A 72089-nucleotide genomic window follows, 5' to 3' on the forward strand; every position below is an offset into this window, starting at 1 on the left:
GGGAGATAACTGATAGACTCCTCACGATCAAGACCGTCTTTCTGCTGGCTATCACCTCTCTGAGGAGGGTGAGTGACCTCCAGGCCCTATCTGTGGCCCCTTCGCATATCGACTTTGCGCCCGGTTCGGCGAAAGTCTTCCTCTACCCCCGTACGGGGTACATACCGAAGGTTCTGACGGTCGTACCACAGCCGGTCGTACTCCAGGCCTTTTGTCCTCCTCCCTTCAGGGAGCCCGACCAGGAAAGGCACAACTGTGTGTGTCCAGTGCGAGCACTGGACACACACAGTTGTGCCTTTCCTGGTCGGAAACGTGTAACCAGGGGGTGTCTGCCCACTGACTGGCCACCGATAAGGGCGTGGTACGACGAGATAGCTGCCACGTACGAGACCTCTGACCTTCCCCCGCCGTTGGGAGTCAGAGCACACTCGACCCGAGGTGTGGCGGCCTCCAAGGCCTTCTGGGCAGGTGTCTCCATGCAAGACATCTGCAACGCTGCTGGGTGGTCCACGCCCCTGACATTCGCCAGGTTTTACAACCTCGACATCAGAGCCACTCCAGGCTCCTCCGTCCTTTCAGCCTGACACCAGGCAGGGACTTGTCAGTCTGGCGGCGTTGGTATTGCGTTCCCATAGCATCTTCGGACGTAGCTCGAAGTTCCTGGAAGGGAACGTACCAGGTTACGTATGTAACCCAGGTTCCCTGAAGGGAACGAGAGCTACGTCCCGAGCCACACTTCCGGCATCCCTGCCAGCGCTTGCTTCATGACTTGAAGCTGATGCCGGCTCCGCCGCACGTGCTTATATACTTCCTGGTCGTGACGTCACCCCGCCCGTGACGCCTCGCCCATCCATTAGACTGTTGTATAAAATATTCAGAGCGCCGGTTACGCTGATGGCGTTCCCATAGCGTCTTCGGACGTAGCTTTCGTTCCCTTCAGGGAACCTGGGTTACATACGTAACCTGGTACGTTTCTTCATATTGCGTTAGTATCTCATAACAGCAAATCAGTAAAAGAATCAAAATTGCACTAGGAAAGATCGCCATGATTAGCCTGTTTTTGCACTTCCTGTTTTCCCTGCTTGAGAATTTCCATCCAATGAATGGATGACCTTGGCACACGTGTGGTTTTGTTTACAATTTCTGGTTCACTTGCAAAAAGGGCAGTGTGAAAGCGAACCGCACCAAACAACAACAACAAAAAAACATTCTATTTGGTCCAGACCAAAGCAAGGGAACTATCGGACTTTCCTGGTGTGAATACACCCTATGTTTCTCGTTGGCGCGCAGTGTTGGAACTAGGGATGGGTATCGTTAAGGTTTTAACGGTATTACTACTCTTATCGATACTGCTTATTGATCCGGTACTTTAACGGTATTCTTATCGGTACTTTTTGTTTTACTTTGTTTCTTTGTTCATATTCTTACAGTATCTTATCTTATGTATATAAAACACTAAACATGCCTGCACTTCATCAATTTGTAAATGCACCAGTGTGCAGGTATTTTTAGTGTTTTATATACATAAGATAAGATACAGTAACAACATGAACAAAGAAACAAAGTAAAACAAACTGACAAATACAATAAAACAAACACACAAACGAAATGAAATAAACAGTGCTTTCATTTTTCCATGAAGGTCTACTAATATTAATGTTCAGGTAAGTAATAGTTACAAAAGTAATCAAATGTAAATGAGCACTGCATAGTTTTCACTGTATGTACTGATAGATTTATGTTTATTAAAGCTATAACGTTGTTCAGATTAAGAGCTGTGGGTGATTTTCTCTTTGCATTTTGTTCTTTGATTAACATTGATGGCTCAAGCTCCAGTCTGACACTTTAAGACAATATACTGACACGCATCGGATTTTCTCCCAACTGTTCTCGTCCACTTAAAACATAAAAGTGAAGACTCTCATAACCGGCCATTTTGACACATTGTGTGTGTATTTTTTGGCATATTTGTGTGTGTTATTTCGACGCGCCCGAAGCTCAAAGTGTACTTTGCTTGTTCGTTTTGGAGCACGCCGCCGCGCAGGCACACGCGCGCACACACATTTCAGCCTGGGGAACAGCAGATTGTACTTTCAACGTTTTACTATCAAATATGTCCTGCAATGTAGCAACAGTAAAGACGGCATTTTATAACAATCACTGACTGAGCTGATTCAGATGTTAAGTTTTGGTTCGGAGGAACGAATCCGCGCCGCTATGAAGGGAAGGGAGTTGTGCTAGAAGAAATGCGGCTATAATCCTTGGAAGCCAAAATCGAAAAAAAAAAAATACTTAGCTTAATATAACAGCCATAGGAAAGTGTGAGCAGATGTTTGAATAGTTGGTTCTCTCTTCTATCATAATTAAACAGGACTTTCATGTTGCGTGTGTGTGAATTGCGCATAGCAAAAATGCATCATAGACAAATGTTTGAATATTATTGCACATAAAAACAGCTGGCGACATTATATATATATATATAGAGAGAGAGAGAGAGAGAGAGAGGGAGAGAGAGAGAGAGAGCAACAATAAATGTATGTGTGTTTTCTTAACTTCTCCAATACCGACAGAAGTACCGATAACGTCAGAGCTTATCGATACTCCGGTCTTTCATAATTTAGCCCCGAGACCGATTTAATACCGAGTTTCGGTACCCATCCCTAGTTGGAACTCATGTGAATGTGCAACAATTATGAGTAATCACGAAATCCAGGGAAATAGAGAAGTTCAAACACAGTACCAGTTCAGGAAACATAATCAAATGATTAGCAAATCCGATTGTCTCTGACATCCTCTCGCGAATGAGCATTCACGAATGGCCTTGCGAATCCTCCGTCTGTGATGCAAACAGGCCCAATCCGCAGCCGCGGAACAGCCTTGGTCTTTCCCATACCGCCGTTCCACCAGCAGGAACCAGGTGCTAGTTCAGAGCCAGTGCTATTGCCTGTTCTTAGTTGGTTCAACTGGTTCAACTGGCGAGCAATTTAAGAACCGATTGCTTTTCCACAGGCTAAAGAGCCAATAGAGCCAGGTCTTACAGACCGATCGATCGATTGCCACACAACACACTAAAGCGCAGCGAGAGCGATCCCCGATGCCTTGCACCGATCCATCCCGAACAAGCCTAAACAAACTATCAACAATGGCGGACGTTGCGTTGCTATTGATGTTCATGTCTTTGCGAACCTACATCAGCATCCAAACGCGAATCCAACGTGTTCGTGTTTAGCTGCGATTTCAAATATGGTGGTCAAAAGTTTCTTCTTGTTGGTCACGGTAAACTCGCCCCCAGCCTCTGACGCAAGCAGTTCTTCCTTCTAGCCCAGCAATGTTTTGGTGCTACTTACGAACCACTTTTTCTGGTTCGGAGCTGGTGCCTTGGGTGTCGAAAGACAAAGAACCAGTTTGAAATTTGGCTCTGGCTCCGAACCAGCACTGGAACTAACTTGGTGGAAAAAGGGGTCCCAGTCAATCTCCCCGTCTTCGTGCATTCCATCGCACGTCGCTCTCACTGAACTGCTAACACTACAAAATGTCCATCAATCCTTGGATGCAACAATAAACACAGCTATCAGTCCTTAGTTGGAACAAATAAAACACACCGGGTATTTTAAATTCTTGAATAAAAAACATTAAAGAGACAAGTATTGTCTTTCTTCCTCAATTGCATCACCGCATCCTCTTCATAGCCCCGCCCCTTCACCTCTAGGGGTCATTCTCTAGACCTCATTGGATAATCAGTAACATTTCTTATTTTCTTTTTTTTTATAAAATACCAAGTCTGATTTTAAAGTCCACATCAATTTTAAACCCTTTTCCTTTTAATATAAAACAGCAAATATGAATTTTAGATCGAACAATAACAAACTAAAAAAAGAAAAGAAAAAAAAAATGAAATTAATTTAATAGCCCCTATTTTAATAGGGCTCTACATATGGATTTAACAATGCAGCTCAAAATCAGAAATTAATAGAAGATGTTTCTAATGTGATTACAGAAACTAAAGCACAGTACTCATCTGATAATGTTCTAGTAGGAGGGGATTGGAATTTGGTTCCAGATGAGTGGAAGGACAGATGGCCGCCTTGACTTAACAAACAGCGGCTTAATGTTACCATGGAATTTTTGAAGACAGAAAATAATTTGAATGACATTTGGAGATATTTAAATCCTGATACTGAATGTTTCAAATCCAGAATTGAATATTGGTTGGTTAGTGATAATATTGTAAAATATGTGTGTCTCAATCCTCAATTTTCAAGGCTCCGCAAACAGATCATTGCTTTATAGATCTTGTTTTAGAACCCACATGTAAACAATTTAAAAAACAAAGGTTATTGGAAGTTTAATGGCCGTCTTTTACAAAATGAAGAATATTGCAGTAAAATCAAAGAATTGATTAGGAGTATAGAGATAAATGATTATTTTGATTGTAATGTAAATAAATGTGAATTTTTAAAATTCTAAATTAGAGATTTCTCCATATATTTCTCTAAGAAAATAAATAAAGACAAAAATGAGTTTGAAAATAACCTAATTCATGATATTAGTATGTGTTGTATTAAACCTGTTTTAAATAATGAGGAAAAAAATAGGGTGATGGAGCTTCAAAATAAATTAGATAATCTTTATCTGGAAAGAGCACAAGGGGCCTTTGTAAGGTCGTGTGCCAGGTGGATTGAGGATGGAGAAAAGAACTCTTCTTATTTTAGTAATTTAGAAAAAAATAGGCAGCAAAGAAACTCCATTGATAGTTTAGTGATACAAGTTGAAGAATGCAAAGATTTGAAAAAGAAGTGTTTCTGTTTTATTCTAAATTATTTTCTTCAGATTTTTTCTCAGATAAGTCAGATAATTTGTTTTGCTAAAAATCCAAAACAATATTCCACATATTGAGAACTCATTTTCTGTAGAGCATCCATTTATTTTTAAAACTTTGAAGCACTTTGGTTTTGGAATAAGATTTATAAATGTAATTGAAATGTTATATAATGATATCAATAGCTCTGTAGCTCTAAGCCATGGAACTTGTACACGATTCTCAATTAAAAGGGGAATTCGTCAAGGTTGTGATAGCTCCCCATAACTATTTATAATGGTAGCTATTATCTATATTGATTAAAATTAATGATATTGAAGAGTTAACAGTGTTAGATAGGCAAATAAAAATAAGTCAGTTTGCAGATGACACAACATTGTTTTTAAGAAATAAACAACACATTCCTTTAGCTTTACATTCTGTTAATATGTTTTCTGAAACTTCAGGGCTGCATCTGAATTTAAAGAAATGTGAAATATTAACTTTACACAAGTTTTTCTCTGCAATCACTATCTAATATTCAAATTAAGAAGGAAGTCAAATATTAATGGAATAACATTGATAAATGCAAATCAATATTGAATCTATGGCTGCAGAGGGATCTCACAATCTTTGGAAGAGTTCTTTTGTCCAAAATGGATAGTTTGTCCAGACTCATCTACCCAGCCTTCTCCTTACCCATATCAACACAAATGATTAAAGCAATAAATAAGATGAATTTTAAATTTATTTGGAGGAATAAATGTCAATACATAAGAAAGGATGACATGATTAAAAAGTATGAAGATGGAGGGGTAAATGTGATTGATTTTGACATTATGAATGGTGTACTGAAATTAAAATGGTTCAAATCATTCTTGTGTAATAACCACTCTTTTTGGTTTATTGTCCCCAATACAATTTTTTAATAATGGGTGGAATTCATTTCCTTTTACATTGTGGTTTTGAGTGTACCTCATCACCAGTGAAATTCTGAACTCCATCAGCAAGTGCTGCTTTATTGGAAATGATTGTTCAAGCATAACTCTACGCCTCATAACACTCCAGTTTGGAATAATAGATACATAATGTTTGGTAGAAAGGCTGTTTTTTTGAGGAATGGAAATCCAAAGGAATTTGGGATACTGCACATTTTTGGATGATAATGGAAATTTGTTGCTACAGAGAGAGTTTTGTGAGAAATTTCAACTGCAGTGTACTGTTAATATTTACAATAGAATGATTAGAGCCATTCCAGTTGCTTTGAGATTAATGTTTAGAGAAGATATTGTGAACTCTCAAGTTTCCCCAGAATTGAGGCAGCTTTCCTTAGAAATGTTCAAATAGAGAGTTATTACAAATTTTATTTCACAGGTTTATTATACAAACCCAATTAGACAGGAATATGTGCTTAAAGATTTTGATACGGTTGAAAAAAACCCCCAATATTTGTCTTTCCCCTCCCTCCCTCCAAAAGCTAAAGAGGTGAGTTTCATGAGTCTAAATGAGATTTACCCTACTAACGAATTTTTAAGATTAAAATTTAATTTTGATCTAAATAATTGTGTTTTTTTGTGAAACAGGTATTGAAACTTTAGATCATATGATTTTTTTTTTTTTTGTGTATGTGTGATATGGTACAAGCCTTTTGGAGAGAGATGCAAAACTGGTTATGTTCCAGGGGTGTTGATCTCCCACCTCTCAATGTGAAGGTAGTCAGGTTTGGTATTTTTCTTGAAAACAAAGATTTTGAATTTGTTATTAATTTCCTGATTTGTTTTGGGTGTTTTTTTTTTATTCACAAGTGCAACTTTATCCAATGGTGTAATGAGGTTAAACTCATAATATATAAAATATAAATATAATTAAAATTAGTTAAGAATAAGAAAGCCCTTAAGTTGTTGTCTCTCTTGGATTTGTATAATTTAATTTAAAAGCCCTCTTTGTTGTATTTTAATTTTGGAAACATCTCGTGTTCTAATTATTTTATTTATTTATTTATTTATTTTATTTCTGGTTTAGTTTGGACGCTTTTAGTTGTTGTTGTTTTTGTACTTTTGGTTATGCTCAACCAAGGCTGAAAAAGTTTTGATTTATTGTGGTATGTGATTATGTACCTTGTTTGATTTTAAAGCTTAAAAAAAAAAAAAAAAAAATCTCACGTCGTCGCCTATTGATGGTTCCAACAGTGACGTCGCTATGACGTTGCCGCAGGTCTGACTTCATATCAATCCCATTCAAAAATTGACACGGGCTGACTGCTCCTTCTCTTTCTCCTTGCGAAGCCTTAGAAAAGGCACGAATTACACCTCATAGAGCTTAGCGATCGGCAAAAATTGCACATGCACACCTCAGAGACACACACACACACACACACACACACACACACACACGGTCCTGCAGATGCGGCTCTAAAACGGCAGCCTCCGGTATTGCAGAGTATAAGAGGGTTTTAGGTTGACCTTTTTTTTGGCACCTGGCAACCCTGCTCACCAGGGTGGAGCTCCTTGCAACTTTTTTTCTGAACGATTTTTTTTTAATGAGGACCGATTCTTACTTGTTTTTAGCAGTATTCCTCTGTTTGGCCGTCTTTGTGTGACATCAACTAATAAAGGTAAGATTTAAACTCTTTGAAAAATGGAATTAGCTGTCGAGGTCGAAAAATCTGATCACTAAAACAGAGTTAGGGGACTGAACCGATTCACTCTGCGGTGTAGAGTTTACTTGATTTCTAGGCTGGCAGAGCGGCTGGTATTGTGTTGAAGTCAATAACCAAAGAAAATAGGACAGATTTACAAAGTCACAAAATAAACTGAATAAATAAACAACGCTAAGATACATTCTCATGAAAGCTCTTAATGCGAAAATTATGGACTGTCAAATGAAAGTTGGTTAAGTCAAATTATAAGTGTGCTTCGAAACGGTTTCTGAGGGTGAATTAGGAATGACATACAACTCTTCTACAATTTAAAGATAGTTTATGGGAGTCTGAAATTTCAGCCTGGCTTGTGTTGGGTTGAGTGTCATTCTGAACATGTTCAGACAGATGAGTGACCAGTCAGTTGTGTCACACATTACTTCATTTAGTGAGCATTATTATTAGTTATCACAAATGTTACAACTGTGAAATTGAGTATTTAATTCGAAATTAATCTAATCAATGTTGTACTACGTTTTGGTCTTTCAGACCTGTAGAATTAGCTGGAGCAGCATAAATACCATATGTACCACCACTGTATTGTCTTTTAAGGGCATTTTAACTCTTTATAATTTATGTGTGTGTGTGTGTGTGTGTGTGTGTGTGTGTGTGTGTGTGTGTGTTTGTGTATCAGTAATTGTTGTGAACATCTGTGTTTTGTGTCAGATAAACATAAATACATCCAGACACATTCAACACATGTGTCAAAGTATATATTTTAATAGTTCTGTTTCAGGAGCATTATGCAAACCCTGAGAGTAAACAAGACAAGAATAAACGTTTTTGGTGTTAACTTAAGATTTGAAAAGACATAAAAAAGAAAATACTGTGCACATCCGCAAAACCACAGCATATTTAACCCAACAAAAGTGTTCAATTGCTTTTAATTTATGTCTGTGCTTTTTCTTCATCAGATGGGGGCAAATAAAGAGAAGAATGAAACATGTGGGACCATTTGCTTAAAATACCTTCTCTTCAGCTTCAATTTCCTTTTTTGGGTTGGTATCTGTTACATCTGATGGTCTATTTAAAAGTATATGTCAGCAAGGCATAACTCGAGTTTAATTTTTCAGTCACACTTTATATTAGGTGCCCTTAACTACTTTGTAATTACATCAAAACATAATTACAATGTACTTATTGTGGTCATATTGTATTGCAAATCACTTTTGCTGCTATTGAGGTGGGATATGGTTAAGGTTAGAGACAGGTTTGGTGGTATGGGTAGGTTTAAGGTTGGGTTAAGGTATAAGGGATGGGTCAACAGTGTAATTATAAATTACAGAAAATAATTAAATATGTAATTACATATAGGTATTTTTAAATATACAAGTACAATGTAAAACATGCATGTACACAATAAGTGCATTGTATCAAATTATTAATTTCAATGTAAGTACATAGTAGGCCACCTAATATAAAGTGGGACCAATTTTTCATCTCAGTTATGCTGGGTACACACCACAAGATAATCGGGCTGATTTTGGGCCAGTTTCCCCCCTTCCGACAATCCTAGGTAATGTCCCAATTATCTTAGTGGTTCTAAGGATTATCTTATCAGATTTTCCTGTGATGTGAGGTGTGTTATGAGTGATTGAATCCGCTCGGAAGAAGGTCAGAAGCGCCCCGATCGCGAATCGTAAATATTCAATGTTAAATATTTATGATCAGAAATCCTGATGTGTGGGGAGAACTCCAAGGACACCACACACTATAGGAACAAAACGGTTAAATCTAGGATTGTTTTGTCCTCATGTTAGTGGTCTCTCACATTTTGAAGATCTTATAAGATTTAAAAAAATCTTTAAGTGTGTACCCAGCATTAGCAGTAGCTTCTATTATCTTAGAACACATTCAGTGCAGTTTCAGTGTGAAACACGCATTATGGGTGGGTCAATAATCAACATTCACCTTCCAGATTAATTTCCAAAATATTCAGTCTTTTTAAAAAATATCACCTTTAAACCTACCCATACCACCAAACTTTACCCGTATCCCACCTCAATAGCAGCAGAAGTGTTTTGCAATACAATATGACCACAATAAGTACATTGTATTTTTTTTTTTTATACAAGTACATAGTGGTTAAGGCCACCTAATATAAAGCGTGACCAATCAATTTCTTGGACAAACCTTATCTACATTCCCGAGACTCTCCCCTGACATCATAACGGCGAGTTCACTGATCTATATAAATATAAATATAGATCAGTGAACTCAACTTTATGAAGTCATCTAGCAACATTAAGTGACCAGTTTTAGCTACAGTGGGGGGAAAAATTATTTGATCCCCTGCTGATTTTGTACGTTTGCCCACTGACAAAGAAATTATCAGTCTATAATTTTAATGGTAGGTTTATTTTAACAGTGAGAGACAGAATAACAACAAAAAAATCCAGAAAAAACGCATTTAAAAAAAGTTATAAATTGATTTGCATTTGAATGAGTCAAATAAGTATTTGACCCCTTCGCAAAACGTGACTTAGTACTTGGTGGCAATCACAGAGGTCAGACATTTCTTGTAGTTGGCCACCAGGTTTGCAAATATCTCAGGAGGGATTTTGTTCCACTCCTCTTTGCAGATCCTCTCCAAGTTATTAAGGTTTCGAGGCTGACGTTTGGCAACTCAAACCTTCAGCTCCCTCCACAGATTTTCTATGGGATTAAGGTCTGGAGACTGGCTAGGCCACTCCAGGGGCCTCATTTATAAAATGTTGCACAGAAACCATCCTAAATTTGATCTTACGATCATATCTTGAATATGCGTACGTTTGATTCATAGAATGAACATACGAACAGAAAACGCGTATATGCGTCTCTTTCAGATGTGAAATCTATAAATCGCAAATTATCTTGAACTTGCACGCAATTGAATGGTTTCAGCTCTCTGCCTTGTAAACGACTAATTAATGTCATTAACATTAAATATCAGCCATCGTCATAATTTAGAACAGCGAGCTGCAAAAACAGCTTACATTTAAAAAAAAAAAAAACCTGCAATACTCCGACAATAAAAAGTGCGTACGTCTGCTCAGACCCTGACGTGACGCTAAGCGCTTTTCCACGTAAAAGACCGTCTTTATAAATATGAGCATTGGTGTGGATTTAAGCGTACGCACACTCTAAGATCAAATCTGAGCATACGCACACTTTATAAATGAGGCTCCAGGACCTTAATGTGCTTCTTCTTGAGCCACGTGTGTTTTGGGTCATTGTCATGCTGGAATACCCATCCACGACCCATTTTCAATGCCCTGGCCGGCTTCAATGCCCTGGCCCTGACGGTGCATGGCCCCATCCATCGTCCCTTTGATGCGGTGCAATTGTCCTGTCCCCTTAGCAGAAAAACACCCCTAAAGCATAATGTTTCCATCTCCATGTTTGACAGTGGGGATGGTGTTCTTGGGGTCATAGGCAGCATTCCTCCTCCTCCAAACACGGTGAGTTGAGTTGATGCCAAAGAGCTCAATTTTGGTCTTATCTGACCACAACACTTTCACCCAGTTCTCCTCTGAATCATTGGCAAACTTCAGACGGGCCTGTACATGTGCTTTCTTGAGCAGGGGGACCTTGCGGGAGCTGCAGGATTTCAATCCTTCACAGTGTAGCGTGTTACCAATTGTTTTCTTGGTGACTATGATCTCAGCTGCCTTGAGATCATTGACAAGATCCTCCCGTGTAGTTCTGTGCTGATTCCTCACTGTTCTCATGATCATTGGAACTCCACGAGGTGAGATCTTGCATAGAGCCCCAGTCCAAGGGAGACTGACAGTTATTTTTTTGTTTCTTCCGTTTGCGAATAATTGCACCAATTGTTGTCACCTTCTCACCAAGCTGCTTGGCGATGGTTTTGTAGCCCATTCAAGCCTTGTGTAGGTCTACAATCTTGTCCCTGACATCCTTGGACAGCTCTTTGGTCTTGGCCATGGTGGAGAGTTTGGAATCTGATTGATTGATTGCTTCTGTTGACAGGTTGTCTTTTATACAGGTAACAAAATGAGATTAGGAGCACAGAGTGCTCCTAATCTCAGCTCCTTACCTGTAAAAAAAGACACCTGGGAGCCAGAGATCTTGCTGATTGATAGGTGATCAAATACTTATTTGACTCATTAAAGTGCAAATCAATTTACAACTTTTTTTAAATGTGTTTTTCTGGATTTTTATTTTTATTTTTAATCTTATAATTCTGTCTCTCACTGTTCAAATAAATCTATCATTGAAATTATAGACTGATTATTTCTTTGTTAGTGAGCAAACGTACAACATCAGCAGGGGATCAAATATTTTTTTTTCCCCCACTGTACTTTCAATTGAAAGCAGTTGGCAGCATTGGTCAATGTTTTTTGTGCTTTGTATTTTAATGGTTTAAGTGAAATGTGGAATCATAAAAAAAAAAAAAAATTCCACATCAGTTTTGGCCACTGTTGTGTTTGGTGGGGTTAGTGCCACAATATGTAAGACCCTGTTTACAGTGTCATCACCGGTGCATTGCTGTATTTTTCCAATTTTCCAGCCAAAAAAAATAATTACTACTTTCATTTATGCAGTTCGAGCATTGACTTGTTGAGTGGAAGAGGTTATTACATTTTTTACTTTGCCAGTAATAAAAAAAAAAAAAAGACTTTTTGATCTTGACAATCAAGTTTGTATCATTTTATCAACTCCATATCAGCTCTCTTAAATAATTTAGGAGCTGAGACCTAGTCTTAACACGTAGGAACCTTTATGAATCACTTTTTCTTAAGTCTAGGAATAAGAGTAAAATAACATAATTCTTAGAATTTTGACACACTTAGGACTAAAATTTTACTCTGAGCGGCTTTATACATACGGCCCCTGATGATGTTGCTTCGGTACTCCACTGCTATTCCTGCAGTTCCTGGATGTGCATTGTTGAATAGTCTGACAAATTTGAACCAATGAATTTGTGGAAGTGAATCTTTAAAGCAAGATAAAATGGCCTAAAAATTGCTTGTTGAAAGTTTTAGGTGGCGCATTTAAAACAGACTGAACAAACACTGTTAATGCAATGCATTTTTTAATTATTGCATATCAACACAGTTCTTTTTTTAGACAATAATTTACTTCTATGTAAGTTCTCACACTGAACCCTTTCACTCTTGGACCCTGTTTACACTGGTATTAAATTCTGTCGGATTGTATCTGTCATCACGGGTGAAGGGGATAGTTCACCTCCAAATTTATAAGACTTGGGATAATCTTTGAAACAAAAATCAAGATATTATTAATGAAACCTGAAAGGTTTCAGTTACTCTATTGAAAGTCCTGGCAACCCAATCTTAGAAGATTCAAAAAGGTCATAAAGCCCTAAAATAGCAAGGTTTAATCCAAGACTTGTGAAGAGATATACCCCCGGTTTCACAGACTACCGCCTACCGCCTCTCCACATTAATTCCAACGTTAAATCATTCTCGTAGGCTACTATGGTTCCACGTGACATTTTCCTCGCAGTCTGATGTTGTTTTAATTGATTTTGTTTTGATTGTATGGTCAATAAATAAAGGAATTAATAGAGATTGGCACAAAAATTTCAAAATTTCCTCCCATTTGTCGCGCCCCACTTGTCATGTCACTATTCCCCGTCAGAAGGACGCACACCACACTTTGAGAAACCATGGACTACAGCCATAGCGAAGTACTGGCAGTGACAATTTTTTGCAAAGTTTGCTGCTTCAGTTGGGGTGTTAATTCACATTTGTTTAAAAATTATTCTTCAGATTGATAAGATGCATTGCTAAAAATATATAATAATAATAACTGCAACAAGCTTCACTGGGCAAAAAAAGAAGAAAAAAAAAACCTTGCTTTTTCACAAAAACCCAAATTTCACTGTCAAGAAGGACAGCAAGGAAGCCATTTTTCTCAAAGAAAAACATCAAGGACAAACTGAAATCTGTAGGAAGTACAAGAATTGGACAGCAGAAGACTAAACCCTTTGGCAATTGACTTTTAATCTTTTTCCAGCTGGCAGGGGGTGTAGTGATGGCTGTGGGCATCTGGACACTAGTTGAGAAGAGTGACTACATCAGTCTGCTGTCCTCAAAGATTTACGCTGTCTCTGCCTATATACTCATCATAGCCGGGGTGATTGTTATGGTAACGGGGATTTTAGGCTGCTGTGCCACCTTCAAGGAGCAAAGACGACTTCTGAGAGTGGTGAGTAACACATTTAACTGATTCTTTGCTTTAGAGGACTGTTTAGGGTTGTGTTTCTATTTTCTTATGCAGTATGTTCCTAGAGGCCAAAAGAGGTGACGTAACTTGGTTCCCTGAGATAAGGGAACGAGCATTGCATATGGGAATTAACTCCTGTTTTACCCTGATACTGAAGCCTGATTTGTTAACGTTTGTGTTGCTGCACAAACCAATAGTGTTTTAGCCCTATATAAGTCGACTCAGAGCGCCATTTCACCTGAATCATTTGACTGAAGCGCCAGTCATTGATTCACTGCAGCTTATAGCATGGCAAGTGATGTAACGCTTATTCCCTTATCTCAGGGAACCGAGGTTATGTCAGTAACCAGAGCGTTCCCTTTCAAACGTTCTCTTCACATTGCGTATGGGGAACGCATCCAATCATGCCATGCTATGAGAAGATACAGAGCAACCTACTCCGCGATCCCAGTCTTGGGGCACTTGGCTCAAGGGCCCCTAACGAACATGAGCCAAACTGAATCCCAGCCACTGTTGAAGATTACATATACATCCATTTCCACCCTCGAGGAGAAATAAGTAGATTAAGCAGACAAAATCCGTACCTGCAAGGCAAGGACGTCTAGGCTATAAAATCTGGCAAATGTGGACAGCGACGACCATCCGGCGGCCGCACAAATCTCTCCAATAGAGATCCCACTGGACCATACCCAGGAGGTGGCCATTCCTCTGGTGGAATGGGCCCTCACATCTATAGGGCATTGCGAGCCAACCGAGGCATAAGCCAGGGCTATAACATCTACTATCCAGTGAGATAGTCTTTGCTTTGTAACCGGCAGCCCTTTAGAGCGGCCTCTAAAGCAGCTGCTCCATTTGTCTGAACAACTTGGAGCGCTCCCTCCGCCACAGGGACCAGGGCCAGCAGGGAAATGACCTGGGCTCTGAACGGCATTGAGAGTACCTTAACCATCTGGGGTCTGAAGGTGTTTTCGGGGCCTGGAGAAGTTTTGACATGCCCTGGCATTTGTGCTTTTTTCAGTTGCTTATAAAGATATAAATGGCTAAAGTCTAATAACACTGTAATCAACACAAACTGGTCTACAATAATATGTTAGCAGCATTTATGTACATGATTGTGTTTTATGCTCGGTTAGTGAAAAACAAAAATTTTGAAGTCACTGAAATAAGGCCATAAAAACATACAGAGCATTTGTTCTTGGATCTTGTAGTCTAGAGTTTTTGCTTCAAAATTATGTGAAAATCATCTTGTTTACTTGCTCACAGAAAACAATATATTGATTTAAATTTTCTAAGTCACTTTTTGAGTAGAAAGGGTCAATGCGAGAGGGGAGAACTATCCTGCATAATGCTGTGATTCTCACCTGAGAAGACAAAGGCCCGCATAATGAGCTGCATAATGAGCCATTCAGTCAGCTATGTGACTGAGAGGGGAAGAGTTACAAGAAAGAATGTGAGGACAAAATAAATGTATATATTGTTTGTTTGTAGTTTATTTAGCTATCACACAAAATAACTTGAAATTAATTTGCGAGTGCAGTTAAACAGTTTATTGGGAACATTCAAAGCTGACTTTTTTAGCATCATTACTCCAGTCACATGATCCTTCAGAAATCATTCTAATATTCTGATTTGCTGCTCAAAAAACATTTATTATTATTATTATTATATGTTATATATGTTGAAAAGAGCTGAGAATAATTTTTCAGTTTTTTTTTTTTTTTGGATGAATAGAATGTTCTAGTGTGTCATGTTGAAATATATAAATGAACATCACAAACCTGGCATTTCCATAGTGTATATTGTTTATGTGCTCTGAAGAAAAAAAAAAAACATTTTGAAATTCTGGTTTATTTTTCTCAGCAGATCTTCTTCTAGAAACAGAGAGTAGTCGGGATGAACTTGTTTGTTTATGCGGAGGTGATGTTGGCGTTTACATTTGCGACTCACGTGGATGTCACGTGGATGTTTGAATTTGAAAAGCGCGATTGGCGCGTGGGTGTGACCGCATTAGATATGAGTTGAGATGGGAAAACTGGAAATTGCGTTGGTTTCATACGGATTACTTTAACAGATAATATTTGTTTTGGATGTGAATTACTTCATTTAAAAGTAGACATTTCAAGCTTTCTATACATATACATCTTTAGAGGCGAGTATTCGTGGAGTTTCATGTTGTTTTATTTACGTGTCTGTGATGAGAGGTGACATAGACCGAGCCGGCAGAGAACGCACCCTGTTTATTTTCTTTAATTTTTAAAAGCACATTGTTTTGTTGTTATTGTGACTATACACAAATAAAAGTAGAGGCTTTGCAGTTTCAAGCGGTACCTTATTCTTATCTGTACGATGGAGTATTTTTAGTTATTTTCGCGGTCATAAGGAAAATACAAGACAGACCTCACTGGTCCGGGCTTTGACCCCAGGGGGTTAAGTATGTAACCGCTGGGTTGTTGGAGAATGACTTTATGGTCATTGGGTCCAAACTCAAGACAAGAAGCGCTGACAGACAGCACTTGCAAGTCCCCTACTTGTTTGACCGATGCTATGGACAAAAGCAGAGCGGTTTTGAGTTTCATGACCGTAAGCCGGTTGTTTGAAGTAGCTCGAAGGGCGGGCCCCTGAGGACTATAGACGACAAGTTCCATGTTGGCACGGTCCTAGGGTGAGGTGGGTTTAGCCTCCGAGCACCCTTTAGGAACTTAACAACCAAGTCGTTTCTGAGGATTGTCCGGCCATCCACAAGACATTGTTTCGCTGCAATGGCTGCCACATAGACTGAGTGTGAATGGGGTTTGTCCCTTATCCAACAATTCTTGCAGAAAGGATAGCATGTGGGACACGTCACATGAACTCAGGTCCTGGCTTCGTGCTGAACATCAGTCACTGAAGATTGACCACTTAAGGGTGTAGAGACGTCTTGTAGATGGACCTCTAGCCTCTAAAATGTTATCAGTGACTCTCGTGGGGAGCTGGCTAGACTCCCGTCGAGGGGCCAGACGTGGAGGCTCCACAGCTCTTGCTGGGGGTGCCAAATTCTTCTCTGCGCTTGCAAGAGAAGGTCTCTCCTCAGAGATATTGTCCTTGGGGCTGCCGACAGCAGCTGAATCATCTCTGGGAACCAAACTTGGTTCCTCCAGAGCGGGGCCACAAGGAGGAGAGAGCATTTTGTTTCCTGGACTTGCCTGATAACCCGAGGAATCAGGGCGATCGGAGGGAAGGCATACAGATGGGTGTTGGGCCAATCTTGGGCCAGAGCATCCCGCTGTATTGAGAAATAGATTGGGCAGTGAGAGTTGTCTTCGAAGGCAAAGAAGTCTACCTCTGCCTTGCCGAAGACTCACCAAATCATCTGAACCGACTCGGGATGTAGTCTGAATGACATATTGCCCTTGTACAGAGCACCCCAGCCCGAGCTTGAAGCGTCCATCGCGACTACCTTCCTCCTGGAGGTCATTCCCAACTGTACGCCTGTTAAAAATAGGTGAGGAGTTGTCTAAGGGGCCACAGCTTTGACACAATTATGGGGTACCTTGATAGTGCGGGGGGCCAGGGACAGTCTAAATGGTAGGACTGTATACTGATACGCCACTCCCTCAAATGCGAATCTCAAGAAAGGTCTGTGAAGGGGGGATGTCTTGATGTAAAAGTATGCATCTGGGAATGTAGTCTCCATTCACCTGGAGCTACATTGTCTCTGGACTACATGTCCACTCCCTGGTTCAGATTGCCCGGCACATGAACCGCTCATATTGAGAGGAGTTTGCTCTGTGTGGAGACGACGAGGCAGACTGGGACGCCCACTCTTCAGTATCATATGATGTCAAGGACATAGTCATCAATGACCACCTTCTTCTTAGAAGCACCGAAAGACACCAAGCCGCTTTCAGCTGTCAAGAGGCATTGATCCTCATGTGTGAAACACACAGGCGAACTGAGGAGCTGCAGGGAGAATGAAGCGTGCGGGGGCTGAGCCGACGTGATATCACTCGAGCCCGATGGATGAGATCTGCTGCTCCTCTCTTTTTTTTCTCTTGGGCGAGTAAGGTGACTGGAGAGCAGAGCGGGGTGGGCCGCCTTCGTGGAAGAAGTTGATCTGTGAGTAAAGAAGGGTGAGACTCATGTTCTCGCAATGAGAACATGAAGTCTCAGTGAGCGCAGCCTCTGCATGGGTGCTGCCCAGAGAGGTGACACACTCACTGTGCCCATCAGCATCTTGCAAGGGGTCCTTGCAGGCACTGCACACGCAAAGCAACATTTGTAACAACACTGTTGAAATTTGGCCAGGACATTTGCTCTGAAAATTTGCTCTTTGAGTAGCTAAATGGCTGCAGGGGAAGTGCGTCTCCTTCCGCTGCCGGTGGCTCCTTCTATGGTAGAGAGTGAGTGAGAGCGGGTGAGCAGCTTCCTTTTCTCATTCTTCAGCTTCTTTGTCACAGGATCAACGAAGAAATGGTCTGATTCTGGTGAAATGGTGCCATTGGTTTGTGCAGCTACACAAATGTTAACAAATGAGGCTTCAGTATCAGGGTAAAACAGAGTTAATCCCCGTACACAACGTAAAGTGAACATTCGAAAGGGAACTAAAGCTTTCCTAATTTTACATCCATAGTTCGTCTGTAAAATATAAAACTGTAATTAAAGGGATAGTTCACCAAAAATTGAAAAGTCAGCAGAGATGGCAAAGTACACACATCTAGGGCTGCAACAACTAATCGATAAAATCGATTATTATCGATTATGAAAATCATCGACAACGATTCTCATTATCGATTAATCGGGTCTGCCCACAGTGCATGTCCAACTTCAGCTGGTTAGTCAAATTACGGCACTGAATAATGCATTTCTATGGACAAAATGCATCTAAAAATAGTGGAGGAAACAGAATGAGATTCTGCCGGAGAAGCACGTGATCCAAGCTGCCCAAAACATGATAATTCTTTATTTTAAGCTTTAAGTTAATGCATAAGAGTAATGGCTTGCCCTGTCAGGCGCTTTGACAGATGCGTGTGCGTCCTCAGTGCAAACACGTTCAGTTTACGGTCATATCCTTATTTATAAATGCCACAAATTCACGCGAGCATATCCATTTTTGCATAAAGGTCCGTCCTGACAGTCTGTGTTAAGTTTAAAATACCGAATGAGCGCCGGCGCGGCGGGCGCGCGCACGCGCGTCAGACGGACAGAACACAGTAGAGAGGGAGACAATTAATAGGCTTTTCAGCGCAAACATATCCATTGTGCTGAATTATCTGTTGTTGAAAGTTAATTTAAGGTTTAAAATAAATTAAAATATTTTATGAGAGTAGGAACTTTAAAGGGATAACAGCGTGTAATTGTCTGTCTGAATATAAACATGAGACGCTCCATAACGGCCTTTTACAGGATAAAGAAATGACGAGGTGACTGTGATCAAAGTAGTTCCTGCAGAACATTACTCTTACCTGTTGGTTAACACTGAGTTTGTGTTTTTATTCGTCTTTATTATTATCTTTATTATTTTAATTTTTAATAGAGGTTTAAACTATATTCAATTTTTACAATGCTTAACAAATTTATGTAAGTTTTTTAACAATGTGTTTATGTAAGGTTTGTGCCACTGCTGCTCTAAAGAAACAGTATTGGTGATAACCAAAATCATTTTTCGGCTTTCTGTACTGGTTAGTACTCCAATATGTGTAAGCTCTTTAGTAACAGTAGTAGGCTATTTTTAATGCTATAATATCATTATTGCTGTTATCTATGAAAGAAAACCAGAGCACTTATTTTTTCTTGTATTTTTTATTTGAGTATTTTTTTTTCGCGATACCCAACTGCAGTCAAAAAGTACATAAACAATACCAGCAAGAATGCAAGCTGTTATGAGGCCATTTTTTATTATTATGTCTAATAAATGACAATAACATTTTTAAATTTAAACAAATTTTTGACAAATTTCTAAAATATGTTTTCTCTTTATTATGCTAAGTGGTCTAATAAATTAAGCACTGTATGTTTTCATAGCATTCAGTTGTCACGTTTGTTTGAAGGACATTGGGCAGAATGTGGAATAGTGTTTTTTTTGGTCAATATTTTTTTAATCCGATTAATCGATTAATCGAAAGAATAATCGGCCAACTAATCGATTATCAAAATAATCGTTAGTTGCAGCCCTACACACATCCTTCACTCAAGTAGTAATGTTTAAAAATACTCTGTTAAAAGTAGAAGTACTGACTACTTTTTGTTTTTTACTGAAGTTAAAGTAAAGTATGGGCTCTGACATGTACTTAACTCCCTGGAGTCGAAGCCCGCACCGGTCTCATTTTTTCTTTATGACGTGAAACGAACCAAAAATACTCCACGAGTTTTGATCGTACAGATAAGTGTGAGGTATCATTTGAAACGGCAAAGGGTCTACTTTTATTTGTGTATAGTCATAATAACAACAAAAAAATGTGCTTTTAAAAAATAGACAAAATAAACAGGTTGCGTTCTCTGCCGGCTCTGTCTCTGTCACCTCTCTTCACAGACACGTAAATAAAACAACTTGAATCTCCGCGAATACTCTCCTCAAATACATGAGAAATATATGTATAGAAAGCTAGAAATGTCTACTTTTTAAAATGAAGTCACGTCCAAAACAAATATTCTCTGTTAAAGTAATCAGTATGAAACCAACGCGATGTCCAGTTTTTCCGTCTCAACTCATTATATCTAATGCGGTCACGGCCACGCACCGATCGCGCCTTTCAGATTCAAACATCCACGTGAGGCGCGGGTGAATGTAAACGCCCACATCGCGTCCGCGTAAACAAACAAGTTCAACCCGGCTACTTTCTGTTTCTGGAAGTTGTGCTGCATGCTTTGTCAGAAAGGGCCTGATCTTTCTGATGTTGTGTAGTGCAAACCTGCAGGATCGAGCAGTCTTTGCAATGTGCTCTTTGAAGGTCAGCTGGTCATCAAAGATTACACCAAGATTTCTGACTGAAGTTGATGGGGTAATCATTGATGAGCCTAACTGAATCGTGAAGTCATGCTGTGGAGTCGGAGTGGCAGGGAAGACAAGAAGCTCCGTCTTTGCCAGGTTGAGCTGTAGGGGATGTTCTTTCATCCATGCCGAGATGTCCGCCAGGCAGCCTGAGATCCGTGCAGCTACCGTTGGGTCATCTGGTTGAAAAGAGAGATAGAGCTTTGTGTCATCAGCGTAGCAGTGATAGGAGAAGCCATGTGCATGTATGATGGGACCCAGCGATGTAGTGTATGTGAAGAAGAGGAGGGGTCCAAGAACTGATCCCTGAGGAACTCCAGTGACCAGTTGATGTGGTTTGGATACCTCCCCTCCCCAGGCCACCCTGAAGGATCTACCGGTGAGATAGGATTCAAACCAGCGAAGTGGAATCCCAGTGATGCCCAGTGATGAGAGGATAGACAGGAGAATCTGATGATTGACAGTGTCAAAAGCAGCAGAAAGATCCAGCAGAATGAGGACTGATGATTTGGAATCGGCCTTTGCAATTCGCAGAGCTTCAGTGACTGAGAGTAGTGCAGTCTCTGTTGAATGGCCACTTTGTTGTAGTCCAGTTTGTTGTACTGTGAAAGAAACCGTGAGAGCTGGTTGAAGACAACTCGTTCGAGTGTTTTCCCTACGAATGGAAGGAGAGAGAAAGGTCTGTAGTTTTCTAAAAGAGAAGTGTTTAATGTAGTTTTTTTGAGCAGTGGGGTTACCTGAGCCTGCTTGAATGCTGTGGGGAAGATGCCTGTGAGGAGAGATGTGTTGATAATGTGTGTGAGTGCCGGTAAGAGTGTGGGAGAGATTGTTTGGAGAAGGTGTGAGGGGATTGGGTCGAGAGGACATGTTGTAGGATGGATGGAGAGGAGAAGTTTGGATACTTCTGCCTCGGTGAGGGGACAGAAGGAGAAGTTGGGAGTTAGAGCAGGGGATGTGGTTGATTTGGAGGTCCTGTGGAGTTGAGAACTGGTTACTGATTGTTCTAGTTTTGTCTGTGAAAAAAGTGGCAAAGTCGTCAGTGGTTATCGAAGTGGTGGGAGGTGGAGGAGGGGGACAGAGGAGAGAATTAAATGTTCTGATGAGATTACGCGTGTCTGGAGTGCTATTGATCTTGTTGTGGAAGTGTGAGGATTTGGCAGTGTGGACTTCAGTAGAGAAAGATGAAAGCAAAGACTGATACCTACTCAGGTCCGACGGATCGGCTTTCCCCGATTCCCCATTAATTTTCATTCTGTCCACCCTGTCATGTTTATGTCCACTCTATTGAGTCTTAGTGGCCGACAGAGTGGACATTTTGGAACAACGACAGGGTGGACATTTTGAGCTTCAATTATCATATTAGCTTACAATAAACTGTGACAAGCTAAATATTTAGTCTGGTTGTTGAAGATAATTTGGTATATTTAAACTTACATTTTGAAAATACTGTATTCAAATCACTTCTGGCAGATTTTATGCAGACAGGGTGGACATGTTACGCATTGGCAAAGCAAGTAAGCAAACTCAGACAAAGAAAATTTGTCAATTGAAAAGTCACCAACTTATTCTCCTAAGCGGTTGAAATTCCCTCCACTGAAAAGACAAAAAAAATCTGTTGTCCTGATGTCACTAAAGGGGATTGCCTTTTCTTAAAGTGGCAGATTTCCCAACACAACAGGGTGGACAACCATTCAAGGGATATGGAAAAACTCTTTTTTTTTTTATTAAAAAAAATATCGTTTTTATTACCAAATGATCAAACTCAAATTGAGTTTATCAAAAATTTAGCAAAATATTAATATTTTTTTTAACTTTATTATTTGACTGTGTTCTACTCTCATTCAAATTTAATGAGCAGTGCATGGGACATAGCAAAATAACACGCATCTTACACAAAACTAAAAAAAATCTAGAAAATGTATCTAAAGAGCCAAGTAATGCTTTTGTTATGAATATAAAAACTATAAAAAAAAATAAAACCAAATATAACACACCCTTTCATAGTCATTTTTATGTTAAGTTATCATGGCAAATGTACAGGACAGCAAAAGGCACCCTACAGTGATATTGACCCAGGGCTGTGTTCAGTATTGTCACAGAGATATGACGATACTAAATCGATACCATAGGTGACAAATAACCAGCCTCAAAAGATACAGTTGTGGTCAGAATTATTGGAACCCTTGGTAAATATGATCAAAGAAGACTGTGAAAATTAACCTGCTTTGTTAATCCTTTTGATCTTTTATTTAAAAAATTCACAAAAAGCTAACCTTTCATTGGATAATAAGAATTTAAAATGGGGGGAAATATCATTATGAAATAAATGTTTTTCTCAAACACACGTTGGACACAATTATTGGCACCCCTAGAAATTCTTAAGAGTAAAATATCTCTGAAGTATACTCCCATTCATATTCACAATTTTGAGCACTCTAGGGTGATTATGAACATGAAATTATCCAGCCATGGCTTCCTGTTTCACAGAAATATAAATAGGAGGGAAAACAAAGCCCAAATTCCTTTAATCATCCATCACAATGAGAAAAAACAAAGAATATATTTCTGATGTGCAGCAAAAGATAATTGAGCTTCACAAATTAGTGAAGTGGCTTTAAGAAAAGAGCTAGAGCAGTGAAAATCCCCATTTCCACCATCAGGGCAATAATTAAGAATTTCCAATCAACAGAAAATGTAATGAAACTGCCTGGAAGAGGACGTGTGTCTATATCGTCCTAATGCACAGTGAGAAGGAGAGTTTGAGTGGCTAAAGACTCTTCAAGGATCACAGCTGGAGAATTGCAGAAAATAGTTGAGTCTCGGGGTCAGAAAACCTTAAAAAAAAATTGTCAAACAGCACCTACATCACCACATGTTGTTTGGGAGGATTTCAAGAAAAATTCTTCTAGCTCATCCAAAAACAAACTCCAGCATATTCAGTTATCAGACAGGACTGGCACTTCAAATGGGACTGGCTTCTATGGTCAGATGAAACTAAAAAATGAGCTTTTTAGCAGCAAACACTCAAGATGGGTTTGGTGAACACAGGGATAAAAAGTACCCCATGTGTACAATGAAATATACTGCTGTATTTGTGATGTTGTGGGCCTATATTTCTGTTGGAGGTCCTGGACATCTTGTTCAGACACATGGCATCATGGATTCTATCAAATACCAACAGATAAAAAATCAATAAGTGACTGATTCTATTAGAAATCTTATAATGGGCCATGTTTGGATCTTCCAACCGTACAATAATCCAAACACAAACCTCAAAAACAACACAAAAATGGGTCACTGAGCACAAAACCAAGCTTCTGCTGGCCATTCCAGTCCTCTGACCTGAACCCTGTGGAAAATGAGTGAGGTGAACTGAAGAGAAGAAGCACCGTCATGGAGCTGTGAATCTAAAGGATCTGGAGTGATTCTGGATGAAGGAATGGTCTCTGATCTCTTGTCAGGTGTTCTCTAACCTCATCAGGCATTATAGGAGAAAATTTAGAGCTGTTAAACTGACAAATGGAGGTTTCAAAAAGTATTGAATAAAAAGGTGCCGTTAATTGTGACCAATGTGTATCAGAGAAAAACATTTATTTCATAATGATATTTCCCCCCATTTTAAATTCTTATTATCCAATGAAAGGTTAGCTTTTTGTGATTTTTTTTTTTTTTTTTTTTTTTTTTAAATAAAAGATCAAAAGGATTAACAAAGCAGGTTAATTTTCACAGTCTTCTTTGATCATATTTACCAAGGGTTCCAATAATTCTGACCACAACTGTAAGTGAATTTTTAAATTTTTTATTAATAATAATAATAATAATAATACTAATAATAAAAACAGATTCATATCTTAATACCTTTGTATCAAACTAACAAAAAACCTACAGGGAACATAGGTAAAAAAAAAAAGGCTAAATGAAGTAATAAGATGAAAATATATTCAAATCTTCTTATCTTTTCAGTGCAAACAAAATGTAAAAAAAAAAAAAAACCTACCGGGAACATAGGTTACATTTTGACTGAGTTTGAAGAAAAAAGAAGTTGCGCAATTAATGCAATAAATATTGCTTTATTGTAAAGTGTTATTCTAACAGTCAAAGTAATATTCAAAATCACGTTATTATTTCTCTCTCTCTCAGATTGTTTTCAGATTTCAGACAGCCAAAGAAAAAGTATTAAATAAATCTCTCTCGGCTGTATGATACGCAGTTTTCGCGTACATATGATATGCATCTACCCCACAACCCTAACCCTACCCATCGTGTAGCATATACACGCTAAAGTTTTAATTTTAATTTTCTGAAAAGATCAGGATGAGCAAGCGACAAGTGCTTAAAAAGGTTTGATGTGTTGATTTATAGCAACTTGTAGTATCATAGTGCTTGTAGTGCAGTAAGGTCAGTTCCTTCACCTTTGTCATCTGTTTTGTATGCAGAGTAATGCCATATTTCACTTCTACTGTTCTCTTTATTTATTAATGTCGGGTGCATTGATAGAGTTTAATCTGTTTGATGATCCATCGCGTTGTTCTGTTGTCACATTTACCGGTTGAGCAGCAATTTGGGAAGCACACACATTTAGCAACTGCGGCGTATGAAACACGGAATTGAGCAAAATTATGATATCATACTGTTTGAAATATAATATATGCCAGTAATTTTCCAGTACCGGTATACCGCGCATCCCTAGTCTCCCGTTTGATGTGATCATAAAGATGTTCTGCGATTGAATAAATGCACTTCTTGTCAAGAGAAAAAGTGACAGAAACAGCAGTTGTGAGGGGGTGGCCAACCCTAGCTCCTTGCGTTAAATATTTTTAATGTGTTAAACTGAAAAAAATTAATTGCCTGCCTTAACACGCTAAATTTGACACCACTAATTAATACATTATTTCACATTCAAAGTATGTTTTATTATTTAAATAATTTCAAATATCAGTATTCAATGTTTAATGTTTAATATATCAAAACATAATTTATACATTTGCAATTGCAGGTTAAATGCAATCATGTCTTGCATTAAACAGTGTGTAAATGCATCTAAATGCCACTTCAGATGCAGCTTCTGTATTGATTTCATTTGCTTGGTAACAGCCCAAATGTCTTATTATTCTAATTCACTGATTAAATGTAAGAATTTGACTCTAAAGATAATGGACACTTTTAGAAAAAAAATGGCTTTATAAAGGTAAAAATGCCCATAAAATGTAAAAATCAGTTTAAACTTGTTGGAAAAGATAATTTTTTTATCATTGTGAACTGACCACCACACAGAATATGAAGAATATCAAAAACTTTAGGAGCGCCGGCTGTCCACAGCAGTCCTTAGGTACCTGCACAATAAGACGCTCAGCAAAATATAGTCTAATTATCGTTGTTTTATCATTATCGTTATAAAATCCCAGAAAATATCTAGATTATATTTTTTGTCAATACCGCACACTCCTAGTAGCAAGATACTACAGCAGTAAAGGGATTACTTTGAGGTAGGCTTTTATTTAAGATACTGTAGTTTACAATGACTTATTTTTCAGTGTTACAATTGCCCCCAAACACCCACCAAGGAGGCAGTTGTAATGCACATTTAATTAAATATTATATTCTTGTCCTTATTAGTGAAAATATATCAATTGTATTATTAATTAATGCACCTATTTTTGTTTCTTGTATCAAAAGATGACCAATATATTTAAAGTAATCTGTGAGTTATGAAGGACAGTTGCCCGCAGGCTCCCTACAAAGGCAGCAGCACTCTGATATAGTAGTTGTTATATAAAATATGAAGTTATGAAACTTTACCCTCAGACAAAACTATTTGTTCTGGAACAAGATTAATGAGACCAAAGATTGCCCATTAGATATAGCCAAAACTAATTATATCTCCTGTTTAACCACTATAGAACTGGCAGAGGTAAGGCTGTTCTCAGCGAGTTCATGAGCACTGAATGGCAGTTGACATCCTGGAGAGGAGACTTGCTTAATGTCAGGACAAGACTTTTTGTAAAATGGAAACACTTACGTGACTATCTAACATTTACATATAATGGCACTGTATGAGTTTGTTTGAAGTGCTTAAAAGGGCCATGACATGAGCAATCAAACTTTCCTTCATCTTTTTACATAGGCATACGAGATATTGGTACCATTAAAACAATATGCAAGTTTCAAAGCTTAAAATACTGCTTATTTGAATCTTGCATATAATTATCAAATGTATTTGCATGTGACTGCCGCTAAAGCAGGGCTCCTCAAATCCATTTTTGAAGGCAGCATAAATGTGTCCTTTGATGCCTATAATATCCCATAATTCTGTGCATTAGATTCTGTGACATTTGAGCTAAAAAATAAACATGTCTTCTGAAAATTATTTTTTCTCATTGTAATTTTGTTAACAGTATTTGTATTTTATTATTATTATTTACAAGTTATCCAAATAATTTATCATCATGATCGGCTTATTCAAGTTATATTTTTCCAGTGAGTATAAGTGGTTTAATATGCATTGTCTCTCTCCTCCTATTGTCAGTATTTTGTTTTACTGCTGTGTATTTTCCTGCTGGAGATCCTGGCTGGAGTTTTGGCCTACATTTATTACCAGCAGGTTAGTTAATTGTTCTTTCATTCATTGTTTGCTGTGTATTTGTGTCTTTCATTGTCATGCTTTGTGAATATTTTAGCTGAATGAGGAACTGAAGGGGAACTTGAGGGAGACCATGGTTCAGAAATATCATCAGCCTGAGCATGAGCATGTAACGAAGGCTGTGGACAAACTACAGCAGGAGGTGAGACAACTGTCTTTTTGCTACAACGCATTTGTTATTTAGTATGTACTTACATGTTGGGTGTAGGCAACTCAGAAGCGAAGACTAGGAGACTCTGGTGTACCTTCAGCAGCATTATTTATTGAGAATATGCTGTTTGGCACTGTAATCCAACTAAGGGAAGGGGAGGTCAAGTATTTAGGTCATGACCTAAATCACAGTTTGCAAATGGTGTAAGCATTTGGAGGAATCTGCCCAGATTCTGGAGTTTCACCAGGCCCAGTCCAAACAAATATTTTATCATCAAGATAAAGAGACGTCTACACCTATACTAATAATGGCTACAACTTTAAAGAATGGGGCAGAGGCACCAAGAGCCATCACAGACAATTTCAGTTATTAGCCTTGTTTAACTTTAACAATTTGGAGAACGGTAACTGATAGAGACCTGCTTAACAGAATCATTTGTCTGATGCCATGGTCTTCAACCTAAATGCTAAATACAATGTATATCACTTTAGCTTTTTATGTGGTGTTATGGCAAGACAGATCTTAAAAATGTTTCTTAAATTTGTATTCCTACATTCCCCCCTTTGGGAGTTCTTATAACTCTCACATAACTCAAATGTAAACATTATTAATTCCATTCTATAATGTTTGTCAACGTAAGTCCCATTTTCCAGTCATGTAACTAGAAATAGTTACAGGAGCTGGAATTTGTAAATGTATGTCATATCCTTGCTTTATGTAAGTGTGGTGTTGTTTCTTTCTTTAAAAAAAAAAAAAAAACTGTTGACACATTTTCGACAAGGGTTGGTATCATGTCATATAAACTACATGATGATTTGGAATGGAACAATTATTGGTTTGACGATAAATCATGATAAAATTCCCCACGGTTAGTTTTACAGTTTCATATTTTAATTATCATTAAAACCGTATCCGATTACCGCGATTTGAACCACTCGTGATAAATAAACTGTCCAGCATAAGGCAGTTTTAAATAACAGTCTCACGTGTGCACAGCATTTAGAGTAGTTTTGTTTTGTGTGAAAACATGGTGGAAAGCTGAGAGGTTTTAAAAGAGTGCTAAGGGAATTATACAATTGAATATATGAATGAATCAATTTAGGGATGTTCATATCGGTTATTTCTCCTTACCGACAACCGACGCTTGTTAACCAATTATTAACCGTTATTCGACAAGATTATTTTAAATTAGAATTGAAATACATTTGAAAGGATAAGTGTCTGTGACCCCTTAAAAATACTAACATTTGTTTTCCGGGGATTCATTTTACATACGCAAAAAGCAGCCAACAATAGAACATGAGTATTCACATGGTCATATCACATCACGCACCTGCAGCGCTTCTGCGAGCAGAGAAAAACATAATAAAGCTAGGATATATATATATAAAACAATAAATAGGCCTATACGATAAATATATTTTTACTTGGGCTAAATAATAAATTAAGAAAACAAAAGAAAAAACTGTGCAACAAGTAGCCTATGCAGAGTTTTGGTTCATTTTTGTGGTGCGCGATAGGAAACCAAGATGGCAGAAAAGCGGCATTATTTTTTACCTATTTTTTTTAGGTCTATTTTACAAAAGCACAAAGATTTGTTTTTATTGTGAATGTATGGAAATAAAAGCAAACCTTTTACAATTCCGATTATCTTTATGACTAAAAGGAGTATTTAAAAAAATTCAAGTGATTGCGCTGGCGCCGCATGCACGCAAACAGTTAAGCATTGCCACCTTGACAATGCAGCCTGTTCATTATCATAATAAAATACATTCAGTCAAACATATAAAAAAAACTCAGTTAAAATATGTAGTCAAATCTGTGCCGTTAAGCGTTATCACCTTACTGCCGTGATGTAAAACATTTTGTTTTATGTGGATATTGGAACGCGAGTAAAGTACATAATAAATCATATTTTGGCATTCAAATACATCGCGAATACGGAAACATTTGATTTTCTGTTGAATGAAAGACCCAACGTTGGTTTCAGTTACGTTTTAGCCTAAATAATTTGTTTTGGCTTGTCGTTTATAGGTTCTTATAATTTTAATTCTTGTTCTTTTCTAAATACTGTTAAATTGAAAGGATTTGTTGTGGAGTGAGGGGAACTAAAATAGCCTAGCTATGTTTACAGTGTTTATTATAATGTTTGGAAACATTTCACGTTGGCATTAGGCCTATTTCTGAATGAAATAATAAAATGCGACTTATACGTGACTTAGGCTGTTTTTGTTTTTTTCTCTAAAAAAAACTTTTTTCTTTATAACCATGCAGCAAACCTTTAAAATATTTTGATAAATTACTGCAAAAAATAAATAAATGACTTTTAAACCGTTTAACTGATGGTATTAATCGTTCAAAATTCTTAAGGTCGGTTAACAGTCGGTTAAAATGAGCATTCCTAAATCAATTATATGAATGTGCCTCTGAATGTTCTGGTTGTCTTCAGAATAGATTCAATGGCATTCTTCTTCACCATGTAATACATAATAAAGTAGTGTTTTAATCGCAATGCTGCTTTGTCAAGGGAGGTTATGGGAAACCGCTCTAATTCTACTGTTCCAAAAGTGCCACCCAATGTAAGAGAGTGGATTTAGAGAGAGTTACATTTACATTTAGCCTGTGTGCAGTTTTTGTCTGGCCAAAAAAAAAAAAAAAACCAGACCGAATTTGCATGCCCTGCTGTAAATTTTGAGCTGTTGATGAAAAACAATTTATGTGGATTCTACGCATTCAAATAATTCAAATAAGGTGTCTAGAATTATTTATGGAGCAAATAAAATATAATTATTTATTAATCAATTATCAGTTTGACTTATCCCTTTTCTTTATTTAAAGGCTGAAATGTGAGGTTTACTATTTTACGAAACATTTTCAAAGCTTTATTTGACCATTTCTTACATGCTATTTAGTCATGTTGTCATTTAAAATCCAGACATCTTTGGTGGTATAGTTTGTGTTTATGCAACAAAAAGTGATTTTATACACACATACCTACCACTAGGGGTGTAACGGTATGCGTACCAATCCGAAACTATTCACGGGGCAAATTCCAAGTGGAAGTGATCATCCCTATCCCCTAGGAGTGGGGACTTTGGAGTGAACAGGACACATGCGTGCCATTATGTAGTCGTTTGGAATGCACTTGGCAAAGGGAGAGATGTAATTTCCTCATTATCTGCAGCTGGGATGTTCCCGTGACAACGCAGCACGGTGCGCGTCAGCAGATTCGCTACATTTTACATTTTAAAGTTTTCTACGTATTAGTTTTTATATATTATACAGCAAAAAACTTAAAAAAAAAAAACGTTTTAAAATATAAAATGTATGTTCATTTGCAACAGTTATGCTAACAACACTAAAAAGACATGCTATGCCATTAAAACAGCGACATCTGCTGACACACACCATGCTGCATTGTCACAGGAACATCCAAGCTGCAGATAATGAGGAAATTATGTCTCTCCCTTTGCCAAGTGCATTCCAAATGACTACATATACGCCCACGCCCTGTCACTCCAAAGTACCCACATCAAGGGGATGGGGATGATCACTTCCATTTGGAATTTGCCATGTGAACCGTTTCGTTTGGCATACCTGCAAACTTGTCGCTTTTCGGCGACAATCGCCGCTTTTATTGTCAATTGGGTCATTCACGTGAATCGTGTAGAACCGGAGAGTTTTTTTTAGGAGGGGGGGGGGGTCTTGCGTTAATGACATCTGGGCCGATCGGAATCTCTACTGAGCTCGCGCCTGTCAAGAGAGGGAGGTGGGGGTGGGCTTGCATGCCATGTAGGCCATTATTGGACAATTCTTATAAATGACATTTTTTCTGGACCAATCGGAGTCTCAGCGCTTGGTTCAGGATCTTGAAACACACTGCCATCTGTGTTCGCGCCTGTCAAGAGACACCTGACCTAATGTGGAAACTCTGATGGAAATTGAATTCAAGGTAAATCAGTCTTTTTGGAGCTAGGGGTGTGCGATATGACGATTTTTGATCGTGGACGATAAAAATGTCTCCACGATCTGCTTTTTAAGAAATATCGTAGTATCGTGCTACAGCACACATTATGTCAAATACAGTTCTGGTGCCTCCGTCTCTATATACTGTACAACACGACATACAGCAGTAGAGTTACTCTGACAGGACACTGCACTTATTCGCGATCGCAAAAGTACATTATTTGCACACAAGCCTTGCTTGTTAAATGTTTAATTCGCGCGCTGGTCTGACATGCGCTTTTTCTGAGCACATACACCTGAAGCACGCGCACTAAAACGCCTGTCTAACAGCGCGAGCGCCTGATTACTCAACTAACTTATCTTTTGCGCTAATACTGTCAAAACACACAAGGTTTACATACAGACTGAGTTGGTTATCTCTAAAATGAAAGTAAATAGTTAAGAGAGAAACGGATGCATGCCTGTATATTAGATGCGTGCAGCTCTTAAAGGGACAGGACACTAAACATGCTGTCGACTGTCATTAAAGGGATAGTTCACCCTAAAATTTAAATTCTGTCATTATTTACTCACTCACATGTTGTCCCAAACCTCTATTAATTTCTTGTGCTGAACCCAAAATAAGATATTTTGAAGAATGAGGGTAACCAAACAGTTGCTGGTCTACATTGACTTTGATAGCAGGAAAGATAAATCCTATGGAAGTCACTGTGGACCAGCAACTGTTTGGTTTTCCACCTTCTTCAAAATAGCATTTATGTTCAGCAGAAGAAAGAAACTCATTCAGGTTTAAAACAACTTTTGAGTAAATGATGGTATAAAAATAAAACATTATGACAGAATTGACAGACAGATGACAGAATATTTATTTTTGGGGGAAATATTCATTTAACGTTAACAAAACAACAAAACACAAAGAGAAAAATCACTCACTATTCTTGACTGAAAAACTTTAATACAGTTGCTTTAGGAATCAGTCTATGTAGTGTTTAATTTTTATACTTGTTCATTCAATTTCATTGAATGCTCCTGCTAAATACACCTATTGTACCTGAAAATAAAGCACTTTTTTTTATTTGTATATTATGTGTATTTGTAATGTGTATCTTTGTTCTTATTTTTTAATAAGAAAGATAAAATAATGAAAAAGATTTTTTATCTTCACCCACTTTGGCCTAAATATCTGCCATGCATCTTTGTCTTTCTAGTTTGGCTGTAATGCTCAGACAACTTGTAAAACCAAAATAGTAAAACTAACATGACAAAGAATCGTGATAAAATCGTGATATTTCAAAAAAAAATAAATCGTGATATAATATTTTTCCCATATCGCCCACCCCTATTTGGAGCTAAACAACAGCTATTTGTTTGCTTAAGTCAAAAAACGTCAGCTAAGTTAGCGGTTTTTTTCATACAGTTAGCCTATGCTTCGAGCAAAATGCTTAATAGCAAGCAATACAAGCGGATCCAATGCTGGAATTTCCGTTAGCAAGATAGCAAATTTTCTAGCCATCTAACATTGTTAGCTAGTTGTAATGTTAATTCCTGCATTGTCTGACCGTCTTGCTAACTAAAGTTAGCAAGACGTTTAGCTTGCTACGTAAGTATATAGTATTTCAGATAGCCAACTTAGGTTGCAACCTTATCATTAGCCACTAACTTAAGCCAGGTGCTCTGCCCTGAGTTCTGGCTACTACTCCAATTCTGAGCTACCCTGATTAACGACACGTTATGGAGGTTGTCGTGTGCGCAGCAGTCATTCAAGTTAGCTGGATGTAGCCCTACTTTTAAAGCGTTTTTGATGTGTTGATGTGGGTAGATGTGACTGTTTAGACAACAGCTGATGCGAGAGTAATACAGTGTAACAAAGCAATTTGACGTCTTGTTGCATGGGATGCGCCGCATTACTTGTAAACAATGTCTATTTAGAATCTGGCGAACGTGCAAGGCTAATGCGTTCACAGTGTCGGCGTCGCTCATTCTGCAAACCCCCCCCCCCCCCCAACACTGTCACCTTTTTTTCTCTGATGAGTTTGCAGGTCTGGTTTGGGTACGCGTACCGTTACACCCCTACCTGCCACACAAGAAAATAAAGAAACAACAGACTGGCAGTATTCATGCACAGACTTCAATACGTTAGACCTCTGACAGTTGTATAGTTTTTGTGCCTAACTCTTATTACAATAAACTAGTGCTGTCATTCGATTAATTTTTTTTTTGTAATTAATCGCGATTAATCCCACATGACATTAACGTTTTTAATTATAATTTTATATTGCAATAATTTCACATTCAATCTTCAAATTAATGTAGAAACAAAATAAAGAAAGTATATTTTTTATCTTTTTTTATGACGGAAGGCAGGGGATCACTGATACCAACTGATGTCTCTGAATTCTAATCCTGGATATTCTGAATCCTAATATTTAGATCTGAATCCTAATATTTAACCATTGACTATAGCCTTTCATCATCACAGTAAAATTGAGAGCTATTAATTTAACATTTATTAGACTTTAAAAAATAACTTCTAATTTAAGTGAACTTAAAAAAATCTTCAAATAAACCCATTACAATAAATGTCATATAGCTAACTGTGCCTTTCAGCAAGAATATATAGCCTAATTTAATAGTTATCAAACACTAAATTCTAAATAAATAAAGATAAAGCTTAAAACTGCAGAAGTTATTTATTTCCCCTTTTTAAGTTTGTTCTCTGATTAACAGACAGCACAGCAGCTTGTTATTAGGTTTTTTTTGGCTGCTACTTTGAAAACTGCCGCTGCTGAACTTGATGCGGACCTGACACTGCTTTGAATGGGACTCATAAATTATAAATACAAAAAAAATAAAAAATAAAAAAAATAAATACTTGCTCGCACAGTTTTAAGGCAGCTTTTTTTTGTAACTTCATAGCTTAACTGACGACATAACTATGACATTAGATACTCTGAGTTTCATTTGGGTTTGAATATGATACAGCGCTTTAATAAAGCCTAATAGAGTGCACATTTGTGCGTACAGTTAATTTTTACTGACATATGGCCTGAAAACATTTCATCTGACCACGGTTCACTGATGTTCCACTGAAACTCATCGACACCGGTACCGTTTCCGTGCTCGTTTGACTTGCGCCTGGCGCTGAGGTGAAGTTGGAACGCGCGTCTGAAAAGTGTCCCGTTTGATGTGCTTGTAAAGACATTCTGCGTCTGAATAAACACAATTCTTTAGCAGTTTTGAGTGGGGTTGCCGAACCTAGCCCCGCCAACCGCTTTAATTGCATTAAATATTTTTAATGCGTTAAACTGAAAAAATCGCCTGCGTTAACGCGCTAATATTGACACCACTACAATAAACATAGTATAGTGATTTTGTTGACCTAGTTATAAGTAATTTGACACTTATGGACCAGTGAGGTCCGGATAAAACTACTGATAGAGGACAATTTACGAGGAAGACTTAACCGCAGAGTTGTCCACTGAGGCCCGTTGCTCTTTGTTTTTTTCCCTGAACTCCTCACTGGTCTGTGTGTCATGTTCTGCCCCTGTAGGTGATTTTCATATTTTACAGTATGAGACATCTCCATCCTGCAATGAAACATCAGTCATAGCAAAGGATAGATGAGTGACTGGAGTATGCTGTAGTATAACATCTAAGGTTGTGTGTGTACTTAACTAGTGTCCCCCTCCCCCAATGGAAGAAAGTGATAGGCAACTTTTAAAAAGTGTCTTTCATCTTTCTGGAAGTTATGCACTCACAGCCCCTCCCCCAATGGAAGGAAGTGATAGGCAACTTGTTCCATTTCTTTTTTGATTGTACATTACTGGCAGTTATGCACTCACAGCCCTAACAGTTAGCACATCAGCAAGCTGCACCACAAGGTCTGTGGAGAGGGGGGATTTCTCTCCTCCTTCTTTGGACAAAGTTTTTGCCTGTTCCCTGTGTTGACCTTAAAGGATGCTGCTGCAGTCTTTACATTTGCCTCCACATCAGAATCTCTTTACCCAAGTTATATTGCATAGTTTCATTCAGCCATGTGAGGTTGCTAATGGACAATGTAGAGCTGTACTCTAAAAAGAGGCCATCAAACTATATGCAATCTAATGGACCCTTATAATCTAATACCTTCTCAGGAGTATCAGCTATACCACTGTATGCGCCAATTGGCTGACAAAACATTTTAGTGTACTCATTAGGGCTGGTCCGAATACAATTTTTTGAGCTTCAAAGCTTCGGTAGTAATCAACACCAAATATTCGAAGCTTCGGCGGAAGGGGGCTGGACATATTCTTCTCTTTAATAAAGGAAGGAATATCTGTGTCTGTCTGCCTGTTTGCATTTTTATTATGTCTAGAACTGTTCATCCAATCGGCTTCATGCGTCGGTATCTTCCAATCGGTATGCCACTGCGGACCCAAGGGAGTGCAGTGTCACATTTTGGTGTAATATGGACACGCGACACGTTTAGAATTATTAAACTTTTAATACAACTACAGAACAATGCAAGCTGGAAGCGGTGCGCCTCACGTGGGCAGGGCTTATATGATCCGAGAACGGACACTGCACTAGTGATTAAAAACACACAGGTCTGCTAAAAGCAATACTTTTAATAAGGTAGCCTGACATTTTTCTAACAAACAAATCACTCCCAAATCAGAAATTAGCAGCACAGTAATTACTGACATCATAAAGGGTAGGCTATTTAAATAAAAGTAGAACGAAAAATAAATGAATGAAGTTCAACGAATTGTAAGAAATAAAGAACACGGTAGCATACTTTCGATAACTGCATCACACATTTTAATTAACAAACAGTTTAAATAAAATTAAATGAATTATCTTATATACAATTAAAACAAACTGTAATGGGCTAAATAGAATAAAGTAATGTTGGCTGGCTAGACAGCTCAAATTTCAATAAACAAACTATTTCTTTACAAAGTCAAACTTTCAAATACATCACAATCAGGTTGCAAGCTAGTGAAGCTACCTACTAGGGCTGTGCAATTAATCACATGCGCATTGCATTCATTATCGCAGATGAATCGCATTCGATTATGAACGCGATATCGCGTAGCTTGTCAGTGAACTACGGCTCTGTGTATTAACTGCCAATCACCGAGCCGGCTTTACTGCCGAGATGCGCATGAAAATCGGATGCGATTAATTGCACAGCCCTACTACCTACTTAGTCTACCTACACTCTTTTCATGTTGTGTGCGAGGAAGACGAGTTTGTCCACATTTTCAGGTAAAAGAGAACTTCGGGTCTTATTTACGTAGCCAGCTTTTGAGAAAATGCGCTCTGACAGAGTTGAAGTGGCCGGAACACAAAGGATATGTTTGGCTGCAAATGCCAATTTAGGGTCGCTGCTCACCACAGCTGAGGCCTTCAGCATTTTTGCCTTCTCTTCCAGATGAACTGAACCATGACGTTCACGCATGGGTGATTCATATTCAAGTGCGAATGAGAACCGTTTTGCAGGGGGATGCCAAGTGTTTGGGAAAAAAAGAAAGAAAGAGGATTATTCGAATTTCAAAATTGAAAATCGAATGCCAAGCCACCGAACGAATAATCGAATATTCTGGTCCAGCCCTAGTACTCATTTACTTACTCATCTCTCTTCTACAAATAAATTATCCTTGATCAGTGTACATTTGGAACTACAATGTTCTTTAACATTAATTCATTAAAAGTTATTCCTACAGTTAGCTAAGGATTGCTTTTGTTTCTGTCAGTTCAAGTGCTGTGGCAGTAACAGCTCGTCTGATTGGGTGGAGAGTGTTTGGATCCGCTCTCATGAGGCCGATAGTCGGTTGGTCCCTGACAGCTGCTGTAAGAGCCCAGTCATTAAGCTGTGTGGTCGGAGAGATCACCCCTCAAATATCTATAAAGTAGAGGTGAGTGTACCACAAATTACATCCTTTCACTGAACAAAAGGTGAAGTTGTTTCTGATTGTTCTGTTTGGATAATAAAGGCACTTTCTCATTGAATCATACAATTACTATAACTATTTCCCAAGAAAACGTTCTACATTAGCTTTTCTCACAAGTCTTTCTATACTTATATGTATACCCACCACTCACACATATTGCTTTAATTATCCTGCACGGGCTCATTCGCTAAACTGAACATCCAATCAGAGTTCTCTCTCTCACCGATGGTCCGCGACGGTCCGACGCTGATTCAGCATGTTGAAACAAGCAAACTACTGCTGATGTGAGCCCGACGAGCACTGACGAGTGGAATACACCAAACAAAATAGCCCGACTTTCGGCTTGGTGTGTACCGAGCTTTGGAAAGATTTTGTATAAACTAGTCATTTGTTAAGACCTTTGGCCCAAGAAACCACTGAGTATTAGAAAATAACTAACAGTCCAAAGGCCGTTTCACACTGACCGCAATGTGAAAGAGCGAGGTGAATCGCCACTGAACAGTGCTTTCACACAGAGCGTGAAATGATCGATTGCCTTCTGCTAATTCACGCATGCATGCTAGGAGGCACCGACAAGCAATGTAAATTTCCTCAGCTTTGTATCTCATATACGGGCCGCGCTCAATATACAGGTGCTTCTCAAAAAATTAGAACATCTTGAAAAAGTTCTTATTTCAAAAAGTGCAACTTTCATATATTCTAGATTCATTAAATGTAAAGTAAAATATTTAAAAAGTTTTTTGTTTTAATTTTGATGATTAGAGCTGTAGTGCCTAGTAGACCAGGACACACACACAAAATAATTTCAAGACAGCACATTCCTTAGCAGGAGTTAAGACTTCTACTCCCAGCATCCGCATTTGACTGGCTGGCCGATTTCCTGCCCTAAATCTCCTTATCTCAGGAGACCTCTAAAACCCAGGATAAATTTGAGGGAACATCTGAAATGGATTTAGAACAGAACCTTCAATGTTGTTCCTGACCGGTTTACATAAATAAAAGTCGCATAATCAACAGTACAAAGCATGTGGCATCTGGAAAGGCTCCAGCACAGACACTCCCTGATATCTCCTGATCGTTTGACACAGTAATTCATTGATGGTATCAACAAAGATGATGGTTTTACAACAGACGTCCGAGCTAAGAAAATCACCAGATCTCCATCCGGAGTGACATTCCCATGACCTCCCGTTTCTCCCCAGCAGAGAAACGCGCCTTTTCTTCTGAATTCAAAGAAGATCGGACCTTTTATAAGTGTTCCCAAAAGGACAAATAATAATCGCTGCTGCTATTAAAGCAATATACTCAAAAGCAATATATACAATACATTTACAATATATATTCAGGTTGTATTTTATGAAATTAAATGAAGCTTGCTGTGTTATTGGAATCTATGTTATTGTTGTAATCTCTTGATGTGTACTTTTTCCCGATCACTATTGTTTAGTTTCACATGCTTGGTGTGATTATTTAGAATTTAGGATCGTTTAATCTGTGCCTTAACTGTGTAATAGATAAAATTGATACATGTACTTTGGGAATGCAAAATACTTGGTGTTTGATTTTGAATGAAAGCTAGTTGCGTCAGCAATAATTTGGTGTAGATGAAAGTTGACTTTTCTCATCGTAATGTATGATTAAAACACTTATAGGAATCTGCTAGGATATGTTCTTCATTTTATGAAATAACTCCGCAAAGGATTTACGCACGGAAAACTGAGCTGTACGGGGCGGGACTCCGCCCTACAGAAAAACTTGTGATTGGATCAAACAAAAAAAGGGGCAGACTGAAATCAGGCCAATAAAGACAGACACCCAACTTCGGTGTGCTGTTGCTTGCTGCTTGCTCGCGCGCTGTTTTGAAAACCTTGGCTTCGTCTCATCGAGTCGTGCTCCCAGCCATTAACATCTGGTCGAGCATTGAACAACTATCAATACTTAGTCAAACTTCCGAAGAAACCCTTGAAAGTCTGAAGCTACGCGAAAGGAACTCAAGGAACAACTTCGAGCGCCATCACGTCACAAAGAAGCCAACCAACCACCGAAGGGCATTCCTTGAAACGCGTCAGACGACGACACATCAGCAGCTAATCAGTCGGAGGTTCCCTCCGACCCCGTGGAGACCGCGGGGAAACTGCTGGAAACTGGTTGAAGTAATTTTAAGAGTAAAGATAGACTCCCCTAGGGCGAGGTTTCAGTAAGTAGCAAAAGAGTGCTAGTTTAAGTTGCCTGCAGTGTGTGTTTGTGTGTGTATGTATTCTGTTTTGTGTTATTTTAGCTTAGTAGTGTTGTAGAGTAGCAAATAAACTTTGATTTATTAACCCTTTAAACCCTAAGGGTAAAATAGGTCATTTTTACATATTTTGTGTATTTGACTGTAAAATTCTAACAGAATGTGCTATTTTCAAGGTGTCATTTTTTTCAGAAAACAGATGGCTTTCAAAAAAGTACAGTTTTTGACCATTAATGTTGTGTGGTGAGTTTGTAAACAGAATTTAAATACACAAAAATAAAAAAAAAACAGTAATAGATTTTCTGTTTTTTATTTATAAAAAAGAGAAAAATCGTGATTGAAATAATCCAACACTTCTTACTTCAAAATTCAACTATATTACATATATACAAGTAATTTTGGGACACTGGGTTGCACAGTTTTCATCCAGGAGGCTTTTTTTGTTCATACATGCACACATTTACACATGCATACATATGCATACACCCATTCATTTACTCGCACGGACTCATTATATGCACACACTACATGTGAAAAAGTCTCACTCAGACTGCTCCCAAAGTCTCATCAAAAATCATCCCAATCGACTCTTGTGCTGTTTACTCATCCTTCACCATGTTTTTGTTTGTTTCGTTTATTATTTTATGCAATCCAAAACTCCGCGCTCCCTATCTCTCCATTCAAATTCTCCCTCCCCGCTCTCCCGGAAATCAGCCGTCATTTGTTGACAGAGCGCAAGAAATTACCGTAATAAGCCATATATTGCCGAAAAGCGCATATTGAAATCTTTTGTCTGGTGCTATGTGATTTTCAAGTCTTAAACTATTTGCCAAAGATCGCGTTACCTATGCTCATAAATTTTGATAAAGTACTATTTGGTTTGTTTTATCGTTGGCCACGAATAAGATAAACAAAATTGTTAAAGATATACTGAATTTAACAATTCGCTGGACGAGTCGTTAAAACCTTAGAAGTTATACGTTTTGATTAATATCATATCAATATCGAATCTTAAGAATAGATTCCCTAAAAGCTAAAATTAAAATAATAGTTCTAAAGTTACTACAGAGCTTACAGCTCATTAAAGTAAAAAATCCAGTATCTCAAAATATTAGAATATTTATACTTACATACTTATATGTACAGGTCCTTTTCAAAAAATTAGCATATTGTGATAAAGTTCATTATTTTCTGTAATGTACTGATAAACATTAGACTTTCATATATTTTAGATTCATTACAACACAACTGAAGTAGTTCAAGCCTTTTATTGTTTTAATATTGATGATTTTGGCATACAGCTCATGAAAACCCAAAATTCCTATCTCAAAAAATTAGCATATTTCATCCGACCAATAAAAGAAAAGTGTTTTTAATACAAAAAAAAGTCAACCTTCAAATAATTATGTTCAGTTATGCACTCAATACTTGGTCGGGAATCCTTTTGCAGAAATGACTGCTTCGATGCGGCGTGGCGTGGAGGCAATCAGCCTGTGGCACTGCTGAGGTGTTATGGAGGCCCAGGATGCTTCGATAGCGGCCTTAAGCTCATCCAGAGTGTTGGGTCTTGCGTCTCTCAACTTTCTCTTCACAATATCCCACAGATTATCTATGGGGTTCAGGTCAGGAGAGTTGGCAGGCCAATTGAGCACAGTAATACCATGGTCAGTAAACCATTTACCAGTGGTTTTGGCACTGTGAGCAGGTGCCAGGTCGTGCTGAAAAATGAAATCTTCATCTCCATAAAGCTTTTCAGCAGATGGAAGCATGAAGTGCTCCAAAATCTCCTGATAGCTAGCTGCATTGACCCTGCCCTTGATAAAACACAGTGGACCAACACCAGCATCACTGACTGTGGGTACTTGACACTGGACTTCAGGCATTTTGGCATTTCCCTCTCCCCAGTCTTCCTCCAGACTCTGGCACCTTGATTTCTGAATGACATGCAAAATTTGCTTTCATCCGAAAAAAGTACTTTGGACCACTGAGCAACAGTCCAGTGCTGCTTCTCTGTAGCTCAGGTCAAGCGCTTCTGCCGCTGTTTCTGGTTCAAAAGTGGCTTGACCTGGGGAATGCGGCACCTGTAGCCCATTTCCTGCACACGCCTGTACACGGTGGCTCTGGATGTTTCTACTCCAGACTCAGTCCACTGCTTCCGCAGGTCCCCCAAGGTCTGGAATCGGTCCTTCTCCACAATCTTCCTCAGGGTCCGGTCACCTCTTCTCGTTGTGTTGCGTTTTCTGCCACACTTTTTCCTTCCCACAGACTTCCCACTGAGGTGCCTTGATACAGCACTCTGGGAACAGCCTATTCGTTCAGAAATTTCTTTCTGTGTCTTACCCTCTTGCTTGAGGGTGTCAATGATGGCCTTCTGGACAGCAGTCAGGTCGGCAGTCTTACCCATGATTGCGGTTTTGAGTAATGAACCAGGCTGGGAGTTTTTAAAAGCCTCAGGAATCTTTTGCAGGTGTTTAGAGTTAATTAGTTGATTCAGATGATTAGGTTAATAGCTCGTTTAGAGAACCTTTTCATGATATGCTAATTTTTTGAGATAGGAATTTTGGGTTTTCATGAGCTGTATGCCAAAATCATCAATATTAAAACAATAAAAGGCTTGAACTACTTCAGTTGTGTTGTAATGAATCTAAAATATATGAAAGTCTAATGTTTATCAGTACATTACAGAAAATAATGACCTTTATCACAATATGCTAATTTTTTGAAAAGGACCTGTATGTATACTTATATTTACATTTGAGTTTCATTAAATGACAATCCCTACAGTATAAATTCCGGATATCTCTTGTTCTTTGAAATCACAATAATGGGGAAGACTGCTGACTTGGCAATGTTCCAGAAGACAATCATTGACACCCTCCACAAAGAGGGTATGTCACAGAAGGTCATTACTGGAAGGGGTGGCTGTTCACAGAGTGCTGTATCAAAGCAATTAAATGAAAAGTTGACTGGAAGAAGCAATAGGGATGACTGCAAACTTGAGAATACTATCAAGCAAAGCCGATTCAAACACTTGGGAGAACTTCACAAGGAGTGGACTGAAGCTGGAGTCAGTGCATCAAGAGTCACCACACTCTTCAGACGTCTTCAGGAAAAGGGCTACCAAGCCACTTCTGACAAAGAAACAATGTCAGATGCCCGTCTTACCTGGGCTAAGGAGAAAAAGAGCTGGACTATCGCTCAGTGGTGTAAAGTCCTCTTTTCAGATAAAAGTAAGGGTGTATTACTTTTATCTGAAAATTATCCGGTCTTGTTTGGTTTGATTGAAACAAACTCAAGTTCATTTCCCCTCTTGGTGCAGAACTTTTGGGCAGGTGTGAATACAGCAATCGCACTTGAGTGCACCGAGACCCAGCTGAATAGGTGGTCTCGGTCCGCTTCAAAACGAACTATAGTACGGTTCGTTTAAGGTGTAAATATGAACCTGCCTCGATCCGACCCAATTGCAGAAGGCACACTCAGAAAACATAATTAAAATATCTCCTTACTATTTCTGAGTTAAAAATCCTGACTCGCCATCTCCTCATTGGATGCTTCTTTAGAAAGACATGCATCTTTGTGTATTATAATGAAAGAGTTTTTGTTTTGGATATGAATTATTTCGTTTTGTAGTAATTTAAAGCTTTCTATAGATATATTCATCATGTCTGTAAGGAAAATATTCACTGAGTTTTGGTTCATTCTTGTGAAGTGCTCCTGTTCAAGACCGGGACGGCAAGCGCATCCTATTAGTTTTCTTTATTTTAGAAAAGCACAAAGTTTTCTTGATATTGAAAGTGCACACAAATAAAAATAGACCCTTTACAGTTCCGAACGATGTATTATTCTTACCTTTTTAAGAGCAACAATTACGGCGTATTTAATTTGTTTGCACTGATGTCCTGAAGCGCGCTTCTGCTTCCACTCTCCACACTCCACACAAATGACTGGATATGCGCCTAATAGTGCACATTTATCTAGGTTAAATGTTTAAACTAACATTTTGATATGCTTTAAGTATTTTATATCTATAGATTTTATTTTCAGCAAGTCTTATTACAACATTGTATGACATTTGTCTCATATGATGCTCATAGGTTTCTTCATATTGCGTTAGTATCTCATAACAGCAAATCAGTAAAAGAATAAAAATTGCACTACGAAAGATCTCCATGATTAGCCTGTTTTTGCACTTCCTGTTTTCCCTGCTTGAGAATGTCTGTCCAATGAATGGATGACCTTAGCACACGTGTGGTTTTGTTTACAATTTTTGGTTCACTTGCAAAAAGGGCAGTGTGAAAGCGAACCGCACCAAACAAACAAAAAAAAAAATCAACATTGTATTTGGTCCGGACCAAAGCAGGTGAACTAGCGGACAGTCTTCCTCCAGACCTTTCATTTGGAAATCAAGGTCTGGAGGAAGACTGGAGAGGCACAGAATCCAAGCTGCTTGAGGTCCAGTGTGAAGTTCCCGAAGTCAGTGATGATTTGGGGTGCCATGACATCTGCTGGTGTTGGTCCATTGTGTTTTATCAAGTCCAAAGTCAAAGCAGCTATCTACCAGGAGATTTTGGAGCACTTCATACTTTCATCTGCTGACAAGCTTTATGGAGATGCTGATTTCCTTTTCCAGCAGGACTTTAGCACCTGCCCACAGTGCCAGAACCACTTCCAAGTGCTTTGCTGACCATGATATTACTGTGCTTAATTGGCCAACCAACATGCTTGACCTGAACCCCATATGGAGTCTATAGGATATTTTCAAGAGAAAGATTAGAAATAGTCGATCCAACAATACAGACGAGCTGAAGGCTCAATAATGCCTCAGCAGTGCCACAGGCTGATCGCTTCCATTCCACACCTAACTAATGCTGTAATTAGTGCTAAAGGAGCCTGACCAAGTATTGAGTGCATAAATGAACATAATTTAAAGAACTTGAACTTTTCTGTTTTGCAAATCCTTTTTTGATCTATCTTAAAAATATTCTAATATTTTGAGATACTGGATTTTGGACTATAAGCTCTAATCATCAAAATTAAAACAAAAAACTTTTGAAAATTTACATGTAATGAATCTAGAATATATGAAAGTTTCACTTTTTTAAATAAGCTACAAAAAATTAACTATCACGATATTCTATTTTTTTTTTTTTTAGATGAACCTGTACAACATTAAATTAATTTAAATAAAGTTTGGTTCTACACCAGAAACACAAACAATCTATAATGCTTACAAGAATACATCTTAAAATATAAATAGAGGTACAATTAGCATCAAGCTACATTTGAAAATGTATGTGATTATTTGTTTTTTTGCATAAAACTCACTTTAAACCATTATTTAACAAGTGCTTGCAATAACTTCAGATTGAGATCTAAAGTGGATTTTTATTGTATAATAGACAGATGTGCACCCTTTGTATGTTTTATAATGACTTGAACGTGAAACTTGCTTATCATTTGTCATAAACATCCTTTATTATTATAAAAATGAGCTCCATAAAACAGAAAATATATCGTCATAATCACGTCTATTTGCTTTTAAATATCATGAATAGAAAAATGTTTCTCTCATTTTTTTTTCATATGTAATGGCAGGAGTTATTATCCCATGACTGACAGATCTTGAGTGAACGGGCTCTGACCCTTAACACTCGTGCACGTGGAAGAAAACGGACAGTGCTCTTCAGATCACGTTCAGTAGAGAATTAATAGAAATTACAGTACCTATGCGAAAGTATTCATACCCCATTCATTTTTTTCACGTTTTATGTTGCTGCCTTATGTTAAACTGCTTTAAATTTCTTTTTTTTCCCCACATAAATCTACATTCCATACACCATAATGGTGAATCAAAAAATGAATTTTTAACATATTTGCAAATTTTATTAAAAATAAAAAAACTAAAATAATTCCATTGCACTAGTATTCATACCCTTATATTGCTTACTACACTTCGAGTGAAGTTAACCTGTGGCATATTCAATTGAATGGGTATGATTTGGAAAAGCACACACGTCTTAATAAAAGGTCTAACAGCTGATAATGAATATCAGCGCAAAAGCCAAGCCCTGAAGTCAAAAGAACTGCCTGTAGAGCTCAGAAACAGGTTTGCGTCAAGCCACACATCTGTGGAAGAGTTCAGAAAAAATTCTACTTCATTGAAGACTCACAGAAGCATGCAGTCTCTGTGGCCCTTAATGGAAGAAGTTTGAAACAACCAGGACTCTTCTTAGAGCTGGCCTCCTGGCCAAACTGAGCAACTGATGGAGAAGGGCTTTGGTTAGTGTGGTGACCAAGAACCTGATTGTCACTCTAGTTGAGCTCCATGATCATATGTGAATATAGGAGAAATCTTCAGATGGACAAACATAAGTGTAGCACTCCACCAATCTGGGCTTTATGGCGTTGTGGCAAGACTCAATCCTCTCTTCAATTAAGACACATGAAAAACACTTGGAATTTACAAAAAAAAGCACCTAAAGGATCCTCAGACTCTTAGAAACAAGACTCTCTGTTCTGATGAACCTCAATTCTAAGCATCATTTTTGAAGGAAACCAGCTCTGCTCATCATCTGCAGAGTACCATCCCAAAGGTAAAGTGTGCTGGTAGCAGCCTCATGCTGTGGGGCTGTTTTTCAGCAGCAGGGACTGAGGGACTCGTCAGAGTAGAAGAAAAGCTCAATGCACCAAAATATTTATATATTGATATATTAAAGGGATGCAAAATTCACTTTTCAAGTTGTTTGAACATAAATGTGTGTTGGAAGTGTGTGTTGTCGTGGCAAATTAAAATCACACCATGTAAGAGACAAACTCACTCTTTAAAAAAGTTTATTCTTTGCAAAGAAGGTCAGACAGTCATACAGAAACGCACAAGTCACTGCAGAGTGTGACCCCGAAGGGAGGGCTCCCTGCACCTTATATCTCCCTCGGCTTTCAAGGTTACAAACTCCTAACAGCTGTACTTTTCCACTCATGGTAAGAAACTAGAAAGATATACTCCACTATGTTTCATGAGCATATAGAAAATCAACCAAAATTATTTTTTCTTCAAGAGTGTGCACGTCTATCCTATAATGATAAAAATCCACCCAGTGTTTATTTAAAAAAATCCCTATTTTAAAATCTCCTTTCTCAAATCAGGCTGTTCTGAGGTTCCTGTCAGAATGATGCAGTGCTGTACAGCACCCCGCCCCCCCGATAGTTAATTGACAAGACCGTCTTACTTTAGACCCGCCTTGAGTGAGCTGAGAGAACTGTAAACAGTCCGACCGACTAGAGTGCAGGGGAAGATAAGATGTCTCCGATTAAGCGATTGAGGTGTTTTGTTGTTGGATGTAATAATGAATAAAGCAGTCGTCATCTACTCCCAACATTTGAGCAGCTGAAGAGGCAGAAGATTAACGTTACTTTCGTTTTGAAGGGAATGCAATGATCCCAATCTACATAAATGTGTCTATGTTTGCAAAAATCATTTGTGATCCAGCTTTATCTACAGAAGAAGTGAGTATAAGGGATTTTATGAATCTTTGCAAATCGCCTTTCCTAATAATGTGCTAGTTAGCCAGTTTCGCGGCTGAAGTTTAGTGTGCTCCATAGATATATATACCTAGATACCTCATTATCGACTATTTCTATGGGCCGCGGTACGTAAGCCATCTCCCATTTTTGGAACAGTCTGCGAATCTTATAGCGCATTGTGTGCATCTACAACAGCAAGTTATACGCTTGTATATCTTTGAATATTCATTGATTGTTATGGTGAATGCAAGATGGCTGATGCGTCAGTGTATCTGGAGGGGTCAAATAGGGAATCTACACATTAAAGACAAAATTGCTCTGTTGGCTGTGGAGTCAAGACATTTGCAAGTATGATTAAAAGATGAATATGATACAAAACTACTTTAGTAGTTTAGAGATGAAGCAGACAAACACAAAACCGCATTCGTCTGCCTACTAGGATTCTTCGAGTTCAATAGGATGCCTCAGGGGATAACTAATGCCCCTAGCACGCTGCCCCTAGAGCGCTGTATGGGAGAGTTGAACTTGAAGCAAGTCCTAGTTTTTCTTGATGACCTCATCATTTTCTCCTCGACACTGGAGGAACACGAGGAAAGGTTGATGCGCGTGCTCAACCAATTGAAAGAGTTTGGCTTGAAACTGTCGCCAAGGAAGTGCAAGTTCTTCCAAACTTCTGTAAAGTACCTCGGCCACATCGTGTCTGAAAGGGGCATCGAAACTGATCCAGACAAAGTAGCAGCATTAAAAACCTGGCCAAAACCAAACAACCTGAAAGAGCTAAGAACCTTCCTGGGTTTCTGCGGTTATTACCACCGGTTCGTAAAAGAGTACTCGAAGATTGTGAAGCCACTGAACGAGCTCACTGCTGGCTATCCGCCGCTGAGAAAGCACACTAAAACCACAGAGAATCCTGAGAAATACTACAACCCAAAGGACCTCTTTGGTGACAGATGGACGCCTGCTTGCCAGGCAGCGTTCGACATCATAATCGAAAAACTGACAACGGCACCCATCCTCGGGTTTGCTGACCCCAAGCTCCCCTACATTTTGCACACAGATGCGAGCACCTCGGGACTCGGTGCTGCCCTTTACCAGGAGCAACAGCGTTTGGTCTCGTACTGTATCGTGTATCTTGTCAGTGTGTGCACTTGCTTGGCCATTTGTAGTTGATAAACAGGAAAGTGGGTTCAAGCGCCAGCAGAAGGCAGTGTAATGAAGTGGTCTTTAAGAGAAGCAGTCTATCAGCGGAAGTTTAAAATCAGCTCGTAAGTGTATTTACTTGTCTCAGTGTTTAGCGCATTTGCCGTTGCTAGGAAACGCTTATTTTGTTTACTAGGATGAGAGTTGCTGAAATCGCGTTTGGTCTCGTACTGTATCGTGTATCTTGTCAGTGTGTGCACTTGCTTGGCCATTTGTAGTTGATAAACAGGAAAGTGGGTCCAGCTGAATTGAAATGATCATTTGTTAGATTGGTATAATAAAGGTTATTATACCGCGGCAGCGGTCGCGGCAGTCGTCGTGTGAAGCCCTCTTAGTGTGAAGACCAAAGAGTGTAAAGACCATCGACTCTACCGTGCGACTCCACCGGGCAGGGACACCGGCAAGGGATAGTAGTAGCTTTTTATTTAATTTCTTTATTTTCTTAAATATGTGGGTAGATAGTATTTATAGAGTTGTAACTTTTTAGTTTTAGTTACTTTTTCTTATTTGTAAGTCGCTTTGGACAAAAGCGTCTGCTAAATGACAAAAGTAAAAAAGTAAAGAGTGTAAAGACCATCGACTCTACCGTGCGACTCCACCGGGCAGGGACACCGGCAAGGGATAGTAGTAGCTTTTTATTTAATTTCTTTATTTTCTTAAATATGTGGGTAGATAGTATTTATAGAGTTGTAACTTTTTAGTTTTAGTTACTTTTTCTTATTTGTAAGTCGCTTTGGACAAAAGCGTCTGCTAAATGACAAAAGTAAAAAAGTAAAGAGTGTAAAGACCATCGACTCTACCGTGCGACTCCACCGGGCAGGGACACCGGCAAGGGATAGTAGTAGCTTTTTATTTAATTTTTTCATTGATATGTTTATTATTGAAATGTTGTTGTTATATGCATGTGTTAATTTTATTTAATTTCTTTATTTTCTTAAATATGTGGGTAGATAGTATTTATAGAGTTGTAACTTTTTAGTTTTAGTTACTTTTTCTTATTTGTAAGTCGCTTTGGACAAAAGCGTCTGCTAAATGACAAAAGTAAAAAAGTAAAGAGTGTAAAGACCATCGACTCTACCGTGCGACTCCACCGGGCAGGGACACCGGCAAGGGATAGTAGTAGCTTTTTATTTAATTTCTTTATTTTCTTAAATATGTGGGTAGATAGTATTTATAGAGTTGTAACTTTTTAGTTTTAGTTACTTTTTCTTATTTGTAAGTCGCTTTGGACAAAAGCGTCTGCTAAATGACAAAAGTAAAAAAGTAAAGAGTGTAAAGACCATCGACTCTACCGTGCGACTCCACCGGGCAGGGACACCGGCAAGGGATAGTAGTAGCTTTTTATTTAATTTCTTTATTTTCTTAAATATGTGGGTAGATAGTATTTATAGAGTTGTAACTTTTTAGTTTTAGTTACTTTTTCTTATTTGTAAGTCGCTTTGGACAAAAGCGTCTGCTAAATGACAAAAGTAAGTAAAGTAAAAGTAAGTAAGCAACAGGGACGGAAGCGAGTTGTTGCCTATGCAAGTCGAGGTCTGTCGAAATGTGAGTCCAGGTATCCTGCGCACAAATTAGAATTCCTTGCCCTTAAATGGGCAGTGACAGAGAAATTCCAGGACTACCTATACGGGAATACGTTCCTAGCTATCACCGATAGCAAACCATTAACATACATTCTTACCTCTGCTAAGCTCGACGCCACGAGCTACAGATGGTTAGCCGCTCTGTCGACATTTGATTTCCAGCTACAATACAGAGTCGGTAAGCAAAATCAAGACGCGGACGGGCTGTCCAGGCGTCCCCACGGTAGATTATCTGATGACACATCATCACAAAAAGAGTTGGAGAAGATACAACAGTTCACAAAAAGACACTTGTCAGAGGCTGATTATGCACACCTGGATGAAAACACCATCAAAGCTATCAGTGAGAAGCACTTGGTTCGCCAAGTGATCAACAATCACTCTGGGGAAACATCACCCAGCATCACCTTGGTTGTGTCACTTGCCCATCATACAAAGGCTCTCCCACAAAGCTTTGAAGAAGAGGATCAGCTTGGTGGCTTACCTGTTATCCCCTCATTAGCACTAGCTGAACTAAGAGACAAGCAAAATGCTGATCCCTGCATCCGTGAAGTACTCAGGCAAGTGGAGTTAGAAGAGAAACCCCCACCATCCTTGAGGAAGGAACTTCCTGAGCTTGGTCTCTTATTAAGAGAGTGGGACAAACTTACGGTCTTAAATGGTGTCTTGTATCGCAAGCGGCAAGAGGGTGCTCTGACTCACTACCAGATTGTGCTCCCTGAAGTCCTGAGATCCGTAGTCCTCAGGAGCCTCCATGACGACATGGGCCACATGGGCGCACCCTAGATCTCGTCCGGAAGCGTTTCTATTGGCCCAAAATGTCAGCCGAGGTAGAAACTAAGGTCAAAACCTGCAACCGCTGCATACGACGCAAGACTATGCCAGAGAAAGCCGCACCACTCGTCAACATCATCGCTACAAGACCACTCGAACTTGTGTGCATGGATTTTCTCAGTGTGGAGCCGGACTCCAGTAACACCAAAGACATTCTGGTCATTACCGATCATTTTATGAAATATGCAGTGGCCGTCCCCACCCCAATTCAGAAAGCCAGGACAGTGGCCAAGAGCCTGTGGGACCATTTTTTTGTCCATTTATGGCATCCCTGAAAAACTCCACAGTGACCAAGGTCCCGACTTTGAATCCCGAACAATAAAAGAACTGTGTGAGCTTATTGGCACTCAAAAGATAAGAACCACCCCTTACCATCCGAGAGGGAACCCTGTAGAACGCTTCAACAGGACCCTGCTCAACATGTTGGGAACCCTTGAGAATAAGAAAAAGAGTCACTGGCGGGATTACGTCAAACCATTAGTACACGCTTATAATTGTACTAAAAACGAGACTACTGGTTTTACCCCTTAATTAATGGGAGGAGAGTATTAAAAGGAATCACGCAATGTGATTTACTAACGTTTGCGCTTGTCAAATTACTGGTATTTGCACCATTATTTAATGCCCCCCAAAAAGCATGTTTTAAACTATTTTGAGGCTGCATCATAAATAGATCACCTGCACCTGACGAGCATCGGCTCTGCTTATTTGCGACTACGCTAATTTGTGCTGCGCATGGTATATTGCATTGGTCGATATGCAAATTAGATGTTGTCTGTGTTTTTTAATTTACGTATTGTCAGTAAATCACCTGCATAAATTTCCACGCCCATCAGCGCTGTTTTGGAATTGCCCTAATTTGTGTTAAAAAAATGTTACAGGTTATAGAGACTGGCTATTCTTTTTTTTTTCTACTTGGTTATCTTTGTTTGAGTACCCACCTTGAGCAATTTGCTGGTGATATTTGTGTTACTGCTTTAATGATATTTTTCAACACTAAACCAGTAGTGTGTATGGAGCGTTTACTCTTATGGAACATTTTTTTTTAGTAACAGAATCATTTCATTGTTTCAGAGACTATTTTTTCCTTTCAAGTACAATTGTTAAGGTTCAAGTGAGTTCTCTCATTTACTCTGTATGTGGGAACATACAAAAGATCAAAATGCTGTGCCTCACAGGGCCACTGCTACATTTATATGTATATATGAACATAGATATATAAACGTAAAACATGAGTCATATAAACATATACAGGTGCTGGTCATAAAATTAGAATATCATGAAGAAGTTGATTTATTTCAGTAATACCATTCAAAAAGTGAAACTTGTATATTAGATTCATTCATTACACACAGACTGATATATTTCAAATGTTTATTTCCTTTAATTTAATGATTATAACTGACAACTAATGAAAGTCCCAAATTCAGTATTCCAGGCAATTAGAATATTGTGAAAATGTTCAATATTGAAGACACCTGGTGCCACACTCTAATCAGCTAATTAACTAAAAACACCTGCAAAAGCCTTTAAATGGTCTCTCAGTCTAGTTCTGTAGGCTACACAATCATGGGGAAGACTGCTGACTTGACAGTTGTCCAAAAGACGACCATTGACACAAAAGGTCATTGCTAAAGAGGCTGGCTGTTCACAGAGCTCTGTGTCCAAGCACATTAATAGAGAGGCGAAGGGAAGGACAAGATGTGGTAGAAAAAAGTGTACAAGCAATAGGGATAACCGCACCCTGGAGAGGATTGTGAAACAAAACCCATTCAAAAATGTGGGGGAGATTCACAAAGAGTGAACTGCAGCTGGAGTCAGTGCTTCAAGAACCACCACGCACAGACGTATGCAAGACATGGGTTTCAGCTGTCGCATTCCTTGTGTCAAGCCACTCTTGAACAAGAGACAGCGTCAGAAGCGTCTTGACTGGACTGCTGCTGAGTGGTCCAAAGTTATGTTCTCTGATGAAAGTAAATTTTGCATTTCCTTTGGAAATCAAGGTCCCAGAGTCTGGAGGAAGAGAGGAGAGGCACATAATCCACGTTGCTTGAGGTCCAGTGTAAAGTTTCCACAGTCATTGATGGTTTGGGGTGCCATGTCATCTGCTGGTGTTGGTCCATTGTGTTTTCTGAGGTCCAAGGTCAACGCAGCCGTCTACCAGGAAGTTTTAGAGCACTTCATGCTTCCTGCTGCTGACCAACTTTATGGAGATGCAGATTTCATTTTCCAACAGGACTTGGCACCTGCACACACTGCCAAAGCTACCAGTACCTGGTTTAAGGACCATGGTATCCCTGTTCTTGATTGGCCAGCAAACTCGCCTGACCTTAACCCCATAGAAAACCTATGGGGTATTGTGAAGAGGAAGATGCAATACGCCAGGCCCAACAATTCAGAAGAACTGAAGGCCACTATCAGAGCAACATGGGCTCTCATAACACCTGAGCAGTGCCACAGACTGATCGACTCCATGCCACGCCACATTGCTGCAGTAATCCAGGCCGAAGGAGCCCCAACTAAATATTGAGTGCTGTACATGCTCATACTTTTCATGTTCATACTTTTCAGTTGGCCAACATTTCTAAAAATCATTTTTTTTGCATTGGTCTTAATTGATATTCTAATTTTCTGAGATACTGAATTTGGGACTTTCATTTGTTGTTAGTTATAATCATCAAAATTAAAGGAAATAAAATTTGAAATATATCAGTCTGTGTGTAATGAATGAATCTAATATACAAGTTTCACTTTTTGAATGTTTACTGAAATAAATCAACTTTTTCATTATATTCTAATTTTATGACCAGCACCTGTAACCTATACCTTCACATAAATACTTTACATAAAACCTAATACTTAAAATACTCTTGATTTTTGCTTTGTCCCATTGTTTTTATTTTCAGGGTGGCTGCATCACAAAGTTGGAGAACTTCATTCTGAATCACCTGCAGATCACTGGTGCAGTGGGCGTGGGCATAGCTTGTGTGCAGGTCAGCCAAAGCACCCCCCCCCACCCTCCAAAAAAAGTGTTCTTTTCATCTTTTGTCATGTAGTTAAATGCTAGCTGTTTTTAAAATGCTACTATATTTAAAATTTAAATGTGAAATTAAAAGCATGCATGGGCACTTTTTAAGGCTCTCTCTTTAGAGCCACACTTGTTTTCCTTAATTATGGACTTCTCAACCAACATCTCCAAGCTACCATTGGTCCGTGGCGATTACGCAATCGGTGGGTGGGTTGGATAGTTGGTGGTTCAAATGTGTTGACTCTTAAGTTTCTAACATTTAGCCTGTCAGAATGTTCTAGAGAGAACATGCCCGAACATGACACTTTTTCTTATTCAGAAGGTTAGACGGTGTGGTGATGCTTTGATTCAATGTGTTGCGCTTAAACATTTAGCCAATAGATTAGGCAGGACTGACCCATGTAGGTATCGACATTCACAATAAAAAAATATTATTTTTGCCGTGACTGTATGTGCATTTATGTTATTGTTTGGAAATGTATTAATATCAGGCTTTTCTTTTCTTGTGTGCCCTTTCAGATTGTCGGCATGTTTTTCACCTGCTGTCTGTACAGGAGTCTGAAATCAGAGCCATACTGAGGAGAAAGCTCAAACACAGCATTGATCAGTGACCATACAGCATTTTGTTTTAACAGATTGGAAATGATTGAGGGTTCTGCAAACCATCAAATCAGTTCCAACTATCCGTGGGCACAGAGGCACAGAGACACAAAAAATAGTGTTTTATGATTTTATGATCAGTCACACATTAAGTACTACTGAGCTAGAAAGTATGTTCTTGATCCTTTTTATGTTTTATTATTAAGCTTTATTATTCTGATTAATTAACTTAAGTTTGGAGTGTATTTTATATATGAAACCTTTGATGTACCTTTTGTTTTGCTTTGTATGATTGTACTCCCAGATCCTCAATCAAAATATAAAACCTCTGCCACAAAACCTTTTGTTTTTTTGGACTAGTTAATCCTGCCGTGTGATTTATGCACCACTATAGCAGCACCAGAGAGAATTGCAAAAATAAATTTAAACACATACGGGAATGTTAATGACAAAAATCTTTAATACATAAAATAATGTTGAATTGTACAAACTGCACGAAACTGCATTTCAATTCAGAAATTGCAGGTGAAATGTTGCATGTGAACTAAATGATCATTGTTTAAAAATACAAACATAGAAATTGCAGTCCCCAAATACTGTTAATGAATCAGAATCAGAATGAGCTTTATTGGCCAGGTATGTTTACACATATGAGGAATTTGTTATAGTAACAGAAGCTCCACAGTGCAACAGAAAGACAGCAACAGGACAGGACACAGATAATAAAAGAATAATATACAAATAGGCAATGTACAACAGCAAAGACACAATATATAATATAGACAATTATGTGTGTACAGGTCTGATATGTGCAAATTTGACATGAAAAAATAAGTATGTGTGATGAATAAATAATGTGTAATAGTGTTGTGTTCCACGTTTAATGTCAGGTGTTCATGAGATGGATTGCCTGAGGTAAGAAACTGTTCCTGTGTCTGGTCATTCTGGTGCTCAGAGCTCTGTAGCGTCGACCAAACGGTAACAGTTCAAAGAGGGAATGTGCTGGATGTGAGGGGTCCAGAGTGATTTTACCAGCCCTTTTGCTTACTCTGGATAAGTACAGTTCTTGGAGAGTGGGGAGGGTTGTACCAATGATACGCTCAGCAGTCCGGACTACCCTCCGTAGTCTTCTGAGGTCAGATTTGGTAGCTGAGCTGAACCAGACAGTTATTGAAGTGCAGAGGACAGATTCAACGATGGTGGAGTAGAACTGTTTCAGCAGCTCCTGTAGCAGGTTGAACTTCCTCAGCTGGCGAAGGAAGTACAACCTCTGCTGGGCCTTTTTGACAGTAGACTCAGTGTGATTGTCCCACTTCAGGTCCTGAGAAATTGTGGTGCCCAGGAGTCTGAATGACTCCACTGTTGTTACGGTGCTGTTCATGATGGTGAGTGGGGGGAGAGCAGGGGGGTTTCTACTGAAGTACACGATCATCTCCACAGTTTTGAGCATGTTATGCTCCAGGTTGTTAAGGCAAGGCAAGGCAAGTTTATTTATATAGCACATTTCATACACAGTGGTAATTCAAAGTGCTTTACATAAAAGAAAGTGAAATAGTCATTAAAAATAATAATCACAGCAATACAAACGGAATTAAAAAATTATAATAAAAACAAGGAATTTTAAAATGATATACAAATTGATTTAGTCAGTTCGGACATAGCACAGTGCTCATTCAACAAATGCACAGCTAAACGGATGAGTTTTGAGTCTGGATTTAAATGTGGCTAATGTTTTAGCACGTCTGATCTCTTCTGGAAGCTGGTTCCAACTCTGGGCAGCATAATAGCTAAAAGCGGACTCCCCTTGTTTTGTGTGAACCCTTGGTATTTCTAACTGACTCGATCCTAATGATCTGAGTGGTCTGTTAGTTTTATATTCAGTGAGCATATCTGCAATGTATTTAGGTCCTAGGCCATTGAGTGACTTATAAACGAGTAAAAGTACTTTAAAAACAATCCTAAATGTAACTGGAAGCCAGTGTAAGGACCTGAGGACTGATGTGATATGCTCAGATTTTCTGGTTCTAGTCAGAATCCTGGCAGCAGCATTCTGGATGAGCTGCAGTTGTCTAATGGTCTTCTTGGGAAGGCCTGTGAAGAGACCATTACAATAATCCACCCTGCTGGTGATAAAGGCATGAACAAGTTTCTCCAAGTCTTGACTGGAAACAAAACATCTAATTCTTGCAATGTTTTTGAGATGATAGTATGCTGATTTAGTTACTGCTTTGACATGACTACTGAAACTAAGGTCTGTTTCCAGAATCACCCCAAGATTTTTGACTTGATTTTTAGTTGTTTGACCCCTAGACTCAATGTATGCATTCACCTTGAGAACTTCATCTTTGTTTCCAAATGCAATGATTTCAGTTTTCTCCTTGTTTAAAGTTAGTTAATTTCATCAATGCATTGGCGAGATAAGGCTATCATTTGGAGCTAAGGCTAGGTAAATCTGGGTATCATCAGCATAGCTGTGATAGGCAATTTGGTTCCCTATCTGTCGGTCACTACGAGTTATGTCGTGACGACATTAGGGGGGATTTACTTGAGAGCCCCGACTGCCTCTGATAAGAGAAAACGCCAATGAAATTTGGCTAGTGGATTTTGCATACCTGAGCCACTCCCCGTGCATACGGGTATAAAAGGGCGACAGGTGCATCCACTCATCAGATTTTTGCTTCGGAGCCGAGTGGATGAGAAATCTTCAACAGATCAGATCTCCACAAAGCCGTCTGCCTCGAAGTTTGTTCCTGGGTGGCGTTACGGTGCAGACAGCGGTGTCCCTGCAGCAGCGATTCCCCTGGGCACTTCACCTGAAAGAGCAAATTTCTAAAACACTGGGCGGTTCGCGTCTTTTTAAAGATGCCGTTCCGTCCGTGTTCTCTTGGTTGCGGTCGCTTCCTGTCCTCGGATGATGGTCACGAGCGCTGTCTTCAGTGTCTGGGCATCCAGCACGCTGAAGATGCGTTTGTGGATGAGTCATGCGCCTGTTGTGGGCGTATGAACATGGCAACGCTGCGATCTCGCCTTTCCTTTCTGAAAGGATTGGCACCCTCTGCCGCCACCCGTCCCGGTCTCTCTGGCTCGAGCAGAGGACCGCCGGCTGGCGCTCTGGGAGATCTGAGGGTGACAGTAAGAGCTTCTCCACCGGGCACGTCCTTACTCCTCTCGCAGCGCTTGTTCCGTACGGTTCCCGAGTGATTTCGCTGGTTTGCCCCACGGGGCCGCCAGCATTTCATTCGGTGCGCCGCCCGAGGATCAGATGTCGATCGCGGCATCGGGGGATGGGCTTTCGTCCTCTGAGGATGAACGATCGGCGGGGCTGCCCCCCTCGGGTGTTGTCGCCACTGCCGATCCGGACCCAGAGCTGACGGCCATGCTTGCCCGGGCAGCCGTGAGTATCGGGCTGGAGGTCAACAGACTGCCCAGTCCCGAGCCTTTGCGGCTGGATGATTGGTTCATCGGCGCAAAACGCGACCATAGGCCGCACTTTGCCCCGGTGCCTTTCTTCCCGGAGGTGCATGAGGAGCTGACGAAGTCGTGGACGGCCCCTTTCTCGGCCAGAAGCCGCTCGTCTCCCTCCTCTGTCCTCAATACCCTCGATGGCGGGGCGGCCAGGGGGTACGTGGATATTCCCCAGGTGGAGAGAGCGGTTGCGGTGCACCTGTGCCCGCAAAACGCCGCCACCTGGAGGAATCGTCCGCGTCTCCCGTCCAAAGCCTGTAAGCTGACGGCCGCACTTGCCGCCAAGGCTTACAGCGCTGCGGGCCAGGCCGCCTCTGCCCTGCATGCCATGGCCATCCTGCAAGTTCACCAGGCCAAGGCACTGAAACAAATGCACGAGGGTAGTCCCGACCCGGGGTTGATGCAGGAGCTGCGCACAGCGACTGACTTCGCTCTCCGGGCGACGAAAGTCACGGCGCGGTCCCTCGGGAAGGCGATGTCCATGTTAGTGGTCCAAGAGCGCCATCTCTGGCTCAATCTGGCCGAGATGAAGGACGTCGACAAAGTACGCTTTCTCGACGCCTCCATCTCCCAGACGGGGCTATTTGGCGACACTGTCGAGGGTTTTGCCCAGCAATTCTCGGCAGTACAAAAGCAGACGGAGGCAATTCAGCACATCCTCCCTAAACGGCGGGATGCTCCAGCTGCCACCGCTGGCCCAAGGGCCAGGCCCCAGTCTGCTGGTCGCCGTGGGCGCCCTCCTGCGTCCTCCAGAGCTGCTCCGCCCCGTGCTGAGTCGTCACCTAGGCCGGTGCGTCGAGCCTCTCGCAGGAGTGCGGCGCCCCCTGCACCTCAGCAGGCCGCCAAGTCCTCCAGGAAGACGACAAGGCGGCCCTGACGCGCACAACCCGGAGATGGAGGAATTTGCTCTTTCCCAGGAGACGACGAGGCTAGCGTCGCTCCTTCCCCCAGAGGAGGGCCGGGTGGAGGATCTTGTGTTTTCTTTTGTTCTGTTCCCACATTGTCAAAGAAAGAGCAATTTCCCTTTCCTCCGGGTTCCCAGGTCTGCGGGCTGACAGTGTGCGACGCACTGCCTCCTCACTCTCACCCGAGACCCATATTGCCAGTGGCCAAGAGAGTGCGGTCTGGGGACTTAGGGAGTTTTGTGGGGATGAGTCAGAACGCACCGCCTTCTGTTCCATCCAACCTTACTCCCCCTCGCTGCACCACTGCGGGCACATCGATTGTGCCTTTGGTGCCACTTGCACGGTATCTGGGGGCGTGGCTTGCGCTACCCAGCCTGTCTCGCTGGCTCATTCGCACAGTTCGACTCGGCTATGCGATTCAGTTCGCCAGGCGGCCTCCCAGGTTCAGTGGCATCCTCGAGACTTCGGTGGCAGTCCGAGATGCACCTGTCCTGCGCGAGGAGATTGCTGTCCTTCTGGCAAAGGGTGCAATCGAGCCGGTCCCTCCAGCCGAGATGAGGCAGGAGTTTTACAGCCCCTACTTCATCGTGCCCAAGAAAGGCGGTGGCCTCCGGCCAATCCTGGACCTGCGAGTCTTGAATCGGGCCCTACACAAGCTCCCGTTCAAGATGTTGACACAGAAGCGCATCGTCAAATGCGTTCAGTCCGCGGATTGGTTTGCAGCGATCGACCTGAAGGACGCTTACCTTCATGTCTCGATTCTCCCTCGACACAGGCCGTTCCTACGGTTTGCGTTCGAGGGGCGGGCATGGCAGTACAGGGTCCTCCCCTTAGGGCTCTCCCTGTCTCCCCGTGCCTTCACGAAGGTGGCGGAGGGCGCCCTTGCCCCGTTACGGGAAGGGAGGTAACGCTCCTAGGCCAGCACGTGTTGGTCCGCTCCACACTTTTCTCGGTGTGGAGTTAGACTCTGTGAGTATGACGGCACGTCTCACGGACGAGCGTGCCCAATCAGTGCGGAACTGCCTGAGTTCCTTCAGAGGCAGGACAGTGGTTCCGCTGAAACAGTTTCAGCAGCTCCTGGGGCATATGGCATCCGTAGCCGCAGTCACGCCACTCGGGTTGCTTCATATGAGACCACTTCAGCACTGGTTACACTCACGGGTCCCGAGATGGGCATGGTGCCGCGGGACACGTCGTGTGACCATCACGCAATCGTGTCGCCGCTCTTTCAGCCCCTGGTCGGACCTTGCCTTCCTACGGGCCGGGGTGCCCTTAGGACAAGTGTCCCGGCATGTTGTTGTCACAACAGATGCCTCCAGCATGGGCTGGGGCGCTACATGCAACGGGCAGGCAGCCTCGGGGCTCTGGACGGGGCCTCGACTGCTTTGGCACATCAACTGCCTAGAGCTGTTGGCAGTGCATCTGGCCTTAAAGCAGTTCCGGCCACTGCTCCTAGGCCAGCACGTGTTGGTCCGCACGGACAACACTGCGGCTGTCTCGTACATCAACCGGCAGGGAGGTCTACGATCACGCCGCATGTCACAGCTCGCCCGCCATCTCCTCCTCTGGAGTCAGTCACAGCTCAAATCGCTGCGCGCCGTCCACATTCCGGGGGAGCTCAATCGTGCAGCCGACGCGCTCTCACGACAGCTCACGTTCCCCGGAGAATGGCGACTCCATCCCGAGACGATCCGGCTGATTTGGAGTCGATTCGGGGAAGCTCAGGTAGACCTGTTTGCTTCCCGCGAGTCCTCCCACTGCCAGCTGTATTTCTCCCTGGCCGAGGCCCCCCTCGGCACGGACGCACTGGCACACAGCTGGCCTCGGGCTCTGCTCAAGTATGCGTTTCCCCCAGTGAGCCTGATCGCACAGACACTGTGCAAGGTCAGGGAGGACGAGGAGCAGGTCTTGTTGGTTGCGCCATATTGGCCCACCCGGACCTGGTTTCCGGAACTCACCCTCCTCGCAACAGCCCCTCCCTGGCGCATCCCTCTGAGGAAGGACCTTCTTTCTCAGGGGCTTGGCACCATATGGCACCCGCGTCCAGATCTGTGGAACCTCCATGTGTGGCTCCTGGATGGGACGCGGCAGACTTGAGTGGCCTGCCACAGGCTGAAGTGGAGTCTGTTCGCGGACTGGTGTTCTTCTCGTCGGGAGGACCCCCGAAGATGCACGATTGGAGTGGTGCTTTCTTTCCTGCAAGAGAGGTTGGAGCGCAGGCTGTCGCCCTCCACCTTGAAAGTGTACGTGGCTGCTATTGCGGCCCATCACGATGCAGTGGACAGCCGGTCCCTGGGGAAGCACGATCTCATCCACACGTTACCTCCCTTCGGGCAGGGTGTGGCCTCCGTAGCGCCCTTCTCCGGAAGGCTCGCTTCCCCGTCGTTACTGCCGGGCTGTAACAACAAACAGGAAAGACTTGAAGCAGTCTTTCATAGAAGGTCGAAATCCCTTCCGATTTCTGGGGAAAGGAACAGCGGCTTGGCTATCTCCAGCAGCAATGTACTCAGTGGTCCCTGCGGGCGCCAAGGTTAGCGAATTTGCGCAGGGGCGACGGGAAGGTTGCGACCTTCGCATCGCATTTGTCTGTCACGCTCTAGCTTGTCAACATCTGCATACCACAAGGTCGTGACGGGGTTCAGGTTGTGGCGCTTTCCATAGACCCCTAATGTCGTCACGACATAACTCGTAGTGACCGACAGATAGGGAACGTCTCGGTTACGTACGTAACCCTCGTTCCCTGATGGAGGGAACGGAGACGTTATGTCCCCATGCCACAATCTTGAACCATCGCTGGTTGCCAGGGACACGTTCTCGGCTCCTCAGCGGAAAACCTGATGAGTGGATGCACCTGTCGCCCTTTTATACCCGTATGCACAGGGAGTGGCTCAGGTATGCAAAATCCACTAGCCAAATTTCATTGGCGTTTTCTCTTATCAGAGGCAGTCGGGGCTCTCAAGTAAATCCCCCCTAATGTCGTCACGACATAACATCTCCGTTCCCTCCATCAGGGAACGAGGGTTACGTACGTAACCGAGACGTTCTTCCTCATTATCTGACTTAGTGGGAGCATATACGCTAAATAAGACCAGTGCAAGAATTGAGCCTTGTGGGACTTCGCATGTCATGGCCGTCCACTTAGACTTATGCTCTCCTATACTCACATAATAAACTCTCCCTTCTAAGTATGACCTGAACCATTTGAGTGCCATCCCAGAAAGCCCGTCCCAGTTTTCCAGTCTCTCTAGAAGTATGTTATGATCGACAGGGTCAAATGCAGCACTAAGATCTAATAGTACCAGCACTGAGATTTTTCCTGAATCAGAATTTAAGCGAATATCATTTAGTATCTTAATGAGTGCTGTCTCTGTGCTGTGATGCGCTCGGAAACCAGATTGAAAATTGTCCAGGTATCCATTTGAGTTTAAGTAGTTGTTCAGCTGATTAAAAACTACCTTTTGAATAATCTTACCTATGAAAGGAAGATTTGATATTGGTCTATAGTTGCTCAACATGGTGTTATTGATAATTGATAATCAATTTTGGTTTATTTTCTCCAAAATGATTTTTGTCTGCCAGTCTTTTGCCTGTAGGTCGGTATGAGATGAACCAAAAAGTGATCAGAGTCCTAAAGCTGCTCGTGGAACCGAGTGATATGCGTCCTTTATCGCTATGTAACATTGTTCCAATATATTACTGTCTCTGGTGGGACATGTGATGTGCTGTCTGTATTTTGGCAGTTCGCGGGAGAGATTTTCTTTATTAAAGTCGCCGAGAATGATTAAAACAGAGTCTGGGTGTTGTTGCCCACTCTCTGTGATCATATCAGCGAGTTTCTGTAAAGCTGTGCTCACGTGCGCTTGCGGTGGAATGTAGACACTCACGAGAATGAACAAACAAATCTCCTGCGGCAAATAGAATGGCTTGCAGTTAATGAAGAGCGTTTCTAGATCAGAACAGCACATCTTTTTTAACACAGTTACATCTGTATACCACCACCACATTAATATAAAAGCATGTCCCGCCGCCGCATGATTTTCCGACTTTTTTTCGACTTGTACAAAGAAACTGGTATTGCAATATTTAATATATAATATTTTCCCAAGAAAAAAAAAACGGATCAAGTGTCAGGGTTCCTTCACTTCGGTCTAGTGTTATTCATGGTTTTGTGACGGGGTTCGGACACTCACGCTCCATGTTCTGTCTCGTTGTGTGAGCGTGCGGTCTCGAGTTCACTCGGCCACGCACTCTTCTGTCCACTTGTGTTTTGTGTTGTTGCACGCAGTTCGTGTTTTTCATTGGCTGCGTGCTTTCATGTTGTCATGTCTTGTGTGAACACACGGCTTATGAGTATTCTCATTAGCTGCATCGTGTTCGTGTCCTGTTTTGCACATGGCTGGTGATTTGTTTTGCTGGCCATGTGCTTGTGTTTTTGTTTTGTGTGAGCACATGGCTTTTGTCTTAGTTTTCTGTGTGCCATGTGCTCTCATGGCCTAATGGTGCCATGTCGTGGCCTGATGGTTAGAGAGTTGGACTCGTAATCCCAAGGTTGCGGGTTCGAGTTTCGGCCGGCAGGAATTGTAGGTGGGGGGAGGGAATGTACAGCACTCTCTCCACCTTCAATACCACGACTGAGGTGCCCTTGAGCAAGGCACTTTCATGTCAGTTGGCTTGACCCCACTCATCTTGTTACCTGATTATTGGTTCATTTGCTCCACCTGTGTTTTCCTCGTTACCCTCATGGATTCTGACTTTCCTCATGACGCATGAGTTTTGTGTTCACAAGCTGGCATTGTTGCTTGAACACTTTGGATAATATTGTGTAAATAAAGTTGTAAATTATATTTTTTTACACAAAATAAGCAGTCACGTCGCATCATAAAATTGAGTTTAAGCCACTGGAGTCACATGGAGTACTTTAATGATGTCTTTTTCCTACCTTTCTGGACCTTGGAGTGGTAGTTGCACTGGATCTCTATGGAGAGACAGAAACCTCTCAGACTTCATCAAAAGGATCTTCATTTGTGTTTAGAAGATGAACGAAGGTAACATTAAGACGGGTGTGTAACGACACAAGGGTGAGTAATAAATGACAGAAATTTAATTTTTGGGTGAACTAACCCTTTTAAGGAGAAAGTAAATGGGGAGACATTTTGAGCTTGAAGAAGATGCGGCAGGCTTTTTTATATCCAGCAGCACAGAACAATGATGCCTGTCACAAAAAGGGCTTTACTGTCCATAACGCTGGGTTATTGTTCTTTCTAAACCCTATTTTAAATTTAAAGGGTTAATTCATCCCAAAATTTAAATTCTGTCATTAATTACTCACCCTCATTTTGTTCCAAATCCGTAAGACCTTCTTCTATATTTAGAACACAAATGAAGACCACCTTGCCTCTGCAGGTCTTTGAGCCTCTGGGTTTATTCCAATGACAGTTATATAACAAATGACCATAGTATGCAAGAATCATGTGCCAAAATTCTTATGAAGATAATTCTGTGTCATACCTTTGAAGGAACTCCAATATAAGTGAAGTGACATACTGCCAAGTATGGTGACCCATACTCGGAATTCGTGCTCTGCATTTAACCCATCCAATGTGCACACACACAGCAGTGAACACACACACACCATGAACACACACCCGGAGCAGTGGGCAGCCAATTATGCTGCGGCGCCCGGGGAGCAGTTGGGGGTTCGGTGCCTTGCTCAAGGGCACCTCAGTCGTGGACATTCACTCCCCCCACCTACAATCCCTGCCGGCCCGGGACTCGAACCCGCAGCCTTTTGGATTACGAGTCCGACTCTCTAACCATTAGGCCACGACTTCCCCACAGCAATATGCAAGAAGCCTCCTCTTGATACTGCAGGTTGAAGACGTAGTACACAGCAAACAGCGTTGCAAGTGCAGTCAAAAATGATGACTGAACACAGTCACAAATAACACGGCCCTCTAGGCTTATCATCCATCGTACAGCACTTGTCTCCTCTGCCATACCTATAATAAAAACAGCAAAACAAACATAATAATAATAAAATAAAAAAAATAAACCCACAATATATAACAATAACTAAAACATTGGCACAACTCATTTCAAGATTTGCCTTTGAGAAGACTACATTGTAAAGGGATAGTTCACCCAAAAATAAAATTCTGTCATAATGTACTGCTGAACACAAAGGAATATATCTAGAAGAATGTTTGTAACCCAACAGTTGTGGGGCAGCATTGACTTTCATAGTAGGAAAAAAATACAACAATGTGGAGCATTCAGCAGTGCAAAGACATTTATACAGGTTTGGAACAACACGAGGGTGAGTAAATGATGACAGAATTTTCATTTTTGGGTGAACTATTCTTTAACAACTGTATACAGTAGAAATGTTTTAATTTTTTTGTTGCATCTTCCACATATGTCAATGTATCTTCTTAAAGAATTATATCACTTTCAAATGAAAATTAGCCCAGGTTTTACTCACCCTCAAGCCATCCTAGGTATATATGGCTTTCTTCTTTCTGATGAACACAATCAGAGATATTTTATAAAATATATAAATATCATGATGCATCCAAGCTTTATAATGGCAGTGAACAGAGTTCACGAGTATGAGCTGAAGAATGTGCTTCCATCCACATCCATCCATCGTAAACATAGTCCATACGGCTCGGGGGGTTAATAAAGACCTGAAGCGAAGCAATGCATTTGTGTAAAAAAAAAATCCATATTTAATAAGTTATTAAGTAAAATATTTAGCTTCTGCCTGAAGTATTACTCGACAGCATTGCGAGTTGAAGAGAACATCTTTACTCGGTGCTCACATGCTCATAAAACAAATTAACTTCCGGTACACGCAGGTACACACAGGAACGTATGACGTAGCACACATATTACATATTACAACATCCCCCCCTGTTTAACATAAATGTGTAAACATCTCAGACAACCATGACAACAATATTGCTTGCTTTCTATAACTGTGCAACAGAATATTCTTAAAGACATTGCAAGATTTTTTCTTCTTCAATGGGGTGTCATTATAACAGTACTGAACAGTGATAGACTGGTTATGTATGCTGAAATAAGCATTTAGTCCATATTTTGGAACTCTTTTTTTTTTCTTTTTACTGCTTAGCTATTCACTCAGCTTTACACATAGTCCTTATATTGCACTGGCTTAATAACAATTCGTCCAGACCTTGTGCGTGTTGGTATTGTTGTCTCATTGCCTGTATCATATATTTTTGTTTCAGGAGGTTGAGTGATTTTACTTTCAACTGTTTTCTCGTGGCTTTGTTCAGTCACATCTCCCTTAGGTGTTTCGGCAAATTGCACTCTTCTCTGGAGGGTCTGTGCTTGTGTCGCACACATCTCACGAAGATGACTCCGGTTACGTCTGATTGTGTTTCCATTTGGTGTTTGAACCAAGTAGCTTTTTGGCTCTCTGCATTCTTCCACAATAGTCCCTGGGTGCCATGTTCTCCTTTCCTTGTCCAGCACTCTTACGCACTGTCCGCGGAACAGTGGTGGTAAGTTTCTACCGCTGGACCGATCATGATGTGTTTTCATTATCGTTGTCCTTTTTTCCAGGCATTCTCTGTGTTCTAGTTTCCCTGGATCTGCATGACTTGGTAGAAGTGTGGTAATAGGTCTGCCAAGGAGCAATTCTGCAGGGGATGGTAGATCACTGTCAATGGGTGTCGCGCGCACCTGCAACAAGGCTACTTGTACATTTCCTTTGTGTTGTATTGTTTTTTTGATGATGGATTTGATGTGTCTGACGTGTCTTTCAATAAATCCATTACTTTTTGGGTAGTGAGGTGAACTTGTGGTGTGTTTTATTCCCCAATCAGCCATGAATTTCTTGAAGGGTTGGCCTGTGTACTGTGGTCCATTGTCTGTCATTATTTCATCTGGTCGTCCGAATAGAGACATGTAGCATTGCATTTTTTGTGCAACTGCATGGCTGCTTGCTGGAATGGGCATTTCATCAACCAATGGATATTTGGAATACCTGTCCACAGTAAGTAGGTACTGATGTCCCTGAATCTCAAACAGATCAGATGACAAGTACTGCCACGGCTTTGTGGGTGTTTTGTGCGGAATGAGTGGTTCTTTTGGTTGTGCATCTTGATGTTCTGCACAGGTGCTGCAAGACTTACACATTTTTTCGATATCTGTGTTTATCTTTGTCCAATACACACTTTCTCGGGCCAACCTGCGCGTTTTTTCGATACCTTGGTGGCCAGCATGTAGTTGAGTCAGAATGTCTGTAGTCATAGACTCTGGGATTAGCACTTGTCTGCCTTTGAATACAACTCCTGCTTCAATGGCAAGTTCATCTCGGAAAGGCCAATAGCTGCGGAGGTCTGTGGGCAGATCCTGTATCTTATCTGGCCATCCTTGATGGATTATTTCTTTTAACACACTGAGCTTGGGGTCTTTTGCAGTCTCCGTTCTGAGAGCCTCCAGTTTGTTTGGAGAAAAGTTTACAATTGCAACAGTATGGTGCTCAGGGTCTTCGAATTCTGCATCCAATCCGTCTATGCGTTCATCAAGTTCAATGTCTTCATTGTTTTCAGGGTTTGGCAGGCGGCTGAGAGTGTCCGCGAGAATCATTTGGTTTCCAGGGCGATACACGATGCTGTAGTTGTATCCCTGAGTCTTGATCAACATTCGTTGCAGCCTGGGAGGAGCAGCATGTAGAGACTTTGTGCATATGGTGACGAGAGGTTTGTGGTCAGTTACCACAATGAATGATTTGCCATACAAGTATGTATGGTATCGCTGCATTCCATATACAATAGCAAGCATTTCTCTTTCAATGTTGCTGTATCTAGATTGGCATTCAGTCAGTGTTTTCGAACCGAAAGCAATAGGCCTGTTGTCTTGCACCAGTGCTACACCAATGCCTCTCTGTGATGCATCTACCTCCAACGTGAGGGTGGTTGTTGGGTTGTAGTATTTTAGGCAGGCATCAACAGTTACTGTTAACTTTAGGTCTTCGAAGCACTTTTGATAATCAGTGTCCCACACCCATTGTGAGTCGTTTCTCAGCAGTCCCCTCAGATTGTGGGCTTTATCTGCAAACTTTGGGATGTAGGGTGATAGGTAGTTCATCATGCCCATAAACCGATGAAGATCATCTTTGCTTTGTGGCGTTGGCATTTTCTGTATATCTCGGATTTTGGCTGGATCTGGTCTGATGCCTTTGTCTGTGTACAGATTGCCAAAAAACGATATGCTTTGTTGCTTGATGATACACTTCTCGCTGTTGAACACTAGTCCTGTTTCTGTAGCTCTTTCCATTAGGCTAATCAGGTTCCTGTCATGATCCTCTTCGTCGACTCCACATACTGCAACGTCATCTGCTATGCTGATTACACCATGAAGACCTTCAAGGATTTGGTCCATCTTAGCTTGAAAAAGGTCCTGGGACACACTGAGACCAAATGGTAAGCGTCTCCAGCAGTATCTGCCAAAAGGAGTGCGGAACGTGGTAAGGATTTGTGACTCCTCATCTAGATGTATCGACCAGTATCCAGCTTTTGCGTCTAGCTTGCTGAATATTTTTGCGTTTGCAAACTTTGGGTTTAATTCTTCCAGAGTTGGAATTTTGTGAGGGCACCTCTTCAGGCTTGCATTTAGTTTCTGTGGGTCTAAACAAATCCGAAGTGACCTGTCTTTTTTTGTGCTGAAGGCAAGGCTAGAACACCAATCCGTGTGCTCTTCTACTTTTCGCAAAACTCCTTGACTAACAAGTTTGTTTAACTCATTATGAAGTTTGTCCTTGATGTGGATACTGCATTTACGTGGAGGGTCAATGAATGGGTTAGCACCTTCCTTTAAAATGAGCTTTGCTGTGCCTGTGAAATTACCAATTTTATCGAATTGGTCTGGGTATTTCTCTTTAAGTTCTTTGATGTTTTTTACGTGTTGTCGGGTACTCTCTTTTGTTTGTTTCCCCTCCTTTGCTTTGTTTTCTGTTTCCGTCATTTCATCAACATTTACTGTCACAAGGCTGAGGAGCTCACATGTGGGTAGGCCAACCACAGCTGGTCCAGGTACATCAACGACATAAAACTTTGCATCAGTCCATCTGGATTCTTTGTACTGGCATGGCATGTTGATGATTCCAAAGCAGGGAATTACATCACCAGTGTATGATGTTAGTTTTACATTGGACGCTGGTTTTAGATGTTCCATGCTTTGCGTCGATGTACCATACATCTGTCTGAATGTGCGCAGTGGAAGTGTGTTTCCGGATGCCCCGGTATCTATTTTCAGGCGAAGTGTGTATCCATGTCCTTGCAGAAAGGGTGGTTTAACATTCAGAGTTGTGTATGCTTCATCCCTGGGTGGTTTTACATGGATACTGTGCATGCATTTTGCACTGATGGTGATGGAGTAAAAGTGTTTTTGGTATGCATACTCATCATCGTCTTTGGTAGTATTTACAGCGTTGAAGCAGGGCTCATCTTTACGTTTGTAGTCTTTTCTTGAGTTGGTGTGGCTTTGGTATCTGTTGCGTGTTCGTGACTTACTCCTACTGTGCTGATTTGATATCTGTCTTTGTCGTCTGCTCTTTTTACAACATTTTGCCCAGTGGCCTCTGTTACCACACATAGAGCATGTATCGTTGTATGCCGGACATTGTCTTGGCTTGTGGTTCGTGTCACAATTTTGACATATTCGTCCTCTTGCTATGGTATGGACCTTGTCAGTGTTTGACATGCTAAGCTGTTGTATCTGTTCGTTTCCGGCTGCTAAGGCTTCGTACTTTCTCCCCTCTGCTAGTACATCAGCAATGGGATGGCCTTTAGGCTTGCTGTACAGATCATTTCTGAGAGCATCAAAAGGAGTACTGGCAATGATAAGCTCGACAAGACGTTCATTGAGTTCATCGTCTGTGAACTGGCACTTTAGCGCTAAAGTTCTGGCTCTAGTCACAAAATCATCAATGCTTTCGTTTGGCTTTTGCCTGTATTGCATAAGATGGAGTCTGTGAATTCTGAAGTTTACATTTAGTTTGAGTTGTCCTTCAAAAAAATTCCACAAGGTGTCAGGCTTTCTCTTATCTGCGTCTTTGAGCCCACTTGCATTAAGTCGTTTCAGTCCTTCATCTCCAATTCCTCTACAGATTTTTCTAGCTTGTTTTTCTGCATCTGTTATCTCCTCATCTTCCAGATACAGATTCATTTTTTGTTTGAATAAGGACATTGCTTCACTTAGTTCGGGGTCAGACCAGTTCATCATTGGTAAGTGCGATGCCATTTTATTGCGTTCTTTGTACTCACGTTACAAGCCGTCTTTTGCTTTCCGTGGTTTGTTATACTGGACCTTGTAGCAATTATCACATAGACAATATGCTCCTTTTCGGTCTCCCAATGTGTACACAAGATCGCGTGTGGAAGGGACTTGCGTTGTGCGCAGCAATTAGTCACAAGTTAGGCTCGCGGCATTATGATTTTCTGCTTCAGTGGTCACGAACATTTATGCGGTTTTCATTGTAGGTATTTACCGCTGCCACCATGAAGTATTACTCGACAGCATTGCGAGTTGAAGAGAACATCTTTACTCGGTGCTCACATGCTCATAAAACAAATTAACTTCCGGTACACGCAGGTACACACAGGAACGTATGACGTAGCACACATATTACATATTACAACACTGCCAGACCACCATCCGTATTCAAGTTACAAAGAAAACTAAATACATCTGCATGCAACACCAGTCCATCTTCATGTTCCTGAAAATGGAACATTAGAAGCTTGACATGCAGGAGTGCCATCTTTGTGTTTTCAGAATGGGACAGGACATCATTCACCTTTTCATTCTTTGATTTGTTCTTGAAGTGCTCAATGATAGTCTTTCTACATTCAATCATGACATCTCGAAAGCGTTCAGAACATCAATGTCAGGTGAGCAACTTGAAGTGGGCACAGATAGACTTCTGGTGGAAGAGGTATGGCCACTGGCTCCTAATGTTTTCAACTGAAGGTGCTGTTTTTTTTGTTTTTTTAATCTCAAATATTTTAGTGGGTCTCGAAATAGATTATACTTGTCTAGGTTTGTCGTGGAATGGAAAAGTTTGGGAACCCCTGACTTATATCATGATATACACTGGGTAACAACGAATGTCTGTCTCTGTAACACTAACAGTTCGGAGATGAAGGGAATTGATGCTGGAAATACAACGGGAAAAACAATTTTCATTCCAGCTGATTATCTGAGCATCGTGCCAGGAAATGTTGGTGTTCTGGAGCCACGGTAATCCTAGAATGATGGATGCATGAGAAGTAGATATGAAGTAAAACTGAACTGTTTCTTGATGAAGAATTCCCATGGTCATGTTAAGTTTTGATGTTAAATTAGTTAACTTTCCTGTGCCCAGGGGGCACCCATCGACCGTCTCGACTGCCAAAGGAGAGAGACACATTTTATTAGGGAGATATTATGTTCTAATCTAGGGCAAAGTCTCAGCCGCACCAGAGTCTAACATGGCGCGGACCGATACAGTTCCCATGGGAAGAGTGAGGGTGACAGGAACAGTAATGCAGTTATCAATATTGAGAGCGAGAATTGGAACACTCACCCGGGCTGCGGGGTCTCGGCGAGAACGAGCGGGGCATGAAATTCTCATATGGCCAGGTTCGCCGCAGTAGAGACACAGCCTTTGATTAATGTGACGATCTCTCTCTTCAGGTGAGATGTTATAGGTATCAACTTGCATGGGTTCGTGGTTATCAGAAACTGACATAATTGGTGCTCGTGTCGAGGGGTGTCGAGATCTGAGAAGATTGTCAATCTGAATCGTGAGGCCAATAAACTGATCTAGAATTCTTCCCTCATCTTGGCATGCTAACGTCTGCAAGTCGTGATTCAATCCTTTTCAGAAATGCACTTTCAGAGGATCCTCCGTCCAAGTCGTCTGAGCGGCGAGTGTATGAAAAGAAAGGGTATACTCCTCTGCTGTTCTCCTACCCTGGGTCAGTGTTAGCAGCTGTTCATCTGCACTCCGACCGTCCTTTGAGTGATCGAAGACCTCCCAGAATCAGGAAATTAGCGAACGTGGGAAATGGAGATCTGCCACCTCTCCATACTGCCGTCATCCATTTCAGAGCTTTACCAGTGAATAGCAAACAAACAAATTAAATCCTCCCCTCCTCAGTAGGATATAGGGCTGGCTGTTGATTAACGAATAGGGTGCATTGGAGAAGGAATCTCTTGCACTGAGCAGGGTTACTGTCGTACTTTTCAGGGAATGCTAAGCAGGGACTCACGCTGGATGTTTGGGCTGATGCAGCCTCAATGGCGGCGTTAATCTGGGGCAATGAGGGCTCAGGTGGAGATACTTGCAGTGTTT

The 72089-nt window shown here is 40.7% G+C and overlaps 1 protein-coding gene across 1 annotated transcript; it reads left to right on the forward strand.

Annotated features, from left to right (window-relative positions):
- Positions 1–7022: 7022 nt before the first annotated feature.
- Positions 7023–55216, forward strand: LOC306888539 (CD151 antigen-like). Its single transcript, XM_079446902.1, has 8 exons — positions 7023–7412; positions 8411–8494; positions 13482–13673; positions 27185–27259; positions 27336–27440; positions 37154–37315; positions 53629–53715; positions 54270–55216. The coding sequence occupies exons 2-8, from the start codon at positions 8411–8413 to the stop codon at positions 54327–54329; spliced, it is 765 nt and encodes a 254-aa protein (XP_079303028.1). The 5' UTR covers positions 7023–7412; the 3' UTR covers positions 54330–55216.
- The last annotated feature ends 16873 nt before the right edge of the window (positions 55217–72089 follow it).

Source organism: Barbus barbus, assembly GCF_936440315.1.
Source record: "Barbus barbus genome assembly, chromosome: 22".
Taxonomy (NCBI): domain Eukaryota; kingdom Metazoa; phylum Chordata; class Actinopteri; order Cypriniformes; family Cyprinidae; genus Barbus; species Barbus barbus.

Bases quoted from the DNA above. Each gene is read 5' to 3' on its own strand.
- LOC306888539 (XM_079446902.1), top strand. From the start codon at position 8,411: ATGGGGGCAAATAAAGAGAAGAATGAAACATGTGGGACCATTTGCTTA. The intron at 13,674-27,184 runs GTGAGTAACACA...TCCTATTGTCAG, and splicing joins AAAGACGACTTCTGAGAGTG to TATTTTGTTTTACTGCTGTG. The intron at 27,441-37,153 runs GTGAGACAACTG...TGTTTCTGTCAG, and splicing joins TGGACAAACTACAGCAGGAG to TTCAAGTGCTGTGGCAGTAA.